Source organism: Rattus norvegicus, chromosome 19, assembly GCF_021556685.1.
Source record: "Rattus norvegicus strain SHRSP/BbbUtx chromosome 19, alternate assembly SHRSP_T2T, whole genome shotgun sequence".
Classification (NCBI taxonomy): Eukaryota; Metazoa; Chordata; class Mammalia; order Rodentia; family Muridae; genus Rattus; species Rattus norvegicus.
In genome coordinates, this window is record NC_141552.1 from 55,423,628 (window position 1) to 55,495,716 (window position 72,089).

General features: G+C 42.1%; 1 long non-coding RNA gene across 1 annotated transcript; it reads left to right on the top strand.

The window, feature by feature from the left end:
- Nucleotides 1–6,831: 6,831 nt before the first annotated feature.
- On the top strand, nucleotides 6,832–53,861 carry LOC147999465 (uncharacterized). The gene is made up of 10 exons (XR_015644337.1): nucleotides 6,832–6,901; nucleotides 7,122–7,289; nucleotides 11,935–12,106; nucleotides 24,791–24,912; nucleotides 26,642–26,774; nucleotides 30,871–30,966; nucleotides 31,301–31,513; nucleotides 32,661–32,685; nucleotides 41,136–41,239; nucleotides 53,756–53,861. It is a non-coding gene; the product is annotated as an uncharacterized LOC147999465 (long non-coding RNA).
- Nucleotides 53,862–72,089: the final 18,228 nt, after the last annotated feature.

Genomic DNA, 72,089 nt, shown 5'->3' on the forward strand with positions numbered 1-72,089 from the left:
GTCTACAGAATGAGTTCCAGAATGGTCAGAGACACATAGTGAGACTCTGTCCTGGTTGGGGTGGGGGAGCAAAAGCAAAGGCAACCAGACCAGACCAGACCAGACCAGACCAAACCAAACCAAACCAAACCAAACCAAACCAAACCAAACCAAACCAAAAACCCCAAACAAATTCCAAGTCTTTTGCTGTGTAGTGGTGGTGCATGCCTCTAATCCCAGCGCTCAGGAGGCAGAGGTGGGTGGATCTCTGAGTTTAAGGCCAACCTGGCCTACAGAGTGAGTTCCAGGATAGCCAGGACTACACAAGGAAACCCTGTCTTAACAAACAAACAAACAAACAAACAAACAAACAAAAAACTAAAAAAAAAATAGAAAAAGAAAAAGAAAAAGAGAGAGAGAAAAGAGAACGGCATAGGGCCTTATTAAGCACTTAATAATTTCAGGACTGTTTGAATGACAGGCATTTTGCTGATTGATACAGTTAAACAGGCAGATATGACAGGCGGTGCCTGACTAGGTCAAACCGTTACTTGCTGATAAGCGGTGCTAAGAGCAACTTGCTAAGGGTGTGGAGAGAAAGGCTACCGAAGGACGCACGCAAGATCAGAACCCAAGCTGTCTGTTTCTTCTCCATTATCTTTCTGCTTATAAATTTTTCTCCCCATCCCTACACATGTCAGAATTCTTTTCTCCTATTTCTGGCATCAGCTGTAAGAATACTGGAGCAGTGCTGTCTGTGCTCCGTTTTGGGGAAGGCCAGTGATAAAATTATAAAGCAGGCAGTGGTATGTACAAAGTCACCCAGGTGGCAGAATATGGGATCAATGAGAAGGGCGCATGCATGTACATTTGAACGAAAGCAATACAAGAAACTATATATTGAAAAAATCTGGTACAATAAAATATAACTATAATCATGTCAAAAGAATAAATACTTCAGAATAAATTAAAGAAAGAAAGTAAGTGTAAAAGATTTATGGTTGAACTACAGGGTGGAGGTATAGGTCAATGCTAGAGTGCTTGGCTAGCATGTGCAAGGTTCTAGGCCTGATTACTTGTGTGTGGACACACACATACACACACACACACACACACACACACACACACACACACATATATATACACATATATATATATATACATATTATTTAGGATGGCCACCAAACTTCCAGCTGACTTCTTTTGTGGAATCAAAAGATTCATATGGAAACGTAGTTGAGCCTGAAAAGCCAAAAACATCTTTGAAAAGAAGCAAAGAACAGCAAAGATGGAAAAAAAATCACAATCTTCTTGATAGCTTACCAGTGAGCAGCCAAGAGTCCTAGCATCATGCTACTACATGTGGGCTTAGTCAGAAGCTAAGAAGTGACAGTTTTGGTGCAGACATCTAGAACAGTGAAGAAAATAGAGACCCGAAACAAGCCTGTCTACAGTCCATTGATTTAAAATTTTCTAAATTGTTTTTTAAAAGCTTTTACGATCTTATCTTTGCATGTGTATATGTGGTGTGTGTGCATGCATGCATGTGCATTCCCCTGAGTGTGGACACATGTGTACATATATGTATGTGTGCACACATGTCTATGGAGACTTGAGGTTAATGTCTTTTGTTTTTAATCAATTGTTTTCCACTTCGAGGCAGTCTCTTGCTGAACCCTGAGCTCGTGATTTCCCCTGGTGCTCTGTGGGGTGCCAGTTTCCCCTTCCCTTGCACTGCGATTATGAGAAGGTGTCTACGCTTATATCTTTATGTGTGTTCTGAGGATCAGAACCCAGTGCGCAGGCTTATGCAGTAAGAACTTTATCACCAAGCCTTCCTTTTGGCCTCTCATTTTTTTTTTTGATGAAGTCAAGAAAAATCAATGGAGAAAGGATGGTTAGACAACTGTATATTCATATGTGAAATAATTCATTTGAATCCTTACCTCATACCACACAAATATCATACAAACTGGTCCTAAAACTAAATGTAGGAGCTGAAACTGTAACGTACTTAGAGCACAGCAAAGTCTTCCTGACTCTGGATTAAGCAGAAGACCTCAACAGAAGTGAGACAGGTCGAACTGCTTCGAAATGATACTTTTGTGTTTCAAGGGCACAATCGAGAAAGATGAATTGAATAAGGTCAAAAATATTTGAGAGTCATATACTTACCTAATCAATGAATGTCCTTAGTACATAAATATCTTTAAATTGAAATGTAAATAAAAAAATTGTGAAAATCCAGTATAGAAGTACGTAAGCATTTCTGCAAAGAAAGCTCACAGGGCTGATGACGCCAGGAAAAGAGGCTCAGTGTCCTTGATAGAGAAATGGAGAAATCCAAATGATATACTATTACACAGCCACCAACCCAAACGGTTATACCTCAGGCCGAGTTGTAAGAGATGTTGGCAAGAATATGGACTGACATACACTGCCGGTTGGAATCTAGAACAACACGCCTGGTTAAGAAAATGGTTTCACAACTCTTTAAAATAAAGCTGTCACACAACCCGGCAATTAAACTCCTGTGTATCTCGCTATTCAAGAGAAGTGAAGATGCTTGTCCACACAATCCAGACCCAGTTCCCTTTTAAAATGCAAACAACTCATTCTTGTTTGTTAGGCAGACATGAAGTCTGTCTAAGTAAAACTGGACACACCCAGGAGATGAGAGAACCAAGAAAACAAAGGAGAAGCCTCCAAAAAACATCTTAAACAGGAACTCTATTTTCTACTCGAAACTAAGTAAAATGTGCCTGCAAGTGGAGACTACGACTCTGTCTTCACTTTTGACAAATTGACTTCGCTATTGGAGCTGGCATCGATGAGCTTCTGTTTCTCAATACCGAATCCCTGAAACCGGATTTAGTAGGATCCTCAACTACAAACACTGTAAACCACTGACGTTTACAGTCTGGTCTCTACGAGCCAGATCATCTGCGAAGGAAGAAGAGACTCTAGTAAAGGGGCTAGTGGAGAGCGTGGGTGGGATACAGGTATGAGAATCCTTCTGAAGAGGGACGACGGCTACTCTTTAGGATGTTTCTCCGAGAAGCCGAGCTGAGGAGTCCTTAAGGGCTTCTGACTGGGGTCTCATGTCACAGAGTTCTTTTCTCGTTCTGATTACTTTACGACTTAATGAGCCAACTGTCGAATACATCAGAAAGGAGAGAGAAGAGGTTGAAAATGTCTTAGAATTTATGGACGCCAAAAGTTAGAGAAGTTGGTCAAGGATTTTAAAGTAATTTTTAGGTGCAGCTGCAACGTATCGTCTGGATGGAATATGCTTTTGGTGCTGGGAAAGATATTTAGTTCATTGGTCACATAGCTTGGTTGTCTCTGGGCTCTAGTCAGAAATCGTAGAGTCGTATTCTACAGCAGAGGTCTTCAACCTGAGGGAGTAACCTGTTTCACAAGGGCTCCATATTAAATATGCTGCATGTCACTTACTTATATTAAAATTCATAACAATAGCAAACTTACAGCTATGAAGTAGTGACAAAAATAATTTTATGGTTGGGGGGTCACCACAACATGAGGAGCTGTATTGAAGGGTCACAGCATTAGGAAGGCTGAGAACCACTGCTCTAGACGAGAAAGGTGGAGACAGGAAGATTGACAGCAGGCCTGTACCGATAAAGGGAACTTTGAAACAGGTCACACTTACAGTGCGGGTTTCTAAACCCAGTGTAAAGGAAAACTCCTTGAGTTTACAGAGGCCAAGGGAAAACATAACTAAAATTCAAGAATAGGGAAAGAGAGGAAAAATTTTTACTTGTACTTTTTAGAATTTTCATAAACATATGCTGTGCAACACTATTCTCAAGGAGGTGTGGACAAATGTCTACTTGCCCCAGGTAGGGAACTGATGACTGGTCAAAGTAAGGACACCACCAAATCCAACTTGGTGACCCAATGATGATTATTGGGGTTGCTTACATTAATATGGATAAAGGGTTATTTACAGAAGCAAAAATGACCCAAAGACAGCTGCATCATTACATTCCACCCCAGCATGGGTGACAGCACATAAAAACCGGAAACCTGAAACACACTGCCCAGCACACAGGCAGCTCAATGGGTTAAAGGGTGTCTCTTTCAGGCAGCTGAGAGGTCTGAACTTACAGGCAGCTCATCTTGTCTGTGTTTCTTCCTTGTAGTCGGGCTTGTCTAAGAGTGTCTCAGTCTTTACTGCTTATCTATGCTTGAGGAAGGAGTATCTAAGGAATCTGATCAGTTTCAGGGACTTCCTGAAACTTCTGTTGTTCACTTCCTGATCTTAAGGAACTTCCCTGTAGGGTGGGTGTTTCACTTCCTTTTAGAACATCCTGGTGTTTTACCTTCTTTCCTACATTCTGTGTCTTGCTGAGTTTCACTACAAGATGGAAGGTTTTATCGCAGCGATCCGTTAACCGCAACAGGAGACCTCCTAATATAAGACAGAGATTACAATGTGACAATGAGTTAGAAGTCGATGGATTGAGTGTGATGTTAGATATTTTAATAGATTACTTTTGGTTACTGCACTCACTACCACTTTGCTAAGAATAATTTTTTCATGTGTTTTTGTTTTAATGTGTCTGAGTGTTTTGCCTGCCTGCACATAAATGTACTGCATATGTGCCTGGTGCCTGAGGTGGCCAAAAGAGGGGAAAAAAGAGGCCAAAAGAGTGTTCTAAGCCTCCATATGGGTTTTGGGAGCCAACCAAGATCCTCTGCGATAGTAGCAAGTACTCTTAACTACCCTAAGTACCCTAGCATGTAGTCCCACTTTGAAAACATATAGTTCAGGCCAAGATGGTGGTGGTTTAATATATGTGACATAAAGATAGAAAAGGCACTGTTTTGGCCAAGAAAGGAGAAAGGAATAAGAGTGAAAGGGAAAAAGTAAGAAAAATATAAGGATACATGTATGAAAATGTCACCATGAAACCCATTATTTTATGTGCTGTATGCTAACTTAAAATTAATCAAAGTAAAGTTTTAATAGAAATATATGTCCATCGATCACAATTCCTAAATATGAGGTGTGGGTAATTTGTTTACATCCTTTAGGATATAAGTTAAAATAAGCAACTGTATTTACCCAAATAAAATATGGACTTATAAGTGGAAATTATATTATAAAATATGAATCATAAGATTAACAGTATGTGACACAAAGGCCGTGTCTGTAGCTTAGCCATAGTGTTCCTGTTTAGGATGAATAAGGTCCTAGATTCAGTCCTCAGTACTGCCAGGGAAAATAATATAATTAAGAAAAACCTTATCACCAAGTTTCTTAGGGACAGTGGGAAAACTTCTACACCTAGAGATACAAGAAAAAAAAAAAAAACAAAAAAACGATGGCTTTTTGGACATCATAGAAAGTAGATGCCTGACAGGATCTCTCAAAGGCTATCAGAGCCCAGTGATTTTGTGAAGTGTGGTCAGACAGGACAGGAGAGTCTTTGTCAAGCCTACATAGCGGAACCAGTTTGAACCGACTGAGTGCTTAGCAGGGTGTCAGCTATTGCAAAAATATTATCAATCACTGGAGGTAATTATTCATTTTATGTATTACTTGACAGTTTCACAGTGTCCTGGGACAGATATATCTTTGTGAATCATAGAGAGTGATACTAATTATTCTCATTTCCCATCTCACTTCCATGAATACATAAAGGACAGAACTGTAAACATCAGGATGATGTAAGCAAGCTTGCACTTTCAGCAAGAAAGTGAAAAGCGAGTTTTACATTAAAATGTGCTGTGGGGGCTGGGGAGACAGGTCAGCAGTCAATGGTGTGTTTTGCCTTTGCAGAGGACCAGGGTTCAAGTCCCATCACTGTCATGAGGTGGCTTACAACTATTTGCATCTCCAGCTCCAAGGGATCTGATGTTCCCCTTTGGCTTTTCTGGGACCTGTACTCATATGCATACATTCTCTCTCTCTCTCTCTCTCTCTCTCTCTCTCTCTCTCTCTCTCTCTCTCTCGCTTTCTCTCTCTTGCTCTCTCTTACCCCTCTCTCTAACACACACACACACACACACACACACACACACACACACGCACGCACACACACACACGGGAGGGAGATAGAGAGATAGAGATAGAGAGAGAGATAGAGATCGTGTAAAGACATTACCATGGAGAGAACTACTTCTAGGGAGGACTTAGAAGGCTTGAGAAATAGCTTTTTTTCTTTTCTAATATCAAGAAACAACAAAACAAAACACATACACACAAACACACAAACCCAAACAAACAAATAAACAAACCACGTAATTTGATAACCAATTCCATTTTCATATCCCTTTAAAATTTCTTCATTGAATATTAGGTTAAAAGTATAAAAATATATTAAATTCCAAAGAAACATTTTCTTTATGGTAATACAAAAGCACCAACCGCCAAGTGCACAAACGATATTTTGCTAATCACTAAATTAAATTGCAATGCTTAGATAATATGATGTTTAATCTTTGCTGTCAACTTGACCGGTGTTAGAATCACCCAGGAATCACACATCTGGGCCTGTGTGTGGCAGTATGTCCAAAGAGGCTTAAATGAGAAGGGAAGACTCCGAATGGGCGTGATTCCATTTTGTGGGCTCGGATGCTGGACCGAATAAAAAGGAGAAGTAAACTGAGCACCGGTGTTCATCTTTCTCTGCCTCCTGACTGCAATGTGATCCCCCGCCTCATGCTCCTTCCACAATGATGTCATCCCCTGCCTCACGCTCCTCCCACAATGATGTCACCCCTGCCTCATGCTCCTCCCACAATGCTGTCACCCCCGCTTCATGCTCCTCCCACAATGATGTCACCCCCTGCCTCATGCTCCTCCAGTGAGCCTAGACAGCTGCATGGCAGTGAACCATGAGCCCAAATACACTTTTCTCCTTACATTGCTTCTTTCTGGTATTTCATTCTGGTAAGGAAAGGAACACAGTCAGCGCTACTAGAAAATAACGGAGGTCAAGTCACAGCGCGGGCGGGCATATTGGTAACACACGCACTTTTGATGAGTTTTACACTTTAGAATATGTGAATGTCTTTGAAGCAACAAAGACAGATGTCGCAATAATCCTGCGGATAAGGGTGTTAAACAAGCATCTCGATGGCTGTTAACATACAAATTTCTGTTTTGTTAGTGACCAGGGAACTTCAAATGGAACGGACTGGGGTGATGCTCCGTGTTGAAGATGCATAAACTCGGCTCCTGAAGGAGTACAAATGGGCGCCATGACTGAAGAAGTGTTTGGGGTTAGGGAGATGGCTCGGTAGGGGAAACGCTTGATGTTCAAACAGGAAGATCGAAGGTCGGATTTCTAACCCATGTTGAAAGAAGGAGAAGAAGGATGAGGGGGAGGGGGAAGGAGGAGAATGAGGAGGGGGATGAGGAGGGGGATGAGGAGGGGGATGAGGAGGGGGATGAGGAGGGGGATGAGGAGGGGGATGAGGAGGGGGATGAGGAGGGGGATGAGGAGGGGGATGAGGAGAATGAGGAGGGGGATGAGGAGGAGAATGAGGAGGGGGATGAGGAGGGGGATGAGGAGGGGGATGAGGAGGGGAGTGAGGAGGGAGAGGAGGAAGACGGGAGGAGGAAGAGAAACGAAGAGGACAAAAAGCGGGGTATTATGGTGTGGCTCTGTAAATCCTAAGCTAGGGTGGCTGAGGCAGGCTGATCTCAGGGGCCGCTGACCTGCCAGTCTGGCCCAAATAGTGATCTTCCAGGTTCACCGTTCCTCAAAAACGGTGGTAGAAAGAGACTGGGAAGATACACAGAGTTAGTATTTGTCTTCAACAGACACAGACATGAGTGCCTGTACACAAACACAGGGACACGGACCCACAGACGCGCAGAAGCAGAGACGGAGACAGACACGATGAGCACTCAGTCTTTTTTTTTCTTTCCATTAAATTCGACCACACCCAAGCTACCAGAACATTCCACTGTAGTTAAAAATTCAGCAAAAATGTTTCCACATGTGTCAAACATAGATACTCCCACACTGCAACATTTGACCCAAATAGCTGGAGGTAGATACAGTCCACATGTTCATCAACTGTGGAGCTCATAGAAAATTGCATTGTGGGTATTTTCAACCCTTGTGATATTCTAGATAGATGAAAAAAAAAAGATCTATGTAACAGATATGTAAAAGGACCCCCATAGGTTGTACGCCATTGCATATTTCTTTGTCTTTTTTCCTTGCAACAATTCTTGCTTGTGTTTTTTAAAGTGTTTATTCCCAGTGACTCCAGTGTGGTCTCCCTAGTGAGGGCTATCGCTCTGGGCCGTGTCTGTGTCACTGTCATCTAGGGGATTTCTCTCTTGCTTGTGGACACTTAGCTGCTAATGTGAAGAGAATTATTTTGGAATTTCTCAGTTATTATGAGAATACTTGAGGAAGTGATAACAAAATACATTTTTAGGGGAGGGTGGAGAGATACTGATAGCCTGGAGGCAGACATTTTTTTATAACCTCGTGTGTACATCTCTTTTTCTTAGCTGTACCGTTGTAGGGTGAAAGGGCAGGAAATGACCTGAGATTCAAGATGTGTCATAGAATAACGATTTTCTTAGGTCACCAGATCACCTTTGATGTTGTAGCGAAGAAAATGAACCAAACAGATGGCTTGTAAACAGGCCATGAAAGGGTATGATTGTTACCCAGAGAAACGACACGACCTTTGTACTGCCTGCTTATTAATATTTCCTTAGCCATAACCCGAGCCAGCGCTAAATTCTTCCTTTGACTTTATGAGAAGCCTTCTTCTGTGCAAGAATTTCTGCATCATTGGAGAAAGGGTCCTGATCTTAGCTTGAGATTCCCTGCCCCAAGGAGGGACATTGTGACATCTTTTCTGTGGATTTTGGGGAAAGAAAATGTTGTTTTAAGAAAAGCTATCAGGTCCCCTAAAACCACATTCTCCACTCCCACAGAGGAGGGAAGTATGTTTTGATGTATTAGAGAAGGAACAAGAAGCTTGGTTGGGGTTTTAAGGTGCAAAGGATGTTATGTGTGGGCAATGCTTGGCTGAAAGGATTCATGAAACGTTTCACTTCCCCTCACCTACTGTCACCTCACACATCACGCTATGTCCAGGCTCAAGATCTTATGAGATGTGATAACACTGTATAGAACTTCATAGTTCCACAAGCCCTGGTGTTTTCTCAGACGAGGGCATTGGCTATGACAGTGGATGGTGAGTTAGTACATTTCTAAACACTGAGGTTAGACGTATTCCCTAAGGAAGAAGAGGAACTACAACGGAGCACTTCAGGCCCAGAAACAGATGCCATTTCAGCTTCCTGTGACATCACACTGTTGTGTGTAATCGCTTATACCCTAAGGTCAAAAGCTAATATAAATTAAGGGAAAAATGAATATTCTTGATATAGTCAAGAACATGGAGGAATACTTTTCTTTTAGCTTTATTATTTTAGTTGATGGATAAAATGTGTAGTATTAGTTGTGCATATCATGCTGGTCTGAGGCACATGCACATGGTGTAGTGACTAAATGTAGCGAATAAACTATCAAGTCGCACAGGAAAATTTTAAAAATTCAGATATTCCTCTTCCTGTTTTTCTATTTGTCCTTTTCTTTCTGTGTGTCTTTCTCTATGTCTCTTTGTTTCTCTGTTTTTCTCTGCCTTTCTGTATTGTCTCTGTCACCTGTTTGTCTGTCTGTCTGTCTCTGTCCGTCCGTCTCGTCTGTCTGTCTGTCTGTCTCTCTCTCTCTGTTCATACCATGGCATGCAAGTGGAGGTCAGAGGACAACTTACTTGCAGGGTCATTTCTCCTTCTATCACCCTTGTCCTGGGGATAGAATTCACTGGTGATGCGATAACTTTTGATAACCGTACTCTCTCTCATCTTCTGGAGTTATAAAAAGATGATCCTGCCCGGGAACTCTTACTTAAAGGATGAGCCCACGGTTGTTTTATCTCACACCACGATAAGCACCAGTGGCGATCTTAGGCTGTCCTTTATCTACACCCTGGGCTTCCCCACAGTATGTTTCAGTGGTGGGGTGTAGTGAATAGAGCTGATTGTTGTATAGGGGGCTCACAAAAGAGCAGAGATGCAACAGACCAGGAAGGCAGACATGTGCTATTGGGAAATTGAATAATAAAAATAGTCATTGGAATAATTGAAACAGATGGGCTTGACAGGAAACAGAACGGTGCCAGTGTAGAGAAGGCTGCATTTTTAAAAGCAGTGTAGAGAACCACATTTATTTACCTAAAACATCCCATTTATATGGAGATACACACAGGTGCGGTGAAGTTCATTTTTCAGCTATGATTGCAAGAGCCTGATTTGGGTGCACATTAGAAAAAAAAATCAACCTTGCTGTGAAAGTAGCATATGACACATATACATGTTAAGTAATCATTACAAAAGAATTGACAAATTAAGATTTTTATCTTTTTTATAGGTCAAAAGATATTGGTATGGGTATACAGAAGCGTGTCACCAAGGGCAAATGACCTTCAATATCTTTGTCTGGTTGTGTCCCTGGATTCTGATTGATTGATTGATTGATTGTGTCTATGTGTTGGGGTGGGTGTGTGCATGCCATAGTACACATTCAAAGGTCAATAAAGAGTGAGTTCTTTCCTTCTACCATGTGTATCCCAGGGATCAGACTGAGGCTATCAGACTTGGCGGCAGGCACCTTTCCCTATTGAGCCATCTTGCTATCTCTTGCCTTAGTTTTCTTATTGAGAATACTGCTTGTCTCTGGCCCACTCTGTTCCTTTTTGATCATATATTTCTGCCTTTGGCTCAGGTCTTATATTGGCATTCACAACGGACTTCCGTCCTCCTGTTTCCTTGTCTGGATCAGAGCTCTTCTGTCTCCTCTCTGCTTCCGGTTAGCTACTAATTTGCTCCCTTGGATCCTTGCTGTCTGGAGGATCACGTTGGGTGGTTCACTTGGCAACTAAGTTTCTCAGTAGCACACTTGTTGCGAGTCAGGTTCAATCTGAAACTTCACTTCTTTAGGACTTTGATTTCCATTAATTCCTCAACTCTAATTGGTTATGTGAGCAACACGAATATTTGAGAAGGGCCTGGTGGTCAGAACCCTCTTCCAGATACTGTATTTATGGCTTGGATGGTTAATTAAATGCACCGACTTGACTGGGCTAAGGGATGCTCAGATAGTGGGTATAGTGCCATACTTTCTCGGTATATTCTGTGGGTTTAATTAATGAGGATTATCGAGGAGGTTAGCAAGGAAGAGAGATGGGAGGCGGGATAGAGAGAAAGGATGTTTAGCCTGAAAGAGTGAGTTCTGGGAATCAGATCAGAGCAAAGGGGAAGGTGGAGTGGAGAAGGAGGCTTAGACAGCTGTGAGGACTTAATCCCCTAGGCAGGTGTGTTGAGTGTGGTAACAGCTGTCAGTAGGGAAGGCTGCGAAAAAGCCCTGGGAGAGAATGGGTGTCGGGGAAGGAAAACATTTCACAAGTCACAGAGTGGGAGTAGGGGAAAGAAGCACACATAGGGCCGTTTGGCAGAAAAAGCTTAACTCGGAATCAGACTGCAGCAAGGTCAGTAGGTTCTATTCTCTCTCCTTAGCCCTTGTCCACTTAGCTGCAAACAGAGCACTAAGTTTAGCGAGGTTCGAGGTGAGCAAGTGGCAGTGCCAGTTTCTGTACTGGACTCCGGCTCCTTTGTAGGAAGTTGGGGATAAATGTTTGTTCAATAATCATCTGTGTTCTGAAAATCCTGTTAGGAAAAACCCATTTCCCCCCAATCCCTGGGAAACATACTTAGGAGAGCTGTCACTGCACAGTGAGACCAGCAACTCGTGTAAAGAATGAACATCCACCAAGAGGCTCTGAACACTTGCACAAAGCTATCTCTCTCGCTCCAGCTCCCGTAATTGGAAAGGAATTCTAGTCTGGAACACGTTTTCTTTTTTGCTTTTTTGTCAACTCGGGGGGCAGATGGCATCATAAGGATTCATGGACCACAAGCAGGATCGATACTGTGGAGAATAGCAGGACGGGCCGAGTCACTCAACAGACCGAGTGTCTGTGTCTCTATCAAGACCACATATTGAAATCCTTGACCTCCGGAATGGTGGTGTTAGGAGATGAGCTGTTCGGAGACAATCAGGTAATGGGAATGAGATAAAATTTGTGGGAGGTCATAGATTTAGACTGGACACCTGCCCTGACCCCAACAGACTAAACCAATACAGAATTTAAATGCGGTAGATAAGCTCTGGTAACCAGAGAGCTTTTACTCAATGAACTAGTTAAGCTATAACCATCTGGCCAGTTGACTAAGGCTGTAAGTCAGTTGTAAGATTGTTTCCAAGTTTTATTTCTGTGGGTCTGAAAAACAACGGTCATGATGGCTGGAGCTCTCCAACTGTGCATCGGCTCTGGGAGCTACTTGATGTGTGAATTGCATTTGGCTTGATTTTCTCTTTGACCATGCGAACGTTATTAAGTTTGATTGATGTAAGAAGATTTCTCTTAGATGCGAGGTCAGAGCCCTCACGGATGGATTTGTTCTCTTCTAAAAAAGGAGGCCAGGGAGTTGTCTAGTTCTCTCTCCACCATGTGAGGACATATCAGGGAGGTGGAAACTTTCAAAAGTGACAAGGTCCTCGTGAGAAATAACAGGTCTCGGGAGGAAGGGAACCCTGTCGATTGTGGTGCTTGTCGATGAACTCAAGCAAAGACGGGACCTAAGCTAAGAAGGTCTATGTAGCTATATTTGCCATAAGAATGTATTTAAGTGCTTAAATCGGCATTAATGTTTAATTAACACTGTAATTCTGTTCCCTTTTGGGGACACAAAGAACTGGAACTTTTTATTTGTTTTGTTTTTTTTGAAATGAACATAGTAGTAAAGGCTCAGTTTTAATTTTCTTCCTTTTCTTCCTCATTCATTAATAATTTATTTACCTCCTGATCAGAGCTTCCCCTTTCTACTCTCTTCCCAGCTCCTCCCTCAGCCCCTCCCCTCCCCCTTGCTCTTTGTATCCGTCCCTTTCTTCTCAGAGAAGGGGAGGCCTCCCACGGTCATCAACCGAACTTGACCTATCTAGTTGTAGTAGGACTGGGTGCATCTTCTATTGAGGAAGACCAGGCTGTCCAGTGAGGGGAAAGGGATCCAAAGGCAGGCAATAGAGTCTGACACAGCTCCTGCTCCTCCTGTCAGAGGTCCCATATATTCATATGTATCTTGTTACATATGCATAGGGGCACTGGGTCTGTGCCCGTGCTTTCTGGTTGGTGGTTCAGTCTCTGTGAGCCCCTATGGGCCGAGGTCAGTTGATTCTGTAGGTTTTCTTGTGGTGCCCTTGACTTCTCTGGCTCCTTCAATCCTTTCTCCCCCTTCTTCCACAAGATTCCTTGAGCTCTGCCTAATTCTGGCCGTGGGGCTCTGCATCAGTTTCCATCAGCTGCTGGGTGGAGCCTCTCTGATGACTGCTATGCTAGCCTCCTGTCATGTTTTGTGTTTAGCGTTTTATTTAGTCATTAGCTATGGTCACATACCATCCTGTGTTTATACTGTGTGTCTTAAACACCGAGTATGGGCACTTAAAGCTAAAATTATGTTCATTAAAACTTAATTCTCACTCTGTACCACCCCCATAACTTTCTAATGTAACCCAAGAAGGGAAATTAGTAACTGTACCGTGTCAAGCAAGGAAAAATGATCAGATCAGCATATAAAACAGAAAAAGGCATTTCAAAATGTCAATAAAAAATTTAACATTTATTATTATTATTATTATTACTGCTACTACTACTACTACTACTACTACTACTACTACTACTACTACTACTACTATTATTGTGTCTGTGCATGATGTATGTGTGTGTAAGTGAGGGCTCCCATGTAGAGGCCAGAGAACAACTTTAGGAGTTGGTTGCCTTCTATGACCCTGGGTTCTAGGATGGAACTCGGGCTGTCAGGCTTATGAAGATTTACTCACTGTGGTGGCTGATCTTGGTTGGCAACTTGGCACGACATAGAAGAGAGAATCTCCACTGCAGAACTGCCTTTACTACGTAGGCCCATGGGGATGGGTGTAAACACATTTTCTTGATTGCTAGTTGTTGTAAGAGAATTCATCTCACTGTGGGCGTCACCATCCCCTAGGCAGATGGGCCTAACCTGTATAAGGAAGGCGGCCTAGGAAAAAGCCACTAAGAACCACTTTTACATGGTTGTTTCTTCTTCTTCTTCTTCTTCTTCTTCTTCTTCTTCTTCTTCTTCTTCTTCTTCTTCTTCTTCTTCTTCTTCTTCTTCTTCTTCTTCTCCTCCTCCTCCTCCTCCTCCTCCTCCTCCTCCTCCTCCTCCTCCTCTTCCTCCTCCTCTTCTTCTTCTTCTTCTTCTTCTTCTTCTTTTTCTTCAAATTTCTGCCTTAATTTCCTGCTTTGGTGGTCCTTGATGACAGTTTCTAACGTGTAAGCTGAAATAGACCCTTTCCTCTCCAAGTCAATTTTGGTCATAAGCTGATAGGAGCTTCCCCTCCCTCCTCTCTTCCTGGTCCCTCCCTCTCTCCTCCCCTCCCAGTTCCAGGGGTCTGACTACCTTATCTCTTCTCCAAAGGCAACAGGCATGCTAGTGGTGCATAGACATACATGCAGGCAAACGCCCACATGCATAAAACAAAGAAGAAAAGAAGAAGCCCGCATAAGGTTTAATTTTCGTCATTTAAGTAAAATCATACTGTAACAATTTGAGCCTATCAGTGACACAAAATCACAAATCCTTTCTAAGGAGGAGATACATATTTGAGAGAAACCCCTACGATTTCATATCTGTATAGAACTATAAATGCTTTTGAAATCAAAACCCACGGTTGGGAGAACACAACGTGCTGGATGACGATGGATTATTTTTTCACATTCTTCATTCGAGCCTGAGACATACGTGTGAGATCATTGACTTTCCTCAACACACTGAAGACGCGACTGCTACAAAATGTTTGCTTGCACCCTCTCTTTTAGTGATCATCTTGCAAACGAAGCCATAACTTTTAAAACATATTTTTAATTAATTTCCTTCTTTGACTCTTTCATACCTCTGTCCACTCCCTCCCCTTTACCAGTTCCTTCTCAGTTTCATGACTTCATTTTTGTTTTTGTTTGTTTGTTTCTGCCTTGGGGCCCACTGAATTTAACCAGGGTCATTTGTTTAGATCCTGTTCTGGGCACAGGAGTGAAGACAATGTCTCCGCCTTTCCTCCAGACTCCATCTGTAGGTGATGGTTTATTAGTGTGTGTGTGTGTGTGTGTGTGTGTGTGTGTGTGTGTGTGGGATATGGGCTGTTGAGCCTTTCTCCCAGTTGACTGGTGACAGGCCCAGATTTGTGCAGGATCCATGCAGGCAATGGCAATTGAGCAAGACCGTGATGGGAATGGCCATGGGATATCCAGGACATCAGACTTTATGGACCTTCTCCCTTCTCCCCATCTTTCAGCTTTCTCTTCTACAGCTGAAGCAAGGCTTCTTTATCATTATAAATGTTATGTTAGGAGCCCAGTGGTGGATAGAGAGGATGCCCTATCCCCTTGGGCCGGAAGCGTGCCATTCAGCACAATGTTTGGATCCATCATGGTCTTGTGGATCACCTGTAAGTATTGATTAGTGTGATTTAAACTTGAAATTGCATTTTTGTTTGTGTGTGTATGTATGTGTACATCTGCACCTGCGTAGGAGAACGAGCTGTTCCTTTTTGTTTTGTTCTTATTTTTGTTTGTTTTTTTTTGTTTGTTTTTGTTTAGACAGTCTTTTGTTGCAGTAAAATTAAAATATGAGGTTTCTTTTACCCTGCACTAGTGTTGGAACCATGTAGCCACATGATATCTGTTAGATATTTTCATCTCAGTCAGCATAGCATCTCACCCACTATGGTCCATCCCTTATCACATTGCCAATGGCTACTCTCTGAGCCTGGCAACAATCTCTCTACCCATCTAGTTCTCAAGGCAGGTTGCCACTATGCCAGACATACACATCCCAATTCCATGGCGGCCCAGTGTGTCCAGCCACTACACACTCTTGAACTCAATTAAATCACCACATGAAAGAACACACAACACAATAACTTCTGATCCAATTGATAAGACATAATTTGCTCACCTATACATACAAAGCCCTGTACACATCCATCCCTTAAATGTGTAGAAAGCGGAATCTTAACATCTGCCCTCATGTTCTCTCGGCTGCTCTCCTCCTGCTCCAGTCTCCTCCTCCTCTCTAAAACTTTTCTCCCACTCATCCTTCCTTCTCATCCGATGACAGGCCTCGTTCTATCCTATACCTGCCTTCACCTGCATAATGACATCATCCTACAGTCTTTCACTGAGATTTGGACTGTCAATCAAGCCAGGAAGGCAGGCTAGGGAGACCCAAGGATCTTCATGTCTCTTACTCTCTAATACTGAGACTACAAGTGGATAATCCCCAGGGGTATCTGTGAACACAGGCGCTGGGGGATTGAACTCAGGTCCTCAAGTTTTCAAGGCAAGCACTTCCCCAACCTAGCCCGACATAAATCCCGAGGAAATGAACAGAGAAACCAAGTATGCTTGTGTCTGTATGTAGCTATGAATCCAAGAAAAGCCCTCGAAGCCTGGGCTGAACCTTGCAGGAGGGAGAACTGAGAACTGAGCTTATACACAGTAGCTTCTTCCTCGGGGATAAGCCAAAGCTTTCTAATAAAAACAATTTAGAGTTCAAACACCATTCTATTGTGGCGGAGTCTACAGCAAAGGTGGGGAGACCGAGGGCTATTGTTGCTCAGAGTTTCAGAGGTAAATTTAGGGGAGTCTCTGAGGAAAGCCTTCGATGAATGCAAGCTCTCATCTGTATTCTTCCCTGTTGTGTTTTCCGAGACCCTATTTTGTTAGCGCTAACAGCCGGTGCAGAGCTGATCAACAGGCGTTCCTCAGGAGGACGGGGCTGTGTTTTTATCTTTGGAATTGTTCTGTTCATCTTGAACTTTAAACTGTCTCCGAATAATTAACTTGATTTGATGCTTTTAACAAGGAGGTAATCCTCAAAACTCTTAATAGAGCAGAGAACCGATAACGGGAGAAAGGCAAAGATAATGAACAATTGCTGTTAATTTTCTCATATTTTACAGAGTACAAAGTGATAAGATTGTCCTACCCCTTCGGTTGTTATCTGTGTATACAATACATATAGGGATGTGGAAATAAACAAAAGGGAAGCAAAAACAATAAGATTCAAACGTAATGTAGTTTTATGTGGCCTGAAAAGGTTAATCTTTTGGCTTATGGCTTTTAATTTATTTTTTGAGATGGTCTCATTCATTCTACAGTGGCCTTGAACTCTCTACGTAACTGAAGATGACCTTGACTATCCCTGGCTCCAGCTCCCCAGTGCCCGGATTACCTGTGAGCCACCCAGCCTGGGTTAGGCTCGGGGGCTTTAAAAGCAATTTAAGCAATTTTATTCATGCTTATCCTTGGGATATCAATGATCGTGCAAACTATACCTTGGGAGTAGGTTTGATAAGAGGTAGAAATATTAATTTATAGACGACTACAGTGAAACCGCCGGTGTTTACTAAACGTGAAATGGAAAAATTCAAGTCATACCCAGCACTTTTTACCACAGTTCCGTAGAATTTGTTAGTCAGATCAGGGTTTGGGGTGTTGGTTTCCAGAGAAGCCAGCTGTTTACAGGAACAGGTTACCACCTTTCTTCCCGTTTTCTGGGCTTAGCAAAGTTCATATCTGGCCGAGATCGCTCTTTAAAGATGGGAGCCATCTCATCCCATGCTGCTGTCCACTCTCAGGTTGGGATTTGAAGGCACATTCAGCTCCTCAGGGTCTCTCCATGAGAAGAGGGAAAAAGGCTAGACTCTCTCCTCGTACCTCGTCAAACAATGTAGGTAATTTATTTGCTCATTCCTGTCTGGGTAAGATATTAGTCATATGAAGTTTGTAAAGAAAAATAAAATAAAAAAGTGATGTTCTAGAAGACAGTTCGGTGTAGTTAACATGTCCCTGGTTATACAGTAGTCCATGGCAGAATCAAGAGCGGACATCCATTTGTGTGCTCATTTCATTCATTTCTCTGGCTTTCCTTCCTCTCTTCCTTCCTTCCTTCCTTCCTTCCTTCCTTCCTTCCTTCTTTCCTTCCTTCCTTCCCTCTCTCCTTTCTTTCTTTCTTTCTTTCTTTCTTTCTTTCTTTCTTTTTTTTTTTTTTGGTTCTTTTTTTCAGAGCTGGGGACCGAACCCAGGACCTTGCGCTTCCTAGGTAAGCGCTCTACCACTGAGCTAAATCCCCAGCCCCTCTTTCTTTCTTTCTTTCTTTCTTTCTTTCTTTCTTTCTTTCTTTCTTTCTTTCTTTCTTTCTTATCTTATCCATTCACCAAATAATACATAACCATACCCCATTTGGCATTACCCACTATAGGAGCAACCAAGATCTGGTGGGGGAAAGACACACGTTAAACAAATGTCTCACAAAACAGTAAGAGCTCAAGCAGAGTCTGAAAAGGAGGTCTTCAGCATGCAGACAACCAGATCATTGTCAGACGAGCCAGGCCCTTTCCCTGCTCACAGGACAGTGCTTATGCTTCTGAACTTTGCAATCAGACTCGAATTTGAATCCCTTCACCGCTGATTAGCTGTGTGACCTGTGAGTAGCTCCTCAGTATGGATTGATTTTAGAATTCTTAAGGAAAGGAGACTTACAAATGTGAGGAATGTTTAGCTAGCTACTTGTTTCTCTTTAGAGCTTGGACTGGATCTCCTGAGATGTCTCCAAGATAGTTTTTCCTTTGCCCATCTCTTGACTTTTCTGCATCCTTTGTCTTTTCCTTTCATTGCCATTATTCTAGTCAGCAAAAGTATCTGTGGTGGTTTGGATAAAAACGGCCCCCATAGACTCATATGTTTTAATGCTTGGCCCATGAGGGGTTGTACTATTAGGAGGTGTGGCATTCTTGGAGGAAGTGTGTCATCGTGGAGGTGGGCTTTGAGGTCTCCTATGCTCAAGCTAGGCCCAGCATGGTACACAGTCTCCTTCTGCTGTCTGTGGATTAAGATCTAGAGCTCTTGGCTCCTTCTTTAGCACCATGTCTGCTTGAACACTGCCGTGCTTCCTTTCATGATGGCAATGAACTAAACCTCTGACCCGTAAGGCAGCCCCAACTAAATGGTTCCCTTTATAAGAGTTTCTTTTATAAGAAAAACCTGTAATGGTTTTTCTATATAAATGGTGTCTCTTCACAGCAGTAGAAAACCTAACTAAGACACTCTCTTCATATCATCCCCTGTTAACTCCCTCAGGGTCATCTCTCTTCAGCTCCTGACCATTTCATTGCTCATTTACCTCCAGCGCTGTTCCTAAAAATATGCTTATGGTATAGACCAGGGGATCACATTTTCTCATCTCATATGTTTTTAAAAACTTTGTTGTTTTTAAACAGTCTAAAGTGCTTACTGCACAAGCCCAGAGGGAACAGAATTTAGATCCCTAGAACTCATGCAAATGCCGCATGGGTTTGTAATTCCTGCCTTGGAAGGTTGAAAGAGGAGGTCTCCAGAGTCAGCTAGCTACTGAGACTAGCCATGTTGGTTGAGCTCTTGGTGAGAGACCTGGCTCATGCATAATGTGGGGGAGACTGGTCAAATCTGGTTCTGACAACAACCTCAGGCCTCCACCGGCAGGCATGTCAACATGCACTTGTGCTTGAATTTGCACCCATATACACAAAAACAGGCACAGACACATGCACACCACACACACACACACACAAATGGAAAAAAGGAAAATAAAAATTTTAGTATACCAGGGAAAACACTGTGATCTGATGAACTGTCCTTATTGACTTAAATAAGTTAGTTTTGTAGTAATCCAAATAAGAATCAAAGAATAGAAAAATAGCTTCATCAAAATTGTTATAAGCAGTAAAGAAAGTAGGTTTCTTTCATCAAATAACTTTTAATACAAGTGTTTTAGCGCAGGTATAATTGTGTCATGTGTTCTTTCAATAGAAATACCTCTTTTGTTTGGAAGGTGAATCATGATCTCTTATTTCCCCCAGAAGAGTGAAAACCCCACATTTGGGTCTATAGCCGAGTTTGAGCCTGACAAGCCCCAAGCTTTGTTTCTCTTCTTTAGAGAAGTGAGATGTGGTGGGGGAGTGGCCAAGGTGAGTTATGTATGTCCTAACTTAAAGCTCCTGTCATGCATGGATCATGTAGAGTGAGGACTGTATAGAAGGCAGGTATCATTTACCATCAGTTATGAGAAACAAAGCCCTTCTTCCCCAGTGAAGCCTTAAAGGCAAAAGCAAAGATCACTGCATATACACAAGTGTTTAAATCTGTGTTTGGACTATACCATAAGAAACATTTGATTGTATCCTGTACCCACTGAGACAAACTGTATATGCAGTTTCAACACATCATCACAAACTGTAACCTTATGTGACTATACCATAAGAAACATTTGATTGTATCCCCTACCCCCAGAGACACACTGTATATGCAGTTGTAACACATCGTCACAAACTATAGCATTATGTGTTGTTCTCTGACATTTTCTGTGCTGTTCTCTTTATTCATTCCCATAACAAATGGGATTCTGGTTATAATAGGTTGGGTTCGTTTCAAGTCACAGTCTGCCATTTGAAAAACAATGTCTCGTCATCTGTGAGATACAGAGAACAATGCAAAGCAAGGATCCAGGTCAGCTGTTGGGTATGGGGTGGGGTGGGGGCAAGCAGTGGGTGTTTGCGATACTGAAAGCAAAATCGGGCATCATTTTTGTGGTAGGCTGAAAACCATGTTTACCAGAAGAAGTTTGTCTTTCTTGCTTTTCTCATTGCTGAGCCCAAATACATGACAAGGAGCAACTGGAGGGAGGGAAGGAGGGTTTGTTTGGACTTCGGCTTTGAAAGCTCAATCCATCGTGGTGGAGAAAGAAGGGCAGTGGGCTCTATGGTAGCCCGAATGAGAGGTGGCTGCTTACTTCTGTCTTAGCTGCAGTAGGGTTGGGCTGTCAAACATTAAGGCCCACCCCGACAGTGACTCACTTCCTCCAGGGAACCTCCGCCCACTCAGACAGCATCAGCAGGGGAAATGATCAAGACAGGAGCCTACTGTGGACATTTCACATTCCGACCGTAACAAAGTTGAAATGAACCATAGAGAACATGGGCGATTGGATGAACAAAAGAATAGTTCAGGATGTAGCTAAAAAGAATGCAAGCCACACACGAGTTCTGCTAACTTAAAATTAGGTGATATTTCTGGACAAATTTCAGGTTTCTTTGTCTACAGAGAGCATGGATCTAGTGTATAAATGTTTATCCTGTATTTATGGAGTGATCTAAAAAAAATCTCAGAAATACCTTGAACTTGAAATGATCCTAGTATTTAGAACGTACACATTAGTATTTTATAACCTTGTGTGTCTAACACTGCTGAAGTACTAAGTCTGGGGAGAGAAGGCCAAGAGCAATCGCAAGAGTGATAATCGTGATGATAGAGTTGTGGCTGATGTTTGTGGAGTGTTTTCTGTCCTCCGTTTCTGTTTTGGAACAGTCCTCAGGGAGTCGGGGGAAGCTGCTCATGGTGGAGCTGAACGTGGCTGTGATGAGATGGTCCACTCGCATGCTGGGGCGGCTTTGCATTTAATAAGTTCCCTATAAATGATGCTTGAAATAATCTAGTGGGGAAAAAGCTGAAATACTGAGATGCTTAGACAGTAAAGCTTGTCCTAGGCAAAATAATGAGCCGGTTTTAACAGCCCCTTTGTGGCGGGTTTAGCTTTTCCTTCTCACGCAGGGGTTGAGATGTTCAGTTTTATTTTATGTCTTTATTAAGGTCTAGGAGAGTGGATTGGTTTTCTGCATTTGCTATATACATCTTTCCCGTTCAAATTTTTTTTTAAAGGTCGCTTTTTTTTGGGTACGATTCTCTTTAGAGAACGCAAAATTAGAACAACGTGATGGAGACAGCTTTATGTCCTTGCCAGCAAGAATGAGTGCGCATTGGAGATGGGATGTTCCCCTGTGTAGCATGACTTCAAGGGGACTCCTTATAGGGCAGAGACTGAGCCTCCAGGGCTGAGATCCACCATCCAGAGCTTCCGGCTGCAGACATGTTGTTTTTCAATGAATGATGCTGATGGAGTATGATTTTCAGGGAGGAAACCAGAGAGGAAGCCAGTGAAGCTAGGGTCGGGACTCAGCAAACAAAAAGGAGAGAGGGAGGGGCCCAGATGGGAGGGAGGGCCATAAATGGGAAAGAGGGGAAAGGTAGGAGGGAGGGGCATAGGTAGGAGGGAGGGGCATAGGTAGGAGGGAGGGGCATAGGTAGGAGGGAGGGGCATAGGTAGGAGGGAGGGGCATAGGTAGGAGGGAGGGGCATAGGTAGGAGGGAGGGGCATAGGTAGGAGGGAGGGGCATAGGTAGGAGGGAGGGGCATAGGTAGGAGGGAGGGGCCCAGATGGAAGGAGGGGCCAGATGGGAGGGAAGGTATAGAAGTGAGGAAGGGGCATAAAAGGCAGACTTGTGGAAGCTTGTCTGAGAATGCCTATGATTATCTCAAGTTCTCTTCTGAGGGAGGCCTCCTTCATCTCTCTCAGACCTACAGGAGAGAGAGAGAGAGAGAGAGAGAGAGAGAGAGAGAGAGAGAGAGAGAGAGAGAGAGAGAGAGAGAGAGAGAGAGAGAGAGAGAGAGAGAGAGGAATAGTGCTTTTATCCTGTCAAGCATCCATTTACATCTGGTGAGTGTCTCCTGGGGTTGATGCCCTAGGTACCAACTTAGAACCTCTCTCGTCTTGGCCTAGGAGGAGAGATAAATTCCAACAGCCAATTTTCTCACTCATTCTTTCTTTGTCTCCTTCCCCCTCCCCCAAGGAGGCTCAGTATCAAATGGAAAAACTGACATGCGCCTGTATGCTTTTGGGAGCAAAACGAGGTAATAAGTGGATGGGACTTCCTGGTTCCGGCGTATGTGCTGGCTCAGCAAGTTTATCAGTCCATCTTTCTAGTCTTCCATTATAGAGAGTGACAAGGCAGGCTTCAGGGCGATGTTTGGAGGAACAGCCATTAAGAGGAAGAAAGAGCTACCGGTGCTAGCATCCGTGGAGGCTTGCTCTGATCCTCAGTGTCCACGAGGAGAATTCTCAATCATGACTGATCTCCCGCAAGTGCAGGTGTCAAAACTTTCCAAGGATATCTTTTTAAATGATATCTAGGTTGCTTATAATTCGGAGTCCTGTGTAGATGCTAGGCTGGTACTGGCTGTTTTCCTCAATGTTTTCTATTTCCATCCGTTCAATCTGGAGCTCACCAGTTGCACAAGACCAGCTTCTCAGGGAGCCCTATGTATTCTGCTGTCTCTAACTCATCGCTGCCAAGGTTACAGGCTTGGGCCATCATGTCTGGTGTGTGTGTGTGTGTGTGCGTGTGTGTGCGAGCGTGTGAATCTGAACTCAAGTTTTCATGCTTGGTCAGCAAACTCTTTACTGGATAAGCCTTCTCCTCAGCCCCAGCACAAGAAAAAGTTTGGACATGTCTAGCACAGATTCTGTCTTTACAAAGCAGCCAAGAGCCGTTAGATTCTGTTTAACTTTTCACTCACCACCCTCCAGGTACCAAATAGCCTATCTTAGCTTTGTCCTCAATGGATCATGTGACCTTAGGCTAGTGCTCAGAAATTTGCTTCTCAATCAGCAACAGTTCTAATGGGGTTTAAAAATCACATAGAGTTTTAGAAATTTTTGAAAAAACTGTATGTCAAGTCTCCAGATATGAAGGAATTGCTCAATGTAGGCAACCGTCTTTCCCAATCATCCATTCTGCACACAGATCTCTGCATCGAACTCTCCAGAGGGAAGATCTTGTTGGACTACAGGGCTCAGAGTTAGTGAGTGCACGCAGTAGCTCTTATTACTTCTGTGATGGTGACTATGTGCTTGGCCCAAGGAATGGCACTATTAGAAGGTGTGACCCTGTTGGAGTAGGGGTACCATTGTGGGTGTGGCCATAAGACCCTTATCCTAGCTACCTGGAAGTCAATATTTTGCTAGCAGCCTCCAGATGAAGATGTAGAACTCTCAGCTCCTCCTTCAGCACACCTGCCTGGATGCTGCCATCCTCCCACCTTGATGATAATGGACTGAACCTCCGAACCTGTAAGCCAGCCCCAATTAAATGTTGTAAGAGTTGCCTTGGTCATGGCATCTGTTCACAGAAGTAAGACCCTAACTAAGACAGCTTCTTCAAGAGCCACTGGGCACGATTGCATGCATTTCTATATGGGCACCCTTTTTTTCTACAAGAATTCAGGCTTTCTCTCTAGTTCCTACCTCAATTAAAACATGCCATTCACTTTACCATTATCATTGTTATTATTACTGTGTGTGTAGGATGTGTATGTGTGCAAGTGAGGGTGAACACATGTCACAGCACACGTGGGGAGGTCAGAGGACAACTGTGTGGATCCAGGTCCCTCCTTCAACCTTTCTAGGCATGTGTTCTAGGGATCAAACTCAGGTTGTCAGGTTTGCATGTCGAGCACCATTACTTGCCGAGCCATCACTCTGGTGCTCTTTTATTTACTGTTCAATATTCTTTTTCCTCTCCTGTATCTCACTGTTAAATTTCAAGAGCCAAATCCCCCATAACGGCAGCAGCATTGACGTTGTCTAAAATGATGGTCTCTGCTCAGCTCAGGCTGGACTATAGAGGATTGTCGAAGGATAGATAAGAGCTTGCACGCCCATACCATGAAGGGAAGCCCACCTGTGACAGTATTGATGATTTCTGCTTACTTGCAGACAGGAGCCTAGCAACTGTTTCACCCAGCAACTATTTGAAGCTGAGACCTACAGCCAAACATTGAATGGAGCTTAGGGAATCCCATGGAAGAGGTGGATGGATGATTGAAGGAGGCGGACAGGTAAAGGATGACCCAAGAAAACCTACTGAGTCAACCAACCTGGGACCACAAGCTTCTCAGAAACAGAACTGCCAACCAGAGAGCATGAATGGGACTGACCTAGGCTCTCTCTGCACACATTGTTGTGCAGCTGTGTCTTTATGTGGGACACTTGAAGCGGGAGCAGGGTCTATCTCTGACTACATTGCCTACCTTCGGATCCCTTTCCTCTAACTGGGCTAGCCTCAGTGGAAGAGGATGTAGGCTTAGATTTTTTTCAAAACCTATTATAATAAGGGTTCTCAAATGCTTTGATCTCCCTTCTAGCCCATCATCCAAAGGTAGGGGAGAAAAATATGTAAGTAGGACAAGAGGGATGTGGAACTGTTCAGAAGTAGTTCATTGGGGGCGATTCCAATCTCTGCTCGTCAAGATACCAGCAGCCCAGTTCAAAAGTGTCACCACACAGGAATCAGCAAGGACATCATGATCCAGCAGAGACTAGGAGGCCTCTGCTGAGTCATTGACTTGAGTCAACAGCAGTGACCAGGACCCACAGGAATGCGAGGAGTTCTCTGTGGTGTCTCTCTCAATGAAGTGAGGAGCTATCTATGCAAGCACCGCCCCCCAGCCCCTCCCCCCCCATCACTGTCCATTGAGTCACACTCATACTCTCTCCAAATATCACGTGTCCTCTTACCAGTCTCGCCTCAGCAAAGCGTCAGGTGAGTCTGTCTCAGCAAAATACCACATGAGTCTGCATCACATGACACAACCAGAAACTTCCTTTTCAAGAGCTTACTCCTAAGATGAGCCTAGTCTTGCCTCAGCTCAGTAAACTTGGGCCGGTTGATGTTCATCGGAGGCCTCCCATTTTCTAGGAAGAAGGGGGTGTTTGTGGGGGGGGGAGAGGGAAGGACTGGGAGGGAAAGAGGGAGAGGAAGCTACGATAGGGATGTACAGTGAATAAATAATTTAGTCAATTGAAAATCGAAAAACAAAAAAAAAAAACCTTACACACAGGTTTCACCGGTTTCTGTCTGCCAGGAAGGGTCACTTCCCTTATTTCTTCTTACCTTGGGACAATGGGTTCTCTACTGGCATTTATCTGTGCTTAGACACTAAAGCCCACAATAACCACCAGGCACCTTCTCTCCAGTAACACATACCTGTTACCCCAGCCAAAGCCAAGCTCTCTACTGCACTGGTTTTTCTCACTTCACCAACTCCCTCTCCGCTATGGCTAGCTTCCAGGCTATTTTGCTCCCTGGTCCTCCTTATCCCCAACTCCTGCCCCGATCCAAGCCACTACTCTTCTCTCTGCTCCAGAGAGATGACCCTGGCTATCAGTGGTCTGCTCCACTGTCTGTCCTGGAGAGGTAGCCATGGCAGCTTTGGACTCCCCAAGATGTCTCTGGTTATCCTCTCCTCTAGACTCACAGTAAACCTTTCTTCTTTCCACCCATAGAGTGGTCCAGCTTGGTGGTTTCATTGTTCCTTCTCCAACACTCATAATGCATGTATCTCCGAGGACTGGTTCAAGGACACCTCCCCTACCCCAAGGGTATCATATATTTTATCTCTTCTTGGGAAGCTGAGCTCACTATCTGTTTCATCCTCTGGATAGAGAACTTGATAAAGAAATAAAAATATGTCCCATGGCAGTCTAATCCTAGTGACTCTCAGAATTCAGTTTTGAACTTCTTGTCCAGAGGCATTTTTTTTTTTTCCTAAATGGCTTGGTACGCAGGTTGCAAAGATACCTGGAAGAAAATCAATGTTGGTAAGGAGCCAACACATGGAGAAGTCAGCCAAGAGAACTCTGGAGAAAGAGAATCAAGGAAGCCCAGCCTTGTCCATCCTTCCCATCAACTTCTGATTATGTGAGTCTGTAAATTCTCTTCTTGGAGCAAAACCACCCTCAATGTCTTAGTTACTGTGAACTGGGGGGAGCGAACTTGTTGTCAGAAAGAAATGAGTAATGCTATTTTTTAATGTGATTTTGGCAAAATAAAATATTTCTAATGGTAATGAATTAAATGTATGTAAAACTGACACAACACAACGTGTGTTATAGAAATAACTCAACATTTATCAACATGATTGAATTTAGCAAACATTAGGAAGACATGATTTTTTTTCTTTTTCTTTTTCAATGGCATAATGGTAAGAAGACTCATATGACACAGATTCCCTTGCTGGTTGGTTGAGAATAGAGAGATACGTTTTCAGGATAGCTCAGTGGTTAGGAGTGCTGGTTAAGTACTCTCCCAGAGGATGTGGGTTCAATGCCCAGAACCCCCACAGCAGCTCACCACTGTCTGTGACTTCAGTTCTAAGATATCTGATGCCCTTTTCTGTCTACATAGGCATTGCACTCATGTGGTGTACAGACACACAAGAAGACAGCGCACATACACACAAAGACATAAAATTGAAAAGAAAAAGCATGTTGTCATTTCCACCCTTTCGTAGTATGCCAGGCCTTCATGGTAGATGCTTGAAAACTTCAGATGTCTCACAGGACAGTCTCAGCACCCTCTCCATGGCATCGAAGTAATATGCTGGATTAAAACCTACAAATTATGGGGAAGATCACATGTCATGATAAAGCCTGTTCCTTTACCTTTTCTGTGTTGAATACGATTTCACAAAATCCTAAAACACAGATTCTAAGTTCAGTTACATGTAGTGAGGTTTAAACTTAAACTCTTGGACATTGTTTGGAGCCATGATCTAGGAGGCTGTTGTAGATTATAGTGGTGGTGGTAACTGGTCAATATTTCTGTTTGGTAGTAGCGGCCAGCGGCTGTGATACTGAGTGGGAGAGAGAACATGAACTGCTTTACATGCCCGAACTCCTGACTTTATTTTTCTAGCCAAGCGCTTTTGTGCCTTTATTTGTTAAAGAAAAAATTACTATTTAGCAATTAAATTTATAATAATGTGTTTCTGGCTTTTAAAGACTTGTTTTGGGGTTGGGGATTTAGCTCAGTGGTAGAGCGCTTGCCTAGCAAGCGCAAGGCCCTGGGTTTGGTCCCCAGCTCCAAAAAAAAAAAAAAAAAAAAAAAAAGACTTGTTTTATTTTTAATTATGTGGGTATGTGTGTCTGTGCATGAGTTCATTATATCATGCACATATGAGTTTATGCACATATGAGTTCATGCACATGTGAGTAAGTTCATGCACATATGCACATATGAATTCATGCACATATGAGTTCATGCACATATGAGTTCATGCACATATGAGTTCATGCACATATGAGTTCATGCACATATGAGTTCATGCACATATGAGTTCATGCACATATGAGTTCATGCACATATGAGTTCATGCACATATGAGTTCATGCACATGTGAGTTCATGCACATGTGAGTTCATGCATATGCAAAGAAAGTGCAGGAGTTCTTGGGTACAGAAAGAGGGAATGGTCTGGAGATGGAGTTACAGGTGGTTGTGAGCCCCTTGACATGGATGCTGGTAACTGAACTCGTTCTGTAAAAGCAGTGTGTATCCTAACCACTGAGCAATCTCTCCAGCCCCCAAATAAGACTTTAAAAAAATGTTATATTGGTAATTAATGGAAAGATACTGAATTCTTATAGTCCAGAGTGCCATGCTCTAGAATGTGCTTGGGGACTCAATTTGTTCACAAAGGGCTGCTAATTGATATGGACAGTGATGTTAATTATATGGACAGTGCTTACAGCAGATCTCTAGAACTTTCATTGTTTGCACACTCAGGAGTCCCATTAAGAAGCTGTAATATATACACAAAGAACCTAGGGGTAAAACGAAAGATGAAAAATGTATATAAGTAAAAGAAGAGTGTCTTTCTCAATCTCTATATCCTATCTTTTGAGACATGGCCTCTCATTGTCAGATTGGCTAGATTGGCCAGCAAGCTCCAAAGATCTGTCTCTGTTCCCCTTGTGTTAGGATTACAGACACATGGACATGCCCAGATTTTCTGCATGGGTGCTAGGATCCTAATGCAAGTCCCCAGTCTGCATAGTACACACTTGGCTGATTGAGCCAGCTCCCCAGCCCTACTTGTCTTTAGTCTGGTTGATTTTTCTATTATTGAAAGTGGATACAAATGTAATGGTTACTGTGTTGCTGTCTGTTTCTTTTCATTCCATGCCGTACCTCATGTATTTGGGACTTCTGACGTTAAGTACGTATATGTTGTAGTGGTAATTTCTTACCTTCACAAGCTTGCATAAAAACATGCAACCAGTTATTATATTCATTAGCCATATGCCTAGATTGAGCACAGCTATCACTACAGTAATTCATTCCCTGGCTGTGAGACCCCTTGCTACTTGTGGCTTCTCCAGGCCGAGTGGTCTTGGTCCATCTTCCTTCCACCTCCTCTTCCTCCCTTCTTCCTCTCTCAGACTTCCGGCCCCACCCTTCCTTTCCACCGCTCAATCATTGGCCCTAGCCTTTATTTGACCAGTCAGAATGGGGAGAAGATTCCATGAGATCCCCTGAGTATGCGATCCACTCCTCATGGCGGCCGTCCCCTTGTGAGGAGCATTAACGTCAAAATACAAAGGACACCAGGGCAACCCATAACATTTCCCCCTTTTTGGCCAATTAAAAGGCTCTTTTCTCTCAGATATAAATTGAACACAATCCTTACAATTACGTGAATGGTAAAAACTCAGACTTCAGTTTGTTCATACCATTTATATCTTCCTGGCAATTTTGCACTTTTATCATCCTGTAATGGCAGTTTTGACTGGGTCTGTAAGCCTCATGTAAATATTACCTTTCTCCTCTGTTTATCATTTGCAAGGAACCCGTTTCTCCATCACTCCATTTTCAGATATATTATCACTCTACTTAAAATAAGATTTTTCTTAAGGATCGTTCTGTATTTAAAGAGAATTAATTTATTTATTCTATATACACTGGTGTTTTTGCCTGCATGTACATCTGTTTTGAGGGTGTTGGATCCCCTGGAACTGGAGTTACAGACAGTTGTGAGCTGCCATGCGAGTGCTGGGAATTGAACCCATGTCCTCTGGAAGAGCAGCAAGTGTGCTTAACTGCCGAGCTGTCTCTCCAGCCCAGTTTTTCTATTTTTTTTAAAAATATTTTTATCTTATGTGTTTGAGTGTTTTTGTCTGTGGGTATGTATGGGTACCACCCGTGTGTCTGGTTACAGCAGAGGCCAGAATTGGGCCTCTAAGAACTAGAGTTATAAACAACTGGACAGTTGTAAGCTTCCTTGTGGGTGGGTGGATGATGAAGACCAAACGTGGGTCCTACTTAGCTTCATATCCTCTTTTTCCAAATACCTCAAAAAGCCTAATTTATGCTGCCCATGGACTCATGGGCATAGGGCCATTCACAGGAGCATAGTTGACCTATGAGGGGCCATATCCTTAAAGAGAACTGATTCTACCTCCATGCAGAAGCCATAAATTGTCAATAACTCTGTAGCAAGGTTGGGCATCTCAAGTCCCCCTGAATGGTCAATGCAGCTAGAGGTGGGGATCAAGACTCCCCCTGCATGCTTGAATGTTGAGTTCGTCATGATGTTTTAAGCTCTTGGTTTTCCTTCTGTGGTCTTTCTTCATATGTAATATTCTGTTTTTCTCATCAATACCTTCGCCTATCTTCACTTTCCTTCGGTACTGTTTTCTTTTTTTATTAGTCTCGCTCTGTGGATTAGAAGACCTGCCTTCCATGTTGCCAGTTCTTTCTTCTGCTTGGGCAAGTCTGCAGCTGCGACTCCCTAACGAATTTCACAGCCCAGTTACTACATTCCGCATCCCCAGAACCTCCTTTTTGATTTCAGAATAAGTTTCTGTTTCTTTGTTGGTGTTTTCACTTTGTTCATGCACTGATTTCCATACTTAGTTTTTCTTCGTTTTCCTGAGGCTCACTGAGATTCTTCATGGTGATTATTTCCAGTTATTTGTCAGGCAATTCATCTTTATTTATTTTTTATTGGTGTCTAGAGACTCGGCTTGTTGAAGCAACCAGCTTCAACAAGGGCCCAACTTTCACCAATAAGCCTTGCTACTGCTTATGGATGCTGCAAAAACATCTTCGAGGTAAGTATCTTTTCTGATATTATGTGTCTCAGGGTTTTACTGCTGTGAACAGACACCATGACCAAGGCAACTCTTATAAAGGAAAACATTTAATTAGGGCTGGCTTATAGTTTCAGAGATTCAGTCCATTATCATCAATGGGGGAAGCAGGGCAGCATCCAGGCAGACAGGTTGCTGGAGGAGCTGAGGGTTCTGAGTCTGGATCGTTCCCAAGGTGAAAGTGTAAGTTAGCTGTTGGCTTTTGATTCTGCTGAGGTGGTCTTCTTTGTCCTCTTGAAGATGGGAATGCAGCGAGGAGACTTGTGCATGAAACTGTTCTTGGGATCTGTTCCAGGGTAGCTCTTCTTGGCTTTGAGATTGCTGGGATCAGTGTGACGCCTTCATTGACGTCTGAAGTCTTACTAAAGGTGTTTTGGATTCGTGCTGCCGTGACGCCATTGCTTCTTTGAGGAGGACGGTCTGGGGCTTCCTGGGCTGATGTCTTCCTGCTAACATTTTCCTCACATAGCTAATGTTTTCATAAATGTCTCCATTGCACACTTGAAAGGTAAGTTGTTTTTTTAAAAATGGCTAAGTCTTATTAAGACTAGAGCTCTACTCCTGAACCTGTTAAAGTGCTGAAAGTCCCCAAACAAGAAGAGACCACTGAGAACAGCAAGAGAGGCATGGTGGGAGGGTCTTCCAGATGATTGGCAGGTGTGTTTCTCATCCTCTCACAGTTTTAAAGACCAGTTTCTTTTGCTCGTGGTTGATCTAATGAATTTGCCAGCCATCATCAAAAGACTGCGTTCTCAAAGTATCTCTGACCTTGAAACATCACAGTCTGATCTTTGTAATGTAATGTAATGATTGTAATCGTAATGTCCACTGATGAGCACACACGCGGTAGGACTTGAAATGTGTTATTAACTGAGAAAGCTACCAAGAAGCTGACACTTGTAAAAAGCAAATGGAAATGAGAGGGAAAAAAAAGAAAAAGAAACCAAAGAATGGATTGCTAAAATGTCTGTCAAAGAAGAGCAGGAAGAGGGAAGCCTGTGGAAGGAGAGTGGGGCAGGGGGGAACGGAAATGGAGTCAGTATGAAAGGTGATTTGGAAGCCGAGCTCCAACAGCACTCATGAGTAGAGGAGAAAAAGTTTGGATGTTTATTATAAAGAAAGGGAGGAAACACCATTAGTTTGAGGTTGATAAAGTGACCTGGAGGAGAGAGTAGGAAAGAGAGAAAGTTTAGCATCATATATGTAGTAATTGAAATATTTAACACCCAAGAAAATAACAAAATGGTGGGCCAGAGATTTTGAAAGGCCACTATCAACCGTCATTATTACCTATTAAATGTCACTGTACTGTCCTGGGCATCAGGGTCAGCTTTCCCAATTTGTAGCAATTGTATTCGTGATGACGGCCATAATTGCAGGACCAGAAGAGTAATTATCACTTTTCTTACTATTATTACAGGGATTCAGGCACCGTTAATTTCGTAATTGTTATGAAGTGGTGAAGAAGAATTCTCTAAATCTTTCTTATATTCACTTTTTTTTTGTATTTTAAATTAGGCAAATGCCTTGGATTTAACGCCAAGGCTATTTTACACTACACAGCACAGCTTTGCTTGTTCAGGCTCATATTTTATTTTCATTCATATTGATATATTGGTGTTTGACTGTTTATGGGATTTTTTTTTCCAACACAGGATTCATTGGAGATTCCAATTCAAGGTATGTTTTCTTACTTTTATGTGACCCAATGTTCTATAGGATAATTGTCATTCAAATATTCCACTAAGAGTAGCACGTTAACCATTATTTAATCTGAAGCCACTGACTCATTTTTCAGATTTTAATTGACTGAATAAATTTTATATACATAAACTTCACCTAGAGCTTTTTATAGCACTATTTTTTTGTCATTCTAAATTTCTAAAAACTTATAATCCATGTGTAGTAAATCTTGTAAGCACATATTTGAAGTCATGCTTGACACAGGCATCTTCCCATGTATCGGCCTTTTGTGATAGAAGCAGGAGGCTGGGGCTTGGCTTTACTTGCCTTGTAGACTGTACAAAAGATTAAAGAAAAGTACAACTATGGGCTATTTGGGATAGTGTTGCGAATCTCATGACTAAGCTGTTTTCCTCTATGTGAGGGTCTTGTCTATTTCTAATGCAAATGAAACCACAGCCTCTGGAAGAGTACAAATGTGTCCAACCCCTACTTAGCTATATTGATATATTGCATTTCTCTTTTTTGTACATTTCACAAAGTTACATAAATATCTTTGCGATTAAATTTTTTCCGAGGACGTAAAAACAGACCAAGAAAACAAAATATATGCCATTTGCCTAGATGGAAAACTCAATAGTTTAAATATATATATTCCATCTCTGAGTTCATGTATAAATTTGGTGTGGTTCCAATAAAGAATCTAATGGATTTCAAGCAGTACCTGACATGCTGTTTCTTCAGGAAGAGAAGAGCCATTGGTAAATTTGATTCCATTAAGATAAACAATATGTGGAAAGCAGTCCCACAGAGTTAAATATAAGTGATAACACAGGAAAAATATTTCTTACTGTGTTCCAGGCAAAGAAGTAATACTTAGAACTTTCAAAGAGAAACATTTGAAATATTTAAGAATATTAATAACCCAATAAAAATGGAGAAAGGATCAGAAAAGACAATCCATAGAAAAGTGAAACATTGAAATTCAATAAACATATACACCAACATCAATTGCATATTGTGTTAGCCATGGTTCTCCATAGAAACAACCAATTGAACACACACACACACACACACACACACACACACACACACACACACACACACATCTCCTGTCTTAGTTAGGGTTTTACTGCTGTGAACAGACACCATGACCAAGGCAATTCTTATGAGGACATTTAACTGGGACTGGCTGACAGATTCAAAGGTTCAATCCATTATCATCAAGGCGGAAACAAGGCAGCATCCAGGCAGACATGGTGCAGGAGGAACTTAGAGGTCAGCATCTTGTTCTGAAGGCAAACAGAAGATTGACTTCTAGGAAGCTAGGAAAAGGGTCTTAAAGCCCAGTGACACAATTCCTCCAACAAAGCCACAGCTCCAGACAGTGCAACTCCCTGGGCCATGTGTATTCAAACCACATCTCCTATCGGTTCTATTTTTCTCTTTCTCTTTCTCCACGTGTGTGTGTGTGTGTGTGTGTGTGTGTGTGTGTGTGTGTGTGTCTGTCTGTCTGTCTGTCTGTCTGTATGTGTCTGTGTGTCTCTCTGTGTATATACTTATATGTATATATGCATATGATTCCTTATAAGGAATCAACTCACATGTTGTTGAGGTGGAGTCAGTAGTCGGCTGTATGCAAGCTGAATACTCAGGAAAGCTGGTGCTACCAATTTTAATTTGAGTTGAAGACTGAACCAGGACCATATATAGTGTAAGTCCCAGTGTCTGGTCAAGAGAAGACTAAGGGCTCACAGTTCAGAAAGAGAGAGTAAGAGACAATCTGTTTTACTCCAGGGCTCGTTGAAGAAACAACATACAAAATGAATATATATATATATGAATATATATTTCTATGGATAAATATATATGAATTTATTATAGCAGTTTACAGGTTTGGCTACTCTAACAATGGCTATCCCCTAATGTAAAGGCCAAGAATCTGGTAGTTGATCAGTTCATGAGACTGGATGGTTCAGCAGTCCTAATTTGATGCTGGAGTCCCAGAGGACTCCTAGAGACGTGCTGGTCTTTAGTCTATGCTGGAATTTTAAAGAAGCAGCTTTCAATACTGGCAAAGGAATAAAAGCTTTAGCGGCAGGATAGATGAACTTGCCAGGGAGAGTGAAGTTGAGCGGACACAAAGCAAAAGCCTCCTTTTCCATGCCCTTCCGTGGGGTCTGCCAGCAGAGGTGTGGCTCAGATTTAGGGTGGGCCTGCCCAGCTCAGATGATCCAATCAAAACCTCACTGGTGTGCACAGCTGCTTGGGTTTCATTCAGTTGAGTCCAGATGTAGCTGGATTGGCAACCAAGACTAGCCACCACACCATCTAACATTTCAGATCCTAAGCTCACCTAGAAATACCCTTATAGACATCCTGAAATAATGTTTAACCAGCTTACTGTGTAGCCTCTGGCCCCACTAAACCTTCACGTGTAATTTTATCCTAAGAACTCATTGGCATGCTTTTTCGTCGAGTGCTTTTTATGGAACAGAACAGTTATTTACAGAGCTTGTCATTAGTAAGTGTGGGTAAGAGCTGTGCACTTTGAGTTCTGGTGGGGATATTCAGCCATCAGTGCTATGGAGAAGAATGTGGTAGCATGTGGTAAGCTTTAGTTACGTGTGCTTTACAACCCCGCCATCCTCTGTGATCAGCAGTGGAGAATGAGAAAGTAAGGGGCAATTTCATGTCATTTTTGGAAGAATTACAGATATGATGCCCTGTCACAGAGTAATTTGCAAGGCATGCTATGATATGCCAAGAGCAAGCTGAAATATAGAGTATTACTTTAAAATAAAAAAATATTGGCATAGAATGTCATCTGCATTTATAAATGCCTCAGGGTGTCTGGGAAGGATATTCCAGACAACAGTGGCTCTCTAGGCAGGGTCTGGGAGTACGGTTTGGTGGGAAAGAACTCAACTGATTTATTTTCTTTTCAAAAACTGTGTGTTCACAACTACGTACATTCTCACATGAACATCAAGTACTTTGACCATATTCACTCTCCACCAAGCTCTCTTACCCTTCTTTCTATCTCAGTGAGTGTTTTCTTCCAAATAAGTCACCCTCCTATTTTCATGACTTTTTAAACATTATGTTTTCTTGATTGACAGATAATATTTGCATGTATTTATAAGGCAAAAATGTGAACTTTCGGTTCATGTATGGGAGGAGTACAATGGCACGGGTCATTAACACATCTGTCACCTCAAACTCTTATTTCTTCGTGGTAAATATGTTCAAGACCCTCTCGTCTATCACCATTTTTCTTAATTTAAATCTTGTGCAATTTATTTAAAAATCGGCAGTGGAATTAAGCATTTATTCTTCAAGTAAATGCTACCGAAGTGTCTAGTCTAGAGCTGGGGAGGTAAGGTATAGGGTGAACCGCTTCTGAGGGATGTAAAAGCTCCCTTCATGAAGTATCTTGCTGAAGTACAATGCCACTTGAAGTTTAAGGGACTGGAGGGTTGATTTCTAGATAAGTTTTCTAATTACAGGTCTGACAAGCCTTAGGATAATTCTTGGCTCTCTGCCCAGTCAATAAGGAAACACCCTCCTTTGTGGGGCTCACTTTGGAGATTGATTTGCTCGATCCCCTCCCACTCTTATGTAGGTCCCGCGGTCGAATCACGATTCAAATACTGAACATTAGACAAGACCTCTTATTATGGGATGGTCTAGGAGAAGGCTTATCTCCGGAAAGAGGTGTGTATGTGGGCGTGCTGATCACGTGCTCATGTAGGAGTCGTTTCCCTGCACGGGCTTTAGGATTTTCATGGTGCTCAAAGGAGAAAGAAGAGAAAGCAGGGGAGATCGCTGGAGAAGGAATGGACTTGCATTTTCATTTTGTGGAAATTAATACGTGGTCATTGATTCCCGAAGATAGGGACTGTTAATTTGAACACGGACTCTTGCGTACCTGCCCACCCTTCGCACACTGGGGGAAGAATAAGGCGTGCCTTTCGTGCCTTGAAAAGGTCTCCCGAGATCCCGTTCACTCATTCATTCCTCCAGCATATTTTAAGAGGAGGCATTGTCCCAAGTCACGCAGAAATGAGGGGGCATGTTGAATGCCTCTTAAATTCTGGGTCATAGACTGACACAGAAAGTAAATGTAACATAAAATGATTGTGAAGTTTAAAAGCTATGAATAAATTCATCAGACTTTAGAAAGAGAACTCAGATAAAGGGAAATGCCAATCTCAGAGAAGAGTGGGAGCGGAGCTTTACAGACAATGGGAACAGCATGTGCAGATGCCCTGGGAGGGTGGGCGGGAACCTGATATGGGTCCGCGTCGTTCAAAGAGGAAGAGTGCAATTTCGATCTAGATTTCGTTTTATTTTTTATTTATGTGTGTCTGTGTGTATACTACCTGTGTACAGGTACTGCTGGAGGCCAGAAGAGAGGCTTGGATCATGGGCAGCTTGGAGCTTCCCAGGATGGGTGTTGGGAATAGAACTTGTGCCGGAACATGGTACAAGAATGGAACCATGGGAAGAGAATTCTGAGTGCTTGTAAGAATACTCCAAGAAAACAAGATGAGAGAGAGTCTTGTGACCTCAGTTTCCTCTAACACAGAATTGCTCTTGGAATGCGTCTTCGCGCGCTTCCCAGGCGTAGCAGACAGGAGTGAGTTTACTTCAGGTTACTCATTATTGCTTGCTGGTGCTTCTCAATGAAATGTTTTAATTATCCTTCATATTCTTCTATGGAAAAACATATTTTAGTTTGTTCGTTTGTGTTTTGTTTTGTTTTATTCTTTGCCACCCGTGGCTCATTCTTGAACTTTCTAGCATAGGGAGTAGGCTTCCCCTTCCCTAGATGCTCTTCTCTATATAATACAGACATTTTTATTCTCTCTCTCTGTCTCTCTGTCTGTCTCTCTCTGCCCCTGCCCCCCTGCCCCCTGTCTGTCTGTCTCTGTCTCTCTGTCTCTGCCTCCCCCCCCCCCTCTGTCTCACTCTCATTTCTGTTCCCTGAGTGCTCTCTTTTTCTGTTCCTCCTACCCCCACCAGTCTCCCTATCTGCATGGTGATTTCCCCGGCTCTGTTCCTTGGCACTGGTGGACCTGTTCCAAAGCTACCCCCAAATAAACCTGCCCCCTTTTGACCTTTAATTCAGCTTGATTTGGCTTATTTCGTCAGCATCAAAACCCTAGAAAACCTATTAATATATAGCTTGAACTTTACTCAGGTGGCCTCTTTTGACCCTCGGAGAAAAATTGTCTGAGCTCTGAGTCAAGTTGGCTATCGTGTGAGACTCTCGTCTGCGTCATTTATCAGCTTCATTCTCCCGGGTCCTAGCATCTCTAGAGCTGGTGCAAGCTTGGGCTCTCTTCAACAGCAGCAAAGTGCTATTGACTGAGCCATCTCTCCTGCCCCTGAACTTTGTTCTAAATGCAGTAGCAATCATGGAAGAGTTAGTAACAATGATACAGTTGGATCACATTTTTGGTTACTGCCCATGAAAATATAGAAAGGGGAAGAGAAGACATCTTAATTATGCATATTGCTAAAATTATCTTCTATTTGGGAGCCAGTTGGGGAGGGATTAAAAGGGAAGGTAGTGAGAATTAAATATGATCAAAGTCCTTTTCCTTCTGTTTGAAACAGGATCATTATGTAGTCTTGCCTGGCCCAGAACAGTAGAGCAGGATAGCCTCAAAACCACAGAGATTCTGCCTCTGCCTCCTTATTACTGGCATTAAAGGAGTGTACCACCATATCTGGCCTCAAAATACATTTTATACTTATGTGAAAGTCTTATTTTTGTTTATTTTGATTGGATATTTTATTTATTTACATTTCAAATGTTATCCCCTTTCTCAGCTTTCTCTCCAGAAACCCCCTATCCTCTCCCCCTGCTTCTATGAGTGTGTTCCCTCACTCACCCACCCACCCACCCACCCAACCATTCCTGCCTCCCTGCTCTGACATTCCCCTACACTGGGACATCGAGCCTTGACAGGACCAGGAACCTCTCCTCCCATTGATGCCTGACAAGGCCATCCTCTGCTATATATGTAAATGGAGTCATAGGTCCATCCCTGTGCTCTCTTGAGATGGTGGTTTAGTCCCTGGGAACTCTAGTGAGTCTGGTTGGTTGATATTGTTGTTCTTATGGGGTTGCAAACCCCTTCAGACCCTTCAGTCCTTTTTCTAATCTTCCCTTAGGGACCCCAGATTCAGTCCAATGGTTGGTTGTGAGCATTGGCCTCTGTATTTGTCATGCTCTGGCAGAGCCTCTCAGGAGACAGCTATATCAGGCTCCTGTCAGCACGTATTTCTTGGCATCTGCCATAGTGGATGGGTGACTGTATATGGGATGGATCCCCAGGTGGGGCAATCTCTGGATGGCCTTTCCTTCACTCTCTGCCCCACACTTTGTCTCTGCATTTCCTCTAGACAGGAGCAATTCTGGGTTAAAATTTTGAGAAGGGTAGGTGGCTCCATCCTCCAACCGGGGGCCTTGTCTAACCTCTGGATATGGTCTCTATAGGTTCTCGCTCCCCATTGTTGAGTATTTCAGCTAAAGACATCCCCGATGTGTCCTGGGAGCCTCTTGATTTCCTGGCATCTGGGACTTGCTGGTGTCTACCCCATTTCTCCATCCCCCATTGCTACACACCTCTGTTCAATGTCCTGACCCTCTGCATTTCATCCGTTTCCTCCCATATCTGAGCCTGCGCCCATTTTCCCCTCCCCCTGCTCTCTTCCTCCCAAGTTCCTCTTACCCTCTGCCTCCTGTGAGTGAGTATTTTGTTCCCTCTTCTAAGGACCAAAGCATCCAAACTTTGGTCTTTCTTCTTAAGCTTCATATGCTCTGGGAATTATATCTTGGGTATTCTGAGCTTTTGGGCTAATATCCACTTATCAGTGAGTGCAGACCATGTGTGTTCTTTTGTGACTGCATTACCTCACTCAGGGTGATATTTTCTAGTTCCACCCATTTGCTTAAGACTTTCATGAAGTCATTGTTTTTAATAGCCGAGTAGTACTCCATTGTGTACATAAACTACACTTTCTGTATCTATTCCTCTATTGAAGGACATCTGGCTTCTTTCTAGGTCTTGCCTATTATAAATAAGGCTGCTTTGAACATAGTGGAGCATGTGTCTTTGTTATATGTTGGGGCATCTTTTGGGTATATGCCCAGGAGTAGTATCGCTGGGTCCTTAGGTAGTACTATGTCCAATTTTCTAAGGAACCTCCAGACTGATTTCCAGAGTGGTTGTACCAGTCTGCAATCCCACCAACAATGGAGGAGTGTTCATAATGGAGGAGTGTTCCTCTTTCTCCACATCCTCGCCAGCATCTGCTGTCACCTGAGTTTTTGATCTTAGCCATTCTGACTGGTGTGAGGTGGAATCTCAGGGTTGTTTTGATTTGCATGTCCCTGATGACTAAGAATGTTGAACATTTCTTTAAGTGCCAGCCATTTGAGTTTCCTCAGTTGAGAATTCTTGTTTAGTTCTGCTCCCTAGTTTTAAATAGGGTTATTTGGTTCTTTGGAGTCTAACTTCTTGAATTCTTTGTATATATTGGATATTAGCCCTCTATTGGATGTAGGATTGGTAAAGACCTTTTCCCAATCTGTTGGTTGCCATTTTTTCCTATTGACAGTGTCTTTTGCCTTACCAAAGCTTTGCAATTTTATGAGGTCCCATTTGTCTATTGTTGCTCTTAGAGCATAAACCATTGGTGTTCTGTTCAGGAAATTTCCCCCTGTGCCTATGTATTTGAGGCTTTTCCCCACTTCCTCTTTTATTAGTTGTATGAAACTCTTATAAAGTAACCTATTATCTTATACAATTGTTATGTGCTAATAAAAACCAAGCCCTGCTATAGTGTTAAATGAAAAAAAATGTCTTTTCTCTTGATAAACAGTATTGAGAATGAACATTTGTATCTGTTTACATTTTGGAGTGTGTGCTTAGTCCAAGACAGTAATCATTAAGAAAAACAGACTTAAATAAAACATATTTTATTAACTTTATGCAGCTAAACCCCGAGGGTAGAGATACCAGTCTCAGAGTAAGTTTTTTTTTTTTTTTTGTTGTTGTTGTTGTTGTTTTTGGTCTCTATCAGACTGTTGAGATTAAAATCCCTTCAATCTGGAACATGTGTCCTCAACTGGATTATCAAATGCATTTTCCTTTCACTATTAATTCCCACAGTGATTTCAGTATTCAGGAAATGCAGGACCAGACCCTCTTTTAGAGAAAACAATTGTATTCTCTATTGATGGGTAAAGAGTTTAGTATAAGATTGCTTGATAGCGCCTGTCTTAAGTTATTTGGTCTCCCAAGACAGGAGTATTCTTTAGAGCCAGCCCTTCCTCCGTGCCATTGTAAGGACACCGTAAAACAGCTCTTTTTATACTTCCCAATAAAACAGTGTGACACCTTAAATCCGAGTTTCTTTATTTTTTAAAGGGGGAAGAATGTGCGATTCCTCACCATTCACCTCCCTCCGGCAATCATCGGCTACAAAGAAGGAGGCTCAGGGCGAACGGCCTCACTCCATAAATACATTCAAGGTAACGTACAGATAGAGGGGGTCGTTTGCAGTCAGAGAAGACAAGGTGACAATAACCTAGAATTATTCGGATGCAACTTAGGTTCTCAGTGGGAAAAGAATACATTCACCCACAAACACCCACTCTGTGGGGACCAAGGCAGTCTGGGGAACATCAGAGCACAGGAAATTCTGGGTTGGACTTGGCACGTGTAATGAAGTATCCTTGTTTAGGAGCTGGGGTCAGGTCCTGTTGTTCAAGGTGGATGGGCGAGACTCTCTGGGGGAACTGGGTAAGTGGGTGGCTTTAGAATGTTATATTTAGCACAGTCTCTGAAACTGCAATATCCCGTGTCTTCTTAAAACTTCAGATTTGGGGTTGGGAATTTAGCTCAGTGGTAGAGCGCTTGCCTAGCAAGCGCAAGGCCCTGGGTTTGGTCCCCAGCTCTGAAAAAAAGAAAAAAGAAAAAAAAAAAAAGAAAAGAAAAAAAAGAAAAAACCCTTCAGATTTGAAGAGGCTGGAGAGACGGCTCAGTGGTTAAGGACACTGACTACTCTTCCGTAAGACCCAGGTTTAATTCCCAGCATCCACATGGTAACTTACAAGCATCTGCAACTCCAGTTCCAGTGTTACAGCGCCCTCTTCTGTCCTGCTTGGATGTCGATGCCTAGACATACATGCAGCAAATGGACATAGGCAAGAAATAAGAACAAATACATCTTTAAAAAAAAAAAAAAACCAAACCCTTCAGTTTTGGAAACAAACATACAGAGAGATAAGAAGTGCTTTTATTTCTGGCGATATTCCTTTTCCCTTAAGAGGAAGAGTAACCAGATAAATGTAAACCAAGCAATCATACATAGGATGGCATCTGTATGTAACATCCTTCCCCACACTTCGGGGAAGGCAATCATGAGGATTTTAATTACCAACAGACTTGTGCGGTGTCAGCTTCTTCCAAGACACAAAGTCCGGCTCACCAGACAGACCTAAGCTGGCAGATCTTTGAAGGCACTGGTTCTCCAGAGAGGAGGAATTATTATTCCTAACACAAGATTCCATCGTTTGGAGCTTAGACTAGGATTTGGGGTAGACAGCGATTCCTAGGTTTCCAGTGATTATATCCTGAAGTCAGACTTGCTCAAGCCCATAATGGAAGCCAGACTGTTGTTAATAGAAGATAATCTTTGGACAAATGCTGTTTTCTCCTAATTCGTATTTGAGCTGGAATGTGCAGGATTTTTGACTAGCAGTGACATTTTTCAAATATTGGTTTAATAGCTAACTTTACTTTATTATCGGCAGTGCTCGGTAACTGTGTGGGACTTGAATATTTATTTGCATATTGTAAGCTGAAGATGGACTTTTGGCTGCATACCAATGGGGGAACATATTTGCGTCTACAGCGCCTGAAATGGGAGAAATCGTGAGGACCCATGCAGTCTGTCTGTCTGTCTGCCTCAGTGTGCCACCTTTGGAGTTTCTAGTGACAAGACCAAAGACCGTCCTTTTCTCTCCCAAAATAGGAACCCTGACACATGGTACTTACTGGGTAGTGGATAAAGCTTATTGCTACTTAGGCTTTTCCAGTTAATTTTTATTGATATCCTCTGATACAAAAACCTTTATGTCCGGCTGGGGGAAAACACTCTCTGAAGTAGAAGAATTAATAATAGCAAAAACAAATAAGACAGTGTATGAAAAATGCCCCTTCTGATTTGGAGCTCAAAATCTTGTGAGAGAAAGAATTCTATTTTGCTTCTATAGCCCCAAACCAATTTAAATCTCAGAAGGACACAGAGGCAGCCAAGTCGTTAGTTAGTCTTCAAATAGGTGCAGCTAACTTTCATTTATTCCATGTTGAGGACCTTTTCCCATTTTCCAGGGTGTTAGGACCACACACATATCCACTACTGATTCAGTTTTGTGCCCTTATTGCTGTGACCAAGTGTCTGACCAGAAGCAGCTTTGGGGACACAGTGGTTATTTTGATTCATGATTTAAGGGGTTACAGTTCACCATGACAGGGAAGATGGGTGTCGGAGTGGGAAGTGTCTGGCTATGTTCGAAACAGAGTGAACAAGAAGTAGAAATGGGCTGTCCAACCTCAAAGCCTGCCCCTAGTGATCTACTTCTTTGGCCTCCTAAAGGTTATACAATATTCCCAACAGTAGCACCATTTGGGACCACCAGGTGTTCAAATATGTGTTGGGCTTCTGAGAGACTTCACTTTGAATGTGGAAATCACTACAGCCGTGATACGGGGGGGGGAGGAAGGGGGGAGGGAGGGAGGGGGAGGGAAGAGGGAAGGAAGAGAGGGGGAGAGAAAAGAGAAGAGAAGAGAGAAGAGAAGAGAGAAGAGAAGAGAAGAGAAGAGAAGAGAAGAGAAGAGAAGAGAAGAGAAGAGAAGAGAAGAGAAGAGAGAGCTTGCAGAAGACCATTGTAGTGTATAGTCAATGTCAGAAGGACTTACAACATTCCATGGAACCTCACAGCTTCCTTTCTTCGGAGAATATTATCTATCTCAGATTTTTATGGAGCGGGGAAGGAAGCCTTGGCTTATTCTGTGTATGGGAGACTATCTTGGAGGTACAGTTACTCTTGGGCATAGATTTCAAACAGCATCTCTTTCCCACTTGGGATTTCCCTCTTCACAACCACCCAGGAGATTTCAAAGCCAACTGCAATTCTTCCCATGATGCTTTGCAGGCCCCGAGTCTCCCCTGTTCCCAATCTTCTCTTGTGACTTCTTTGTGCCTTTAAACATTTTTTTCTTGTATCTTTGATTCTCTGCTTAGCTAAGTCCATCCCTCTAAGACCCTGGTGCATGCCCTTTGATTTTTTTGTCTTTCTTTGTCTCCTCTTCTTTTCTCTCTGTCATTTCAAAGCAGATTCCCAAATTATTCTTTTTGAGAAGTCTGGTTAACGAATGAAAGAAGAGAGGCAGAATTGCCTTTTGAGGTGGTGTGATGTCAAAAGAATTCTGTGAATTTAGAAGGTGTCCTTTTTTCAAAAGAGGCATAGTGTCTAGAGACATATTTTGAAGAAATATCAGGAATCTGCCATAGGTAAAGAGTCATGGGTGCTAATGGCGTGTTCTGCTCCAGTAAATGGCATTTACTTACTCTTGTACCCTAAGATCTTTGCTGCTACCATTGCTCAAATATGTGCATTCCTTTGCTCTGAAAGTCGAATCTATCTCAGACGGTTATTTTATTAGTAATGCACACTATCTTTCTCTGTGTCTCAAGCTTGATGGTATCCACCCTGTCCTCCAAAGGTTCCCAGTTCCAGCTGTCTTTCCTTGCCCTTTCTCCCTCCATCCCTCCCCCCCAGACTTATCACTCCTAGTCTGGTCCCCTACCATGCCTAGTCTGTGTTGTGCCTTGTTGGTGTCTCCAGCTGTGGTGCCTCATCCTTCATTTCCTCCCTCTCAGGGTATCCAGATGCCATTGCATACTGGGCTAGAAGGATGAAGTCCTGGACAGGTGGGGTCTGCAGGATCCAGGTTTGCTGGGAGTCAGGGTGGAGTTCTTTTCTGAGGATTTTCGTGCTACAGCTAGTGTGCATATACTTTACTGGACTGAACAAGGCTGTATGTGAATGTTGGAGAGAGGGAAGGACTTTTCGGGATGAATGTAAAATCACTGGCTAGAGTTTAAAGTTCCCAGGATGCCTCATTTGCATGGAGAGGCATTCCAGGAATCCCAGGTACGTGCAGGCAGGTTCTTATGGGAGTCAAGGGAGGAAGATGAATTTGTAGGTTTGCCAAGGGCTATGTGGCCTTCCTGGACAAGGTTAGAGAAGAGGAAGCCCTGCTGGAAAAAGGGAGCCTTCCATTTTGCACTGAGCTCAGAGGAGGTATCGGGACATGGTAGACTGAGACTTTAAGTAGTAGGGTTTCCCAATGCCAGTCCACCACAGAATCTATTTTATCCATGGTCTCCCCTATAGCCGTCCTCTTTAGCTAACCTCTCTGGGTTTATGGTTATAGCTTGATTCTCATTTACTTAAAAGATATAAGCGAATATCCACTTATAAGAGAATATATAACATTTGTCTTTCCAGGTCTCTATTACCTCATTAAGATGATTTTTTTCTAGCTCCAACCATATGCCTACAAATTTTATGATGTCATTTTTTATGATGTCATTTTTAACAGCTGAGTAATATTCCATTGTGCAAATGTACTGCATTTTCTTTTTTTATTCTTCAGTTGAGGGACATTTGGTTGCTTCCAGCTTCTGGCTATTGTGAATGAACACGGTTGAGCAAGTGTCCCCGGGGTAACATGCAGCATCGTTTGGGTATGTGCCCAAGAGTGGTATAGCTAGGTCTTGAGGTAGATCGATTCCCAACTTTCTGAAGAATGGCCATATTGATTTCCATAGTGGCTGTCCAAGTTTGAACTTCCACCAGCAATGAAGGGATGTTCCCATTGCTCACCATCCTTGTCAGCCTGAGCGCTCACTTGTGTTGTTGACCTTAGCCATTCTGACAGGTATTCAAGATGGAATCTCAAAGTGTTTTTGATTTGCAATTCCCTGATGGCTAAGGATGTTCAACATTTCTTTAAGTGTTTCTCAGCCATTCGAGATTCCTCTATTTTTTAGATCTGAACCCATTTTTTAAATTGGATTATTTTTCGATTATTTGATCTTTTGATATCTGGTTTCTTGAGTTCTTTATATATTTTGGATATTAGACCTCTATTGGATGGGGAGTTGGTAAAAATCTTTTTCTATCCTATAGGCTGTCTCGGTGTGAAATGATTCTATAAAGCTCTGCCTTATAGAAGCTTTTCTGTCTCACAAGGTCCCTTTCAACTTTCTGTTCAGGAAGTCATCTCCTCTTGTGCCAATGTGTTCAAGGCTGTTTCCCACTTTTTCTTCCATTAGGATCAGTGTGTCTGGTTTTGTGTTGAGGACTTAAGTTTCGTGTAGGGTGATAAACATCGATCTATTTGCATCCTTCTACAGGCAGATATCCAATTTGATTACCACCATTGGTTGGAGATGCTTTCTTTCATCCATTGTGTCTTTTTGACTTCCTCAAGGCAGCTATAAGAATCAAGGTGGGCTCCCAAGTTGTTTCTGGTTGTCTTCACAACAATCTCCCTGCTGACTACAAGCCGAGGCCCCTGAGCACTGTGCTTCATTACATTGAAAAAAAAAAGATGCCATTAAAAGAGATTGGAGAGATGGTTCAGTGGTTAGGAGCACTGGCTGCTCTTCTAGAGGTCCTGAGTTCAAATCCCAGCAACAACATGGTGACTCACAACCATCTGTAATGGCATCTGATGCCCTCTCCTGGTGTGTCTGAAGACAGCTACAATGTACTTATATATAATAAATAAATCTTAAATAAAAGGTTGTAGCTAGCCTATTAAAAGTATATTAATTGATAAAGATAGATCACTTGATAAGGCCTTGCCATGTAACCTCATAATTTATATAGATCATGCTTGTGATCCTAGTAATGGGGAGGTGAAAAGTCAGCTGAATCAGTGAACCCCAGGCCTTGAGAGACCCTATCTCTAAAAGTAAGATGGAGAGCTCCTGAGGAACTTTGAGCTTTGGCTGATGAGTCCTGCATGGTCATCGAAGGAACAGTGTGTTGACCTCCACAAGTGCACAAGTGTCAACAATTGCTAGGCATGAGACCTGTGTGTGTGTGTGTGTGTGTGTGTGTGTGTATGTACAAACTCTGTGACCTTTAGGATAACCCTTAAAGCTGAGAAAATGAACTCTAAAATCATGAGTTCAAAAATATGTAAATGAGATTTCTCAACTATGTAAAATATAAGGATGCAATATGAATTACAGGAGGGGCTTCATGAATCTAAAAGAACAGAGAGGTAGCTGCACTATGAGCCAGTCTGTCAGAAAGATATAAAGGTAGGGAGATACAAAGGCAAGAAGATTCCTGAGTTCAAGGTCAGACTGGGACAAAGCAAATTTGGTGCCCAACCATAGCGAGAGTGGTGATCTCAGATCCCACCTAGCTAGCTTATTATCTGTGCTTACAAAGGCAGGCAAAACTCTGCACTCATTTGCAATGTTAAGGAAATTGTGCTTGCTGTCTTTCCTTAGTAGTCAAGGGGCTAAGGGCAAAAAATGCTGATTGGTGGGATAATCAAAAGGGAACCTGGGGTGGACGATTGAATTGATATGCAAATAAAAGATTGTGCTTTGGTCTGAGAGAGCTGAGGTGGCTGGAGATCTTCAGAAAGCTGTCTGGAGCAGAGCACAGGCTGTCAGCTTGTACCCATGATTTGGCTTCCAGTTGTTCGTTTTGAAGCTCTTGAACACTGCTTCCTCAGAAACCCTGTCCATGGGGAGGCAGGTCATAGGCATCTGGTTTCAAATCCATGTTTACAGATGTGTCCACATACCTGCAGGCACCCCTATATCATAGGTGAACACACCACACACACACACACACACACACACACACACACACTCCCCCCCCTCTCCCTATCAATCAATTTAATGAACTTTTAGACTAATAGTTTTCATAGTGATTCTTGACAAACTTCTTGTTTCTGAGTTAACTTGTAACTAAAAGTGATGTATCTTCCCTGTTGTCACCCAACTTCTCTCAGCTCGCAAACTGCTCCCTGGGGACAAGCAACTCAGAAGGGAACATAGGATAACTGTAACTTAATGGAACCCCAATGGCTTATAAAAGTTAATGTGGCTAAGACAATTAATGAAGCTTCTACAGCAGGGGACGTGAGCCTGAGGATAATTTATGCATTGGGACAATCAGGCTCATTATGAACATTATTTAACATTCCCCAGGCCCTCACCCAGAGCGTGGCTATACATATAAACACAGACCTGAGCATATTTTAGACTCCTATAGGTAGGAAAATATTTCTCGGTAGAAGACTTGAAAAGATCTCAATGTGGAACACAATAGCTAGTCCAAAGAACCAGGAAGGGGCATTTTCCCATGAGGGTCGATGAGTAAGTAATCTTGTATAAGAAGGCAAAATTATTAGACATATTGGAAACTACAAGTAAAATAAAGCTTCTAGGTAACAGCCCCCGCTGAATCCTTAAGCAAAGGAAACGGCGATCAGCAATTCTGCAGTGAGGAGCAGGCTAGCATGGTCTGAACCCACTGGTGACTCTAGAACATTAAATGCGAGGCAATCAGATGCTGGCTCTTTATGACGGTTAGTAGTGGGAGAGAAGAAGACTGTACGGGAAGTGTATTTATAAAGCGTCTGAGCCTGGATCAGCAAGGTGGCTCGCCAGATAAAAGTGCTTGCTGGTGGAACCTTGACAATATGAGTTCGGTTCCCGGAAGTGACGTTAAGGATGGAGGGAGAAACCAACTCCACAAAGTTGCTCTCTGGTGGCCACATGTGTACCATGGCCCATGCATGCCCTCCATATATATCGTACACACGCACACATGCATATGCTATATAAGGCAATTTAAGACAATTTGAGACCTACTTATGTAAAGTCCTCAAAACCTGCCAATTCGTGGGACATGCCTGGGATAAAGGAAAATTGACGTAAACCTATAGAGATAATTAATCAGAAGCAGAACTCGAGGTGCTTGTTCGTGTACATTAACAGAGTAGGTAAATTAGGAACAAAATTAGTTACAAAAATAAAAGAAACATAACGCATTATATGGGCATTGGTGGGACCAGATTCAAATAAACGTATATAAAATATTTTCATGTTATTAGGAAATTATTGACTTTGAAAGAATTGGTGTCTTCTCAGAGGACACACAGAAGACCAAGTGTTTATGGTTGAGATGCTGTTCTGTGTAGAGTTTTCTCTATAACGCTCTACTGAAAAGACACAGGTCAGCACAGTACTGAACAATGGCTCTGTGGATGAGCCTAAGTCTGATTAGTGTGTGCGCTGGCTGCATTTAAACTCTGCACAATTGGGAGGACTGTTGATGTGCCCCGTGAGGAACAAACAGACTGTGAAAGGGTTGTATCCTGTGGGTACTCAGAGCTGGTGCGTCATCAGATCAAACCCGAGCGTTTTTTTTGGGCTGATATTAACATTTATGTATTCTTCAAATACAGTACGAGCCACGTCTAGACTTTAAAAGTGTTTAAAGAAATTGCCATCCATTTACAAATAAGCCGTGAGCCTCTTAATGGAAAAATAATAACTTCTCCTCGCGTGCATGTGCACATGTGTGAGTCTGCCTAGATCTTTACATGGGAACCAGGGGTCCGAGCTGAACTCCTGATGCTTGTTCAGCTGAGTTACATCCTCAGACTCCGGATTCAAAACAAGACCTTCTCTACATAAATAATTTAGACTCTTTCATCCAAATAAGTTGTAATGGCAATTAAGATGTTTCTGTTGTACCTATTTATTTTAAAAACATTTTTTCTAGTGCCTAATTTGAATATTGGACATATAGATGCATGTAGTTTATTTATTTTGAGAGGCGCGCAAAGTGCATTTTAATAAATCACGTGAGAGGTTGTCGGACTTGGTCAAGTATCTGGAAAGAAGCTTCAGTGAATTTGGGGAAACCGAGGCAATCAATCATATTTAAGCATCTGTAAAACCTAAGGTGTGTTGAGTGCCAGGCTACTTGGTTATAGTAATGATGTTTTGTAAGACGGAGAGGAGTCACATCAAACGTGAACATTTAGTCGTCACACACGCCTACCCTGTGGGCTCCTGTCAATGCACATCGAGCCCCGGCTTCCTTCCTCACTGCCTAGGTTGTCTTGTCCCCTTCGAAGTAAAGCATGTGAACGTGGGACATGTGTGCTTAGCCTGCTGAGACCCGGCTTCAAAGCTGGCACTGTGAGGTTTATCTTTTCCCCACTGGCATTTTTTAAGTTTTACTCTAGTTTGGCTCGACCAGTGAACTAGAGTTCTGCACGCTTTGCATGTGTTATCCTGTACAGGGCAGAGGTTAACCTTCGATGTTGTTCCTCAGAAACTACCTACCTTGTTTGATTTTGCTCTGTTTTTCAGTGGGACCTGGGACTCGCTGATTGGATTAGGTTGACTGGCCAACCAGCCCAGGGAAATACCGGTCTCTGTCTTCTCAGTGCGGAGAGTAAAGCATGCCCTATGATACCCAGCTTTTTAAGTGGGTTTGGAGAATCAAACTCAGGTCCTAAATGCTTCCGTAGCAAGCTCTTTAGACAGAACCATCTCTCTAGCGAGAAATAGTTAAGTACGTAATACAATATCATTGATTATAGGCATGGTATTACATGGCAAATCTCTAGACCTTTATTTAGTTGGCCCTGATTTATCATTGCTACGCTCTAGAGATCTGAAAGCCACACTGTTGATGCTTCCCACTGACTTCTGATAAGGTCTGGTACATTTCCTTGCATAGCACGTGTCCTACCCGATGCATCTCAGGAGGGATCCGTTTCTTTCCGCTGTGCAGAATGCCAACCTAACTCAAGACAGCGTAGCGTGTCTTATGTCCCACTTGATTTTCTTTCCCACTTATTGTTGACCTTAATAAGATTTTTGTTTGCATCCATTCCCTGTTGGAAGTTTGACACAACTAAACATTAGGGGAAAAAAAAGGGAGAAGACAGCTATTAGCATCTTGTGGATACCCTTGGTTTCTTTGTTTGGGTGGTTTCCATTGCAATGTTTTCCTGCTTTAATGAGATTCGTGTTCATGGGAATAGGGACTAGTATAAAAGGCAACGATGCAAACAACTCTGAAAGGCCGAATGCTACAATAAAATCTACCTTCTGGGACTCTCGAGAACTCTGGAGGAGGATTGTGGACCACTATTGTATTTAAGCACGGCAGATCCCCGGGCAGCCATAAAGGGGAATGTGGATTTCTGGATACTGGATCGGTACTAACAAACATTTTACAGAAAATATTCAATCAGTTGCCGGGCAGCCTTTCATGTGGAAATCTTATCACTTGCATTGACCTGATTTAGAGTTTCAGAGCGGGGAAAATAATCACTCAGATCCTGGAAACGGGTTGACCCGCAGGTGGGCCTATTCATCCATTTAATGTGGCGGTTTCCAATGTGGCTTTGGGAGGCAGGAACAGGTCACCTGGGAAATAGAAAGGCAAATTTTAAGTCCCATCCCAGACCCCAGACACAAACATCTAAAGGTGGGTCTCACCTCGTATTCCCACAAAGCCTACCAGGAATTCAGATCAATGCACAACTTTTTAAGAATGACTGGATTGTTTTCCAGAGATTGATTTTGAAATTTCTACTGTGATTTCTTTGAGGGCGGAATAAAGGTTCACTTTTCTTGATACGGCAAAGTCATCCGAATCAGATAAATAGTCTTTTCTTGCCTAAGATTTTTAATAAAAGCCCAAAGGTTTCATAATAACTTGAGAATTCTGCATATTGATCATAATTAAGACAACGCACATTTATTATTATAACCCTCATGTCTCTTTATTCATGTTAGCTACTGTAAATGGACTGATGCATAACTTTTAAGTTTCCATATTTCGAGGGACAATAAGAAAATTCTTAATCTGTCCCTTTTGTTGCTGTGATGGAACAACAAGGGTTGGAAATCTATTTTTGGTTGTGTGCCTAGCCTTTAACAGCTGAGCCATCTCTTCAGCCCTCCATTGGATATTTATAAAGAAAGGGTTATTTGGGTTCAAACCTAATGAAGATGATGAGACTTCATATCTAAGAAGTTCAGAGAACTACACTGAGATACGATAGAATTTCGCAAAATCAAGATGAAGAGGCTGTTTTAAAGATTTATATTAAAATGTTACATGTGTGTATGTGCACGTGTTTGTGTCTATGTGTGTGCAGGTCTCTCTGTGTGTGTGAATGTATGATATATATACATCCATATACATACATATATACATATATACATACATATATTTGTATATATATACATACACACACATATATATACATACATATATATACATATATATACAAAAGCATATATACATATATATATGTATATATATATGTATATATATATGCTTTTGAAAGCCAGAAGATGGTGTTAGATCCTCTGAAGTTGGAGTTATGGGCAGTTGTGAGGCACACAATATGGTCCTGGGAATGTAACTTGGATCCTGGGAAAAGTAGCAATTGGCTTAACTACTGAGCCACCTGTCCAGTCCTACCTACGACTGTGCACCACATGTGTGCAGGGCCTGCTGAAGCCGGAAGTGTCAAGTTCTCTGGGACTGGAGTTACTGATGGTTGTAAGCTGCCCTGTGGTGCCCTGTGGAACTGGGTTCTCAGCAAGAACAGCCGGTGCTCTTAACTGCTGAACCATGTCTCCAGCTCCAACAAGGAGAAACGAAATGACAGTTTTCTCACCAGAAATGATACCAAAGAGGATAGTCTTACCGTCGTAGTATTGAAAGGCAGAGAAAAAGCAACCTGTCCACATAGAATTCCAGGTCCAGAGGAACATGTATTTCAGAAACGAATGAATAGACATATTTTCAGACATATGGAAATTGAAAGAACTTAAAACCAGGTGATGAGGCTTTTCCAACTACAAAATTGTTGATAAACCAAAAGGAAAACAAACAGACTCAAATAGTTCATATGCACAGGAAAAGGTGCCTGACATAACCCAAGGAATGAAAATGGAATCATGATGGGATTTAGTTTTAAAAAGACTTATAACATTCACATTATTTTTTTTTGTTTGGTTTTTTTGAAGTGCTCTCAAAAACATTTTGAAATTATAATTCTCCCACCTTAGTCTCTTCAACTTGCTAAAAAAAGTTAACTCTCCATAGTTTTAGAGGCCAACCTTGTATTGTTTCTTTAAGGCAAAAATATTCTGAATACTTTTTTCAGAATTTAGAATATAATCATGTAGATAATTCCCATTTTACTCATAGTCAATGGGACTAAAAATCAAAGCCCAACTTTCATAATCCAAGATCTAGTCAACCTGATTTCAACCTTGGTATGATATATTCATGCACTGAAGAAACAAAAGATTTATACCTCATTAATGTACACTTTCTATGCTATCAATTGAATACATTTAATTTTAATTAGTAAATAATTGGTTATAGGTTTCAAACATTGACAGATGAGAAAATGAAATTTTTATATTGTTTCTTGTTGTGTAAAAAGATTTAGCCACTTTGAAAAACTGATTGATATTATCCATTAAGCAAAGCATGTACTCATTGTAGGCCAGAATTTCCATTTCTGGATGTATGCTTAATGGAAATCAGTTTCTTTCTTTTATAACATTTATTTATATGGAGTACGCACATCATAGTGTGTGTGTATGTGTGTGTGCACACACGTGTGCGTGTGTTTAGGGTCAGGGAAAAATTCACAGGAGTTGGTTTTCTCCTTCTATTTTCTACTGTGTAATTCCAGAAATCAAACCCAGGTAATCAGGCTTGGTGACAACTGCCACAGCCCGCTGAGTGATCTCACTGACCTTTAGGGAAGTTAATGTCTGCATTCTTTAAGAGACATGTACAAAGTGTTCATGGGCATTGGGTGATAGATCCAAACCAGTAACTCAAATGACATGACTTTCTCGTCTCTATTTTCCTCCTCTCTAGATGACTGCTGAAACTCCATATTGGCCGCCAGTTGTGTTTTCCTTAAGCCTAAGTAAAATTTGTACTCAAGCTTCCTTCAGCATACATTAAATTCTTTTATTTATGAGACTAAGAACCCTGAGATGGCATCTGAATCTCCCTGGTGAGCTGGTTAGGTGTTTTGTTTTTGTTTTTGTTTGTTTTTTTGTCAACTTGATATAACCTAGGGTGACTTGAGAAGAGGGAACCTCAATTAAAGAATTGTCTCTATGAAATTAACCTGTGACTATGTATATGAGAGATTATATACATTCATTGATTGATATGTGATGTGGGAGGAGCTAGCTCACTGTGGGCTGCCCCATAGGTGCCAGATAGCCTTCTGTTGTTTAAGGAAGCTTGTGAGGGTGAGCTGGAGCGAGACAGTAAGCAATGTTCTCCCATGCGTTCTGTTTCAGTTGTTGCTAGAGTTTCCGTCCAGGCTTCTCTTGATGACGTCAGGACTGTTACCCGGAAGCGGAAACGGAAATAAACTCTTTCGTAAGTCACAGGAAGGCAAGCTAGAAAACCAAGTGACATGTGAAATGCCAGATGGGCTTTCCCTCAGATTCCCACCAACACTCTATGAGGCTGGGATACCGATGTACCGTCCAAGCTTACTCTACCTAGATGACACTGAAGATCATGACTTGAAGCTTTAGGCCATGGTTTCGGTGTGAACCTAGAAAACCTTGGGTGAGAGGTGTGCGTAGGATAGCAAAGGCTTGGCAGAAGAGTTGTTCCAGGAGGGAAAAGAATAGAACCGGAAGCAGGATTCCTGGGTTTCCCTTCAGGATGAAGTGAAAAGCTGAGTCAACTGGAAAAGTAAAATATAGTCCCTACCCTTAGCCCTGCATAGTTACCGATGACGTAAACGTTCCGCTTGTTACCGGTGTTAATTGGTGCTTTGGGTTTAAGCGGTCTCAGTAGTCTTGTAGTTTCTTCCAGCTACCTTCCCCTATGCACCCCTCCACTTCTTTCTATCCTTCAGCTCCACCCCACTTGGTTCTTGTGCATTTATTTTGATTTTCCCATTTGGGAAGACATGCAGATTTCCAGAAAGGAACGCAGACCTGTGGACACCCGGATTTCAGCCCTGTCAGGGAGAGCATCTAGGTCTGATTTTGGAAGACATTTAACTTCCAGAGCAACAGTATTGGGAGGCAGGGCCTTTGGGGGAGGCTAACAGTGTTGTAAGAGAGTTTGGTGGGAGGAGTTTGAGTGTCTCTTTATTCTTCATTCCAGAGGCTATGTGAGCCACTCTGCCTTCTCTTGGAAGGATGCAGGTATAAGTTACCCATCTTGGAAGCATGAGGGCAACTGGTTCTGCTCATACCTTGGTTTTAAAACTCCTCTGCCTTCAGAACTATGGGAAAGTATATTTCTGTTTCTTTTTTTTTTAAGGGTATAGTTATTGAACTGAACTGAGAAGAGTGGTGATTGGGTCAGGTAGCGAGGAACTACTGCATTGTTAAAGTTAATAATGATTAAAAAGTTAATAATGATAAATATAATAAGGGATTATCACATTGCTTAATAACATGGCCATTTTCCAGCATACCTTGTTTAAATAGTTTAAATAACTTAGTGAAATAGATGTGTTCTCAAGAAAGAGGTTGACTGAAGAGTGAATTCTATGTCCTTCAAGGTCTTTCTTATTTCGTTATGTTTTGGGAAAGTCAGCTCAGAATCCAGACTTGTAGAGCAAAGTTTATTTTGGGGCTCCAACTGGAGCCATATCTATTTTTTTAAATGACATAATGTGGTCAGAGCCATTTTATCCAATTAAGGCAAGTGTTAAGAATAAAAGAATTCTAGGAAGGAACTGACATTAAATAACCCTCCAGTAGTGAGCTTAATGAGGAGAGAGTTCATCATAACCATGACAGCTCTGATTTGCCTTGGTGGGAGAGCATTACAAGGGTGTGGTCTATCCTATCAGAGACAACAGGATAGGTCCTTAAAGGGAAGGAGAGGCTTCTAGAGAGGATTTTTAGTTTAGTTTAGTTTTGTTTTGTTTTTTGTTTTGGATACGAAGAACATTTTTTTACTTCACAATTTTGCATTAGGCCAATGTTCCCTGTGGCTTGCTTTCATGTTCTTTTATGGTAGTGATGCTGAGTAAGCCACAAGTACCAATATCACTCTCTCATGGCTCAGGTCCTCAATGAGCTCCACCTTTCCAAATGCCCACTTTGACTGCACTTACTTTTCTACAAACTTTTGTTTGACTGGAAAGAAAAGCAATCTTTGAAGTCACCAAGACTAGAATCCATGATGAGGTCTCCCAAGACCACTTTACTCTTGAAGGCAATTCTTATTATTTTGTTAAGAAAGAACGTTTAAATTAAGAGAGAGGATCTAATTGGACAGGTTAGCAGGGGAAAAGCCCAGAGGGCCGGTTTCCAAGAGAAATCTCCAGAACCGAGGAAAACATTTGACTTTTATATCCTGGGAGTTCCACACCATGTGATAGCCCATGTGACGAGGAGCATGGAGGAGTCAGGTTATTAGAAGAGGCTATAAATTAGGGGCTGCAAAGGCATAGAGCCACTCAAGTTCCTAACTCTGTCCCAGAGAGAGTGAGCTGCAGAGGGGCATGATCTGATTTATCTGGTCATGGCCTCTTAGAGGAACTGGAATCTTAAGGTGCCAGGCCCGTGACTACAGTAAGAACTAACTTAACCCAGCACCATCATTTTAAAAAAGTGCTTATATGTACAAGATAGAAAAGCAAGCGACTCAATTTAGGTGTTTGTGCTTTTAGCTCATTTTGTTGGTTTCAATTTATTTTCCTATTTCATGAGTATACCATTTAGGGACAAAATTTAAAAACGAAAAGGAAGAACACCATGATAGCAATTATTTTAATAACAGATGTGATATTAATACATGGAGAGGATGGGGCCATACTGACCTGTGGGTTTAATTAGTGATGTGTCATTAAGAGTTGTTCTAATGCTACCTAGTGATAGTAGATTTTCTCTTAGGGCTATATTCTGTCTATCCCAGATTCAAGGCACGATTAAGGTGCCAGCAACGGGTTTCAACTTGTGGAATCGGCCTCATGTCCAATTACAAAGTGGTTAATTACTTCTGTGACACTCGCACCATTGTTGGACCAGTGACCGTGTCTTGCCAGACTGGTCATTATAATTAAAAAACACGGTCCTTGGAACAAGAATATAGGCATCAGCTTCATTCTTTCCTTCTTGGGTTTCGTAAGACTGCCCATGCTTACTTGGTCAAAAAGAAGTTCAGCTGAAAGGGTTTGCCAGGCTCATAGAAAAAATTCTTCAAGACATATTTTGGGATAATAAAGAGTTCGAATGAGAGAAAACTATGTAAGAGAATCCTTCTTTTTAAGGCCTATTACGGTCACGTTTGAAACCCTCGCCTAAACGTCACCGTCGTGTTTTGGATGTTCTTGAAGAGAAAAATGTTTCATTTTTGTGAAGAGCTGTCGGACACAAGGAAACTTCACCTTCAGTAAGATGAGTTGAGAACACAGGAACAATCGAAGCATTGTTTCTTCCGAAATTGCCAGCACAGACTTCAGAGTCCCTCCTCGTAGATCCCGCTTTAATTCATGTCCTGTCATCGCCTGGCAGAGGCTTTGTGTCCACCTCTCTTTTGTCTCCCGGTGACAGGCAGATTTGGCACTACATCACAGTTCAGAGAGGTAGCCCGTGCTCTCATTGTTTTGCAAGTTTTTATTTTTTAAAGACTGAAGAAGAAAGATTCAGTTTTTAAAAAAAAGTCAGGTCAGACAGTTAACTGTTTTTTTTTTTTCCACACTCACATTGTCTGTTTCCTATTCCTGATGGTATCAGTGACTTATACGAGGTTTCCTTTGAAGATTGAAAAGTTTTACTGATGAGGTCCAACGTGTTTTGTTTGGGACAGTTTGGAAGTTGGCTGTGGGTGAAAAAAAATTTACAGTATGGGATTTCTTGGTTTTCCAGATTTTATAAAGTTTTTTCCTATACACTTGTCAATTTCAGAAACATTAAAAAAATGTTTCCTAAGTTGTGCTTCTTTGCTCTGTGGACCGTCCAATAAGAACAGAGAACGAGACTTACCCACTGCGATACTTCACAAGACGTCTTTGCCTAATGCCATTTGACAGGAAGTGACTTTTTAATTACAGGATATCATTACAAAGGGATGGCTTTTAATCTTCTTTATCCATTAAGGAAAGCAAAAGCTCATGGTGTTTGCTGGTCTCTCATCGGGCTCTCTTTGGCGTTTTTATATTTACTCTCTCAGTTGCTTTCTTTCTATCTTATACCCTGTGATCATCTGTCGCGGGTGCACCTCTCATTTATGCCCTTATGAGCCTCCACATTTTACCTAGCTTCGAAAACCTCCGTCCTTTATAATGAACTATTTTTGTTCATTTTTCTCTCTTTGGTAAAATTAAAATCGAAAAGTGCATTATGATCCATTATGTTCCAAAAAAGACCAAAATCAAGACCTTGCAGGGAGGGGCCAGCGAGATGGTTCTGCTATTACATTTGTTTCTCAGCGCTTAGTCATAACTGCTTATAATTCCAGTCGGGGGATCTGGTGCCCCCTTCTGGCCTCTATGAGTACTCGCATCCATACGCACATCTACATATCTACTTTGATAGCGGAAATAAAATTTTTTTTTAAAAAAGTTATCCCTGCCATGGCCATTACAGCAGTATGTAGAAACAACTCAGATGTCTCTCGGTAGATGACATCTACTGAGATTAGGGAGATGGAATATTTTAAACAATGGAATATTATTCTTCCTTAAAACTTAAGCAAATCCATTGGATGTGGTGGTGGATACTTGGAATACCAGCTCTTGAGAGGTGAAAGCAGGCGTACCAGGGGGCCAAGGTCATCCTCGCCTGCTAAAGTGAGTTCAAGACTTCCGTGGGCTGTATGAAACCTTGTCTGGAGAAAAACAAGTCAGAGCTGAGGGTAGAATATTTGTCTAGCATTCATGAAGTCCCGAGTTAAATTCCCAGCACCATGTCAAAAACAGGCAGGGTGGTTAGTCTGTGAGTTTGAGGCTACTCTGGGTTACATGGGACCTCAAAAACCAAAGAGTCAAAGCAGGGAATAGAACAATAATAGCGTAAGTAACAACAAGGATTTAACTAAATCCTACCCTTTGACCAACTTGGATGAACCTCGGGATAATGCACTCAGTGAAACAAGCTAGTCACAAGACCAAATACCCATGATTCCACGGTTCTGCCTCGGTGGTAGAGAGCAGAACGAGCTGTGGTTGCCAGGGCCTTCGAGGAGGGGAAGCAGGAAGCTGTTTCATAAAGACCATTGATCTTGTTGTACAAGGTGGCTCAGTTCTAGAGATCTGCTGTGTTCAGTTGTCCTCATGAAAGAGCAGGGTTACTTTCACTCTTCATGGCTCTATGTTTTAGCACACTGCTACTTTTAAATTTTGTGCATCTTCACAGAACACATGAAACTCAAGAAGGATGACCAAAATGTGAAGGCCTTACTCCTTCTTTAAAAGGGGAACTAGAATACCCTTGGCAGGGAATAGGGAGGCAAAGTTTAGAACAGAGGCAGAAGGAACACCCATTCAGAGCCTGCCCCACATGTGGCCCATACATATACAGCCACCCAATTAGATAAGATGGATGAAGCAAAGAAGTGCAGGCTGACAGGAACCGGATGTAGATCTCTCCCGAGAGACACAGCCAGAATACAGCAAATACAGAGGCGAATGCCAGCAGCAAACCACTGAACTGAGAACAGGACCCCCGTTGAAGGAATCTTAGAAAGAACTGAAAGAGCTGAAGGGGCTTGAGACCCCATATGAACAACAATGCCAACCAACCAGAGCTTCCAGGGACTAAGCCACTACCTAAAGATTAAACATGGACTGACCCTGGGCTCCAACCTCATAAGTAGCAATGAATAGCCTAGTAAGAGCACCACTGGAAGGGGAAGCCCTTGGTCCTGCCAAGACTGAACCCCCAGTGAACGTGATTGTTGGGGGGAGGGTGGTAATGGGAGGAGGATGGGGAAGGGAACACCCATATAGAAGGGGAGAGGGAGGGATTAGGGGGATGTTGACCCGGAAACCAGGAAGGGGAATAACAATCAAAATGTAAATAAGAAATACTCAAGTTAAAAAAGACGGGAAAAAAAAGTAATCACACAAAAAATTTTTGTGCATCTTTTAATACTAGTCATATGAACTTATTTTTTCTGATAGTTTAGGGTTTATTTTTATTTCACGTGTAGTAGTGCTTTGCCTAAATGCATGCCTATATACCAGGTGTGTGCCTGGTACCCGAGGAGGCCAAAAGGTCCCCTGCAATTGGAGCGACAGATTGCTGTGAGCCACCATGTGGGGGCTAGGAGTAGAACCCTGGTCTTTCTATGGAGCCCTCTCTCCTGGCCCATGTGCACAGTGTTTTACAGAATGATGACATAATACCATGCTTACCTGCTTCCCAAGGCCGGCCTGTGAGAAATGTCTTTGGTGGTTCCCTGTGTCCAATGTGTCTGCTTTTCTGATTTGTATCATCCTTGTCAGTGGGGTTTTGTGTGAATGGATTTAAGTCGATTCACAAGTTCATATGGGCCATTGAGTCAGTGCAAACAAAAATCACATTTTTTTGCTTATTTATTTATTATTTAGTTTTCATCAACTTATTGCTCAAAGGTTTCATTGTGACATTTTCACATGTATATTACACTTGTGCTTTGTTTCCTGCCCTCCCCCACTTCCTGTCCTCACCCCCCACCCCCACCAGTCCCTCTTACCTATCTTCTTTCTTTCCCCAGGGACAGTTCCCTTTTCTTCTTTTACGATGCATACATATCATCCCAATATTGATTGCTTTAAGAATTTTCCACTAATTCTCCCTTAGAATGCTGGGCCAGATGTTGACAGGCAGGCGTGCTTTTCCCTAGTGCAGCGTCTCAATCCGACTGACCCCGGCGGACGACTGACTTCCTCCAGAAAGGTGTAGCACCTTTCACTCTGCTGCGTTTAGCTTAACTGGCTGGAATGTGGGCACAGAGACTAGAGAGAGTTCTTGCCGCCATGTGGGACTCTGACCACCCGCATTCAGTTGCAGCTAACATTTTAATATCTGCGATGTACTTTTACAATGGAAAAGTAGCGTGACTTAACTGTTTACTGATCCTGCTTTCTTTGAATGTCCACGCATAAGAAGACATAGACTGCCTACATCTTAGAGCATATTCGAAAGGAAATCGCTTGGCAGAAACGAAACCTCAGCCAGCCATCCATTTGGTGACATTTCTCGGGTACCTCCACAGGCATCATGGGAAGCTTATTTTTATCAACTGGGATGAAGTGTTGCAGTCACACAGAAGCAACATAAAAATTACTTTTTTTTTAACTTAAAAAATGACTTCCTCCATTTCTTTTGAGGGGTTACCTATGAAAATACAACACACCCCCCTTTATTCCCAAGGTCTAATTATTTGCAAGTTTGAGTTTATGGGCAAGAGTGGAGGTTTCCTTTTTCCATTCCCGCTTTGTCCTTGCCATGTCTCCGGGGGTGTGAGTTCACACAGCAGATGGGCCACATTGCAGCGCACGTCCGTCATCTCAGCCATATTGTTCTCATAAATTCGCTGCCTCCCTGGGTGCAAACAAATGATTTTCTTCTTCAGTTCACCTGAAAATTGCTTCTCAGGCCTTCATTTGGAGCAAGTCAAGATTTGGGCGTTGTCAGCAGTGTCGGGACACATTTGAATAAAGTCAAACTCCCCAGATCTAGGGCAGTATCATCCATCACACGTGTGTCAGGGATCTGTCTGGTGGCCCTATAAATCTTTGGTTCCGAGACGAGCTAAGTCCCTCACTTAGGAGCCCGGTCCTCGGCTGCACTGTGCCTTTCTGTCAACTTCCAGATGACTTGAACCCGGCTTTCCCAGAAGCTCAGGCGTGCGTGTGTGTCCATGAACATAAAGCTATTTCTTCCAGACCTTTAAGTGTCTCAATAAAAGATAATTTTTTTTTAACGAAGGGAGCTAATAGTCATGTCTACACAGAATATAGGGAGAGAGTTCATTTTTCATGACACTAGGCATTGGAGAGGAGATTGAAGGAAGTTCCAGAATGAACGAAAGTTTCAGAGGAAGTAGATTTGTTGTGCATGAAAATAATTCAAACGACCATTTAAAAGGCAAATATCACATTTCTAATACAATCCCTTTTTTTAAAAAAATTATGAAGGTGGTATAATAACCTACATAATAGTAATTGGAAAATACAAAAAAGGAAAAAAGTGACAGTAATTACCCAACGTGAAATGATCCATATTTCATCCATATTTATTAGTTGGACTGTCCCCTTTCGTTGTCTTTTTTTTTGTATATTCATTTATATAAACTCCATTTGCATATTATATAATAATAATGAGTTTTACGGATCACTTATGGGAGCACACGTTCCAGATTTTCATTCGGTTTTAGTGAGAGAAATCCGTGCCCTATGTAATAAAGTGGATTTGAGTTCCCTCTGTAGCTAGGGAAAGCTAAGCTTGAGGTAGACGATTTTCCAGGGCTCAGATTCAGTCAGTGTGACCCTTTGCCTGTGCACAGATTTGCAACATTGTTCCCATTATTCTCCACTTTGCAATTAACACCAGTCCTGTTGCGCTGGCTGGCTGGCTGTGGCTGTGTGGTCTGCGTAACAATAATTTCTAATGAGTCCATCCTTTCTTTTAAGTGCGAGCAACCCAAAAATGAAATTATTCAAGTGTTGGAAAGTAATAATTACATTAAGAAATTCAGCAGGGTGCTTTTAAAATATATTTGTGCCATAGTAATTTTTGCTCTTTTTGATTCTCTTCATAGGCCATGTCTGACTAAAATTATGCCAGAGAGAAAAATAAACTTTGTCAGACCTTTGATGTCGATGTTGGTTATATTGATCTAAAATTGTATTGATGATTCTTGAGAGCAGTGGCTTGGTGCATTTTAACCGGCATTACTGTAATTATTTGGTTCTTATAAAATGTTTGAAATTGAACTATACTGTAATAATCTAAATTCTGAAGGGTGGAAAAAAAAATACAGGTTGGAGCTCCTCACCCAGCTCTCACCAAACCTGCTATATGAAGGAGCCAGTGTTTCAGCCTCCTGCATTTGTTTCCAAGATACTTTCTCTGGTATGAATGAATTCATATATATTCAATATCTATGTGTTTATGTGTGTATATATACATGATCTATTTATATGTCAATGTATCTATTAATATCAATTCCCTACTTATATATTTATGTATATATCTAATGATCGATATTTATCACCTGTGTATGCATGTATTCATTATGTGTCCATCTAAATCTATTATCTATAATTTATATATCATCTATATATCTATCATTTATCTATCTGTCATTTATCTTTCTACTATCTGTATCTTCTATCTTCTAATGATTGTCATTTTCTGTGTCTTTATTATCATCATCTATCTATCTATTAATATCTATCGCCCATCCATGATCAGTCTCTGTGTATTTGTCTCTCAACATTGACGTACTAATAGCTGTGTGCTCTGTCCTCTGTATCTATAAGCATTGTAGCATCCTTGTTTTTTAACCCGGTGACACATCCATCCACTCCTATTCTCCTCTACTCTTTCCTCCTACTTTCCTCCTACCAACCCTATTTGCCCTAGATCCTACCATGTCTGAAATAGCGTTGCCTCCATCATTCTTATTTAGCTATCTGAAGAATCGTTCAAATAGTGGGTGACATATTGCCTCAGCGCACGGCATGCTTCTTAGGGAATCCCAGAGATTCTGTTCCCATGCCTGTCAGTTTCCTCCTTGCAGCAGCACGTTCACCCGGGTGCGTGATCTCGGTCTGAGAATCCCCTTGTCTGGGCTCAGCCTCAGGGCTGTGCAGAATTGCCTGGCTCTCAGGCTGGGGCTTTCTCAGCGATGCTGTCTTAGTCCTGTAGTCGGACATACCAAAAGTACACAGCATCATGTACCTTCCTGCTGCCTTTCTCAGAAAATGTGGTAGTGCTCCATTTGCCTCTCTCTGTGTTCCCGGACTCTGTGGGTCTCCTTCGCCCTCTAGCAAAAGCTTCATTGTCCCTTCTCGCCTTGGTGACCAGACCTCTCTCTGCTTAGGGGGAAGGCCCTGGACATCCCCTTTTGTAGAGCCTGCCACTGCCCTTCTGTTGGCCTGTACCTCAGGGAAGTTCCCCTGTCATCTCCTCTGTCTCCTCGCTTTTTGTCCTGTGCACCTGACAGGGCAGAGCCTGTGAGTGGGTGCAAATTCCCTGTCGCCTGCGACTTTTAGCATTCTTTTAGTTGCTCCCAGCAAACATTTCACAGTTCATTAAAAGTCTGGCTGGATTCTTCCCATTTCTTTCTGGGAGGATCTTGTCCTTTCTTCTGCTGCTGTGTGAAGCCAGGACCGGGGACCTGCCTCTCCTTTGATATCGCTGCAGTGGGCTATTCTCTCTCCTCTACGTTTTGATGTTTCCAGGAAACATTAAGGTTTTAGAGATTAGGATGCTGTTTCTCACCATTAGGGTGGGGAGTGATGCTGACCGGCTGTTTACATTTGAGTAGAAGATGGAAGTCTGTCCATGAGAGAAAGAAAGAAAAAAGGAAGGATACAGAAGTTTTGGTATTGTTTGGTTGGTTGGTTTCGGCATCTTGGCGGATCGATTTCCTTTGTCCTCGGGTTTCTGATGCAAAGACGATGACCTCCAAATCAGTGCTTTTTCTATGTGAACGATCACTCATTTTTCCTTATTTGCTTTTTTTCCTGGTTGCTTCTAGTATTTTTAAAAACTGTTTTACTAGGAACTTTCATTTTTTCTTTTCTCCCATTCTCCTTGTTTTTCTTTTTTTTTTTTTTTTCCCTTTTTTTTTTCGCAGCTGGGGACCGAACCCGGGGCCTTGCGCTTGCTAGGCAAGCGCTCTATCACTGAGCTAAATCCCCAACCCTGTCCTTGTTTTTCTTAAGCATGTGTTTAAAATTCTTTTATACACATTTATCTTTTGTATAGTTTTCACAACTACATCAGAAGAGGAAACTAACAATTTAAAAAAAAAGGTTTTGGAGTTTTCAGAACTTTGCCTGTGACCAAATATATGATATAATATCTGTAACCCTCCCACTCCTTCCTCCACAAACTCCTATGTCTTCCTTCCAAAACTCATGATCTCTTCTTTAATTATTATTGTCCCATGTGTGTATCTATATATGTATGTATATATGCATACATGCATATTCAACCTACTACGTCCACTTAGCATTGCTTATAGATACATGGAACCAGGACTACTTGGAACGGAACTAAGTCCACATAGCATTGCTTGTAGATACACGTATCCAGGACTGACTATTTGGACCTGAACATCCTATGTGGAAACTTGTTCCTGGGGGAAACTAATTCTCTCTTTCTAGGAGTCATTGACCACTTTTAATTCTTCATCTAGGAGTAGGTACCAAAGGCTGTCTATTTGGAATTAAGGGCTGCCCAATAGGAGGAAATTCATGCCTAGTACTAGTCGAATACCCCTAGCTGGAGAAGTCATAGACTTGAGGGGAGAATCTACTATTCCCATTTCCCCAAACCACTATAACTTCTACCTGTATTCTAAATACTTATCTTCATACCCACAGATAAGTATAGCTCCCACCGCCCATCAGAGGAGCTCTTCTTTGCAGCAGAGGACACTGACAATTTGCTTTTACTTTGTGCCTATGGCTGTTGTCATGCATGGGAGAGCCGCTATAATGACCTTAGTTTCTATTTAGTGCTGTGGTTTGAGATTTCAGTCTATTAACGCTTTAAAATGAGTCTGCCTTGGCCACAGATTTCTTTAAAGATTCATGGACTGGTTGTTCTAGCTGCCTTGCATCGGAGTCTCTGCAGACCTGACCCTAGTATTGGCTAATTTTCAAAGTTCCTTAGGTGAGTCTAAAATCTGATCAATTCCAAAAACCATTTAAACAAGCTCTTATTCTATAGTTCCCATGACCTCACTCAGTAACAGAACATCACAAGAAATTGATTTTTGAAGGTGGGTAGCAGATTTAGAATCGGAGAAAATGGGAAAAATTATTCTGAATACTGGAGGACTGTAATCAAAGACAAATGGGAAAGTGGGGTGCTCTCAGACTCTTGGATTCCTGGATTACTGTCTAGAATGCTTGGTGGAAATTAGCTTGAGGCTAGATTTCAGATGGCCTTGGAGGTTAAATTAAGGATACCAAGATCAAGTCTCCACACGAGAGGAAAATCAATCAAGCTTTTTGATATGAAGAATAATATGTTTAAGCACTGTCCATGCACACAAAGAGAATCCTGACCTGCATAGTCCTGAATACAGTTTTCTGTATTCAAGGAGGGAATCATTGTGGGCTTGGATGTGAAGTCGATCCCCCCCGGGATAGCAAAGTTGTGATAGATGAGAAGCTGATGACGCAGAGGATCAATAGAAGAGAGAGGGCAGTGTCCTGGGGAGCCACGAGGCTTGAAATGCAAACGACAAGGTGACTGTCATATATAATAACCGGGAACCAGAAGGATAGGCTGCTTTCTGTACAGGATAAAACCATTAATTGACATTAAAATTATTTGAGAACCTAGTGGTGATTCCTGCTGGTGGTATGGCAAACTTCTTTACATTCATGGGTGCAGGCGCACAGCTCTGTCTGGGTCCCACAAAGTTTCTGTTTCCAACAGAAATCCTATACATGAGGTTTTTCTCATTTAATCCAGAGCACCCTGTGGATATGTTGAATTAATATTCCAGTATATTGGCATTTAATGTGTAGCATCACATTTCATGATAATTAGATTTTTTTCCCAGAGCTTTCAAGACTTTATTTAAATGACCAAAACAGGCCTGAAGTTAGACTTATGGTCTTCCACAAAATCCTGATAGCAATTATCCTCCACTTTTTGTTGTTATGAATTTGATGTGTTTTCATTGTGAATCTGCATTTAAAAATTATTTCTTAGCAAATTTTTCTTTTTTATTGGGTTTTTTTATTTACATTTCAAATGTTATCGCTCCCCATCCCCCCAACCACCCACACATTCCAACCTCCATGCCCTAACATTCCCGTACAGTGTGGGGTCCAGCCTTGGCAGGACCAAGGGCTTCTCCTCCCTTTGGTGCCCAACAAGGCCAACCTCTGCTACATATGCAGCTGGAGCCATGGGTCCCTCTATGTGTACTCTTTGGATGGTGGTTTAGTCCCAGGGAGCTCTGGTTGGTTATAATTATTGTTCTTATGGGGGTTGCAAACTCTTCAGCTCTTTCAATCCTTTCTCTAACTCCTCCAATGGGGACCCCATTCTCAGTCCAATGGTTGATGGCAAGCATTCGCTTCTATATTTGTCTGCCTCTGGTAGAACCTTCAGCAGATAGCTATGTCAGGCTCCTGTCAGCATGCACTTCTTGGCATCAGCAATATTGTCCCCAGGTGGGGCAGGCTCTGAATGGCCTTTCCTTCAATCTCTGCTCCAAACTTTGTCTCTATATCCCCTCCTATGAATAGTTTTGTTCCACTTTTTAAGAAGGACTGAAGCAACCGCACTTTGGTCATCCTTCTTCTTGAGCTTCATGTGGTCTGTGAATTATATCTTGGGTAATCTTTTTTGTGATTGAATTACCTCACTCAGGATGGTATTATCTAGTTCTATCCATTTGTCTATGAATTTCATGAAGTCATTGTTTTTAATAGCTGGGTAGTATACCATTGTGTAGATGTACCACATTTTCTGTATCCATTCCTCTGTTGAAGGGCATGTGGGTTCTTTCCAGCTTCTGGCTATTATAAATAAGGCTGCTATGAACATAGTGGAGCACATGTCCTTGTTATATGTTGGAACATCTTTTGGGTATATGCCCAAGAGAGGTATAGCTGGGTCCTCAGGTAGTCATGTCCAATTTTCTGAGGAACCTCCAGGCTGATTTCCAGAATGATTGTACCAGTTTACAATCCCACCAACAATGGAGGAGTGTTCCTCTTTCACTACATCCTCTCCAGCATCTGCTGTCACCTGAGTTTTTGATCTTAGCCATTCTGACTGGTGTGAGGTGGAATCTCAGGGTTGTTTTGATTTGCATTTCCCTGATGACTAAGGATGTTGAACATTTCTTTAGGTACTTCTCAGTCATTCAGTATTCCTCAGTTGAGAATTCTATGTTTAGCTCTGTACCCCGTTTTTTAATAGGGTTATTTGATTCTCTGGAGTTTAACTTCTTGAGTTCTTTGTATATACTAGATATCAGACCTCTATCAGATGTAGGATTGGTAAAGATCTTTTCCCAATTGGTTGGTTGCTGTTTTGTCCTAATGACAGTGTCTTTTGCCTTACAGAAGCTTTGCAGTTTTATGAGATCCCATTTGCCAATTCTTGATCTTAGAGCCTAAGTCATTGGTGTTCTATTCAGGAAATTTTCCCCAGTGCCCATGTGTTTGAGGCTCTTTCCCACTTTTTCTTCTATTAGTTTGAGTGTATCTGTTTTTATGTGGAGGTCCTTGATCCACTTGGACTTGAGCTTTGTACAGGATGATAAGAATGGATCGATTTCCTTCTTCTACATGCTGACCGCCAGTTGAATAAGTACCATTTGTTGAAAATGCTATCTTTCTTTCATTGGATGGTTTTAGATCCTTTGTCAAAGATCAAGTGACCATAGGTGTGTGGTTTTATTTCTTGGTCTTCAATTCTATTTCATTGATCTACCTGCCTGTCTCTGTACCAGTACCATACCGTTTTTATCACTACTGCTCTGTAATAGAGCTTGAAGTCAGGGATGGTGATTCCCCTAGAAGTTCTTTTATTGTTTAGGATAGTTTTCGATATTCTGGTTTTTTTGTTATTCTACATGAATTTGCAAATTGCTCTTTCTAACTCTATAGAGAATTGAGTAGGAATTTTGATGGGGATTGCATTGAATCTATAGATTGCTTTTGGCAAGATGGCCACATTTACAATATTAATCCGGCCAATCCATGAGCACAGGAGTTCTTTCCAGCTTCTGATATCTTCTTCAATTTCTTTCTTCAAAGATTTGAAGTTCTTGTCATATGGACCTTTCACTTGCTTGGTTAGAGTTACACCAAGGTATTTTATATTATTTGTGAAGGGTGTCATTTCCCTAATTTCTTTCTCAGCCTTTTTATCCTTTGAGTAGAGGAAGGCTACTAATTTTTTGAGTTAATTTTATATCTAGCTACTTTGATGATGTTGTTTATCAGGTTTAGGAGTTCTCTGGTGGAACTTTTGAGATCTTAGCAAATTCTAGTATACTTAGGAAAGAAAGCAAAGAAGTATAGACCTTAAAGAATATTCACATATCTTTCCATGTCTGTCCTCTGTCACAACCAGTTTGTTCTTTAAAAGTATATTATTTTTAATTTTTACATGCATATAGTGCATATGCATACATGTGGATAATATGTTTGTGCATGTATTATGTGAATGTTGGTACAGGCATGATATAATGCACATGAAAAGGTCATAGAACAACCTCAGGTGTAAGTCCTTCCACTCCTCCTTGTTTGACTCAGGGTCTTCCTCTTTAAGTGCCTCCCATCCTGCTGTAGCAGCATGTAGATTGCAGATGCATGCTACTCTACCTGGCTTTGAACTCTGGTCATTACACTTACATGGCAAGCATCATTTCCACAGAGCCTTCTCCCAGCCTCCACACCAATCTACTCCCTTCAAAAGAATGCTAACTCTTGTCTGAGGGTTGGGCTTGCTTGAGTGGAGTCATGCAGTATAAACTGTTTGGTGTCTGGCTTCTTTCACTGGGGTCTGTGTGTCCTCTTGGTCCATCCTGTTGCATGAGAAACAGTCATTTGCTCTTATTGATTTCATGACTCTTTATTGACATTTGCTGTCTGTGGTTTGCTCCTTTTAGAACAATGTTATGGCAATATCGTGCACTCACTTGGGGGGTACGTATATATTTTGTTTTCTGTCTAGAGTTTGACGAGAGTAGGTCACAGGACAAGTAGGCATCTGAAGGGGAAGTAATGAAAGTTTCGGGTCTTCCCATCTTCATTAATGCTTATTTCCCTGTATTGATGTATTGATGGATGCTATTGTCAACCATGGTGTTAGTTTACAGTTTCCTAATGATTAGTATGTCTGGGAACATTCTCTTATGTTTACTCTTATCTTTCATCCTTTTTGCCTGAAAAAAGATTTACTTGTTTGTGTGTGTGTGTGTGTGTGTGTGTGTGTGTGTGTGTGTGTGTGTGTGTGTGTGCATGTGCAGTGCTAACGGACCCTAGAAGAGGGCATCAGATCCTGTGGAGCTTGAGTTACAGCGGTGAACCTATGTGGATGCTGGGAACTGAACTGTCATCCCCTGGAAGAACCAGAAGTGCTCTTAACTGCCGAGCCATTTCTCCAGCCACAGCTCCTTGTTTTTACCATTTCTCCAGCCTCAGCTCTTTGTTTTTCCCTATTGACTTGTAGACTCTTCATGCATTCTGAATATGGGTCCTTTATGTCTTAAATCTGTTATCTGTCTTCCTGCTTTGGGCATGTATTTTCATTTTTAAATATTTGCTCCTGACCAGGATTTTTTTATTGCATTCTCTCTCTCTCTCTCTCTCTCTCTCTCTCCCCCCCCCCGTGTGTGTGTGTGTGTGTGTGTGTGTGTGTGTGTGTGTGCGCGTGCGTGTGTGTGATGTAAGTTTATTTATTAAGGCCAGGGGACAATGTGGAATGAATTCTCTCCTTCTATCATGTGGGTCCTGTGAATAAAGCTCCTTTATCCCCTGACCTTTCTCACAGACCCCTCTTTCTTTGTTACGTTTTAATTTACCAACATTTTTATTTCCTATTACACTCTAATGATAGTTTTGCTATGTCCATGTCATAAACACAATCTATGTTAAGTTACAGAAGTCTTACTTTCATTGTTCACTGTTTGTATTTCTTTTTATTCATTCATGCTTTTATTATTCTCTATGATGTTAGGTATGCTGATTTTTTTAATGAACAAACTTTTATTGGATATTTTATGTATTTATATTTCAAATGTTATTCCCTCTCCTGGTTTCCCCTCTGGAACCCCCCTATCCCATCCCGTCCCCCAGCTTCTATGAGAATGCTCCCCTCCCACTCACCCACTCCCCCCTCACTACCCTGGCATCCCCTATACTGGGTTATCGAGCCTTCACAAGACCAAGGATCTCTCCTCCAATTGATGCCCGACAATGTCATCCTCTGCTACACATGCGGCTGGAGTCATAGGTTTCTCTATGTCTACTCTGTAGTTGAGAGCTCTGGAGGGATCTGGTCGGTTAATATTGTTGTTCTTCCTATATATTTGCAAACCCCTTCAGCTCCTTCAGTACTTTCTCTAAATTCCTTCACTAGAGTCCCCGTGCTCAGTCCATTGGTTAGCTGAAAGCATCCTCATCTATATCAGTAAGGCAATGGCAGAGCCTCTCAGGAGACCTCCATATGTGGCTCCAGCCAGGAAACACTACTGCATTGGTGGCTGCATATGGGATGGATCCCCAGGTGGGGCAATCTCTGGATGGCCTTTCCTTCAGTCTCTGCTCCACTCTTTATCCCTGTATTTTCTTTAAACAAGAGCAATTCTGGATTAAAAATTTGAGAAGGATAGGTGGCCCCATCCCCTAACAGGGGGCTTTGCCTTACCCCTGGATATGGTCGGTACAGGTTCTCCCTCCCTTCTGTTGGACATTTTAGCTAGTCTCATCCCTGTTAGGTCCTGGGAGACTCTTGCTTTCTTGGCATCTGGGACTTGCTAGTGGCTACCCCCAGTTTCCCATCCTCAATTGCTACACACCTCTTTTCAAATTCCTGAGCCTCTGTACATCATCCTTATCTCCTCTAATTCCTGATCCCGCCTTTTTATTCCCATCACCCTTCTCTCTCCTTCCCAAGTCCTGCCAACCCTCTATCTCCCGGGAGTATTTTGTTCCCCATTCTTATATTTTTGGTTGTAAGCCTCGCCTTTAATGGCTGAGCCATCTCTCCAGCCCTTGTTCCCCATTCTAAGAAGGACTGAAACATCCACGTTTTGGTCTTTGTTCTTTATGAGCTTCATATGGTCTTTGAATTGTATTTTGGGTATTCTGAGCTTTTGGGCTAATCCACTTATCAGTGAGGGAATACCATGTGTGTTCTTTTGTGACTGTGTTACCTCACTCAGGATGATATTTTCTTTCTTTCTTATTTTTTTAAAGATTTTTATAATGATTTTTATTGGATATTTTATTTATTTACATTTCAAATGTTTCCCCCTTTCCAGTTTCCCGTCCCCAAATCCTGTATCCCGTTCCCCT